This window comes from Molothrus ater, chromosome 15 (assembly GCF_012460135.2).
Source record: "Molothrus ater isolate BHLD 08-10-18 breed brown headed cowbird chromosome 15, BPBGC_Mater_1.1, whole genome shotgun sequence".
Taxonomy (NCBI): Eukaryota; Metazoa; Chordata; class Aves; order Passeriformes; family Icteridae; genus Molothrus; species Molothrus ater.
Genome location: NC_050492.2, coordinates 6,384,417 through 6,455,531, shown reverse-complemented (window position 1 = coordinate 6,455,531; position 71,115 = coordinate 6,384,417). Strand labels below are relative to the sequence as shown.

At 41.5% G+C, this 71,115-nt stretch overlaps 4 protein-coding genes across 4 annotated transcripts in view; 3 read left to right on the top strand and 1 right to left on the bottom strand.

The window, feature by feature from the left end:
• Window positions 1-35,753: 35,753 nt before the first annotated feature.
• CCNG1 (cyclin G1) lies at window positions 35,754-41,274 on the top strand. The gene is made up of 7 exons (XM_036391577.2): window positions 35,754-35,904; window positions 36,294-36,557; window positions 37,572-37,825; window positions 38,421-38,499; window positions 38,582-38,680; window positions 38,926-39,120; window positions 39,734-41,274. The coding sequence occupies exons 2-6, from the start codon at window positions 36,294-36,296 to the stop codon at window positions 39,115-39,117; spliced, it is 888 nt and encodes a 295-aa protein (XP_036247470.1). The 5' UTR covers window positions 35,754-35,904; the 3' UTR covers window positions 39,118-39,120; window positions 39,734-41,274.
• Window positions 41,275-44,003: 2,729 nt separating this feature from the next.
• NUDCD2 (NudC domain containing 2) lies at window positions 44,004-48,295 on the bottom strand. The gene is made up of 4 exons (XM_036391576.2): window positions 48,011-48,295; window positions 46,633-46,681; window positions 45,267-45,418; window positions 44,004-44,341 (listed from the first exon to the last, which is right to left on the bottom strand). Exons 1-4 carry the CDS (start codon window positions 48,197-48,199, stop codon window positions 44,258-44,260), a joined length of 474 nt encoding a protein of 157 aa, XP_036247469.1. The 5' UTR covers window positions 48,200-48,295; the 3' UTR covers window positions 44,004-44,257.
• A 194-nt stretch (window positions 48,296-48,489) lies between these two features.
• On the top strand, window positions 48,490-60,690 carry HMMR (hyaluronan mediated motility receptor). The gene is given in 19 exon segments (XM_036391713.2): window positions 48,490-48,544; window positions 49,007-49,105; window positions 49,683-49,759; window positions 50,297-50,377; window positions 51,074-51,262; window positions 51,499-51,585; window positions 51,863-51,963; window positions 53,015-53,089; window positions 53,223-53,401; window positions 54,169-54,317; window positions 54,611-54,825; window positions 55,436-55,552; window positions 56,351-56,439; window positions 56,442-56,508; window positions 57,691-57,843; window positions 57,953-58,052; window positions 58,301-58,477; window positions 58,978-59,140; window positions 59,765-60,690. Coding segments are annotated over 19 exon segments (2,193 nt in total). The 3' UTR covers window positions 59,785-60,690.
• Window positions 60,691-64,321: 3,631 nt separating this feature from the next.
• The window catches only part of MAT2B (methionine adenosyltransferase 2 non-catalytic beta subunit), an 11,124-nt gene continuing 4,330 nt past the window's right edge, over window positions 64,322-71,115 (top strand). Inside the window, exons 1-4 of the mRNA XM_036391703.2 lie at window positions 64,322-64,466; window positions 67,436-67,630; window positions 68,493-68,607; window positions 68,896-69,048. Coding sequence (XP_036247596.1) covers window positions 64,404-64,466; window positions 67,436-67,630; window positions 68,493-68,607; window positions 68,896-69,048 — 526 coding nt within the window. The 5' untranslated portion in view covers window positions 64,322-64,403. The remainder of the gene's footprint in view (window positions 64,467-67,435; window positions 67,631-68,492; window positions 68,608-68,895; window positions 69,049-71,115) is intronic.

Here is a 71,115-nt window from a genome sequence, read left to right as displayed (position 1 = left end):
TCACAGCATTCAAAAGACCTCCAAAGACTATTTTGTTTCCACTTCTTTCCCCACTAACAACTCAATACAGCAGCCACCAGGCTGAATGGACACGTTCCACAAAACCTTCCACAGCAGACAGGCTGCGTTCCTGGGAAAAATCCTTTGTGCATTCTGGGCACACACAGAGAAACAGTAATTTCTTCTTTTCTGAATCAGGAGTTCATGAACCCTGAGCAAAGGAAAGTTTGGCAGGTTCACATAGTCTGAGTAATAACAGAACGTTCTGATAAGAAGAGCTCCGATATTCAGAGCTCAAAAGTTAGAAGAACAAATAAGTTTGCTTAAAGTTTCCCAGATAAAGTGAAAATGCTGGGAAAAATATCCAGGATGACAACCAAGTTTATACCTACAAAGAAGTATTAGAATGACTCAGAAAGTAACACTAGAAATACTTCCATTGGTTGTTTTAATATCCCCCATTACTGTAGAAGTGAAGATTGTTTCAATGGCTAAGCCTCAGCTATTTAAAACCCATGCTGAGCCCTGCCCATTTCTTGCCTTGTGGGGTTGTATGACAGGACACAGCTCGAGGTGCTGACCCAGCAGCAGCAAATGATTCTGCATCTGTGCTACACCAGTTGTGCCATGACAGCGCCCCCAGATGAGATGAGCTGCTGAGGAGCTGCTTTCCCCCTGTGCAGCCCTGCTCTGTGTGACAGAGCCCCAAACACAGGTTTGTGATCAGCCTTGTGCTGCAGACACTGAGCCAGCTTTGGGTACCAGCTGAGAGCTAAGAACCAGCACAACAGCTGCTCCTAGTACATATCAAAGTGAGTCATCCTTTTAAAAAACTCTTCAGGAACTTCCCACTAAGAAAAAGAAGGCTTGTGTGCTCAGACAAGATGAAGAGCATTCACACAATCCAGTCTGCCAGCTCCAGTTTGTGAGCAAGCTTTCAACAGGCAACAGCTCTGAAAACCCACGTCTGTTTCTGTAAGGACAACCTGATTTTAATATTACACACCAATACCACAGCTCAGCAACCACCTGTCATTGTCTGTATCTCCATGGGAGCATGGAGAGAGCTGATCCCAGCTCTGCACACACAGTCCTGAGTCCCACAGGACCCAGCCCAGGCGCTCAGGGAGCAGTGAAAGCTCAGTGCTGAGCCAAGGTAAAGCCACTGCTCTGCCCAACCCAGCAGCCTCCTCCCAACAACCAATTCAGAGGCCCAGATTCCCAGCACTGCCTCTGTTACCCTGGATCTAGAGTAGGACTGCCAATTCAGTACCAAAGACACATTTCTTTTGCTTTCTCCCACATTAATCTTTATTAACTGGACACCAAACCCTAATCCACATCAAGAAATTTGGATGTGGTTCTACCCCAATCCATAAAGACACCATGCTGCAGTCTTCTACTGCTGCCATGAAGAAAGCTCAACATTTCAGCCAGATCAGAAACAAGCTATTCAGCTTTTACTTATTCTTGTTGATCATCCCTAACTATTCAAAACAACAGGTTTATGGGCAATAAAGTTTAAGACATAACTTCTACTCAGAATTCACACTTTGTGTCCCATGAGGCAATACTTCAATAGTTTTAAAGCTGATTCACCTTGCTTCTGAGGCATTTGTCTTCATTTGCTCTAACAGGATGGAGAAGCTCTTCATCTGATGCATCTTATTTTTACAGATAAATTTCAAGTGTAAACACAATTTATAATCTGAAAAACGTTTGGAGCTTTCATATTTGTAACACAAGCACAAAACCCCATCTGAGCTTTGTCTTAGTATGCACACATGAAATTGGTTGGTTTGTGGTTTTTTTAATTTATTTTACAACTTCAAAAAAACCCAACTGAAAATAATAATTTAAAAATAATTAATTTTGTATTTTGCTTACTTGTAATATGATTGCCCATTTAGGCACAGAAAAATATGTTATTAAAACTATTGAGAGCTATCTTGGGTGAAATAACTCATCTATTAGCCTGGGATCAAGGCAAGTTAATCCACTCAGCACCATGAAAAAGGCTGCTTCTGCTCCTTATGCTGCATCAGAGTAGGAAAAAGTCTGATAAAGAATGGATGAATAGGCAGAACAAACAATTTTTCATACAGCTTGCTTTTGGCAGCAGAGAGTAATTAATTTAGATAAATTATATCAAGTGTCCTGCATTTTATATGAGAACTGCATTACAGTAATGATGCTTTGATTAAGGCCCCCTCCAACATGGCTTATCTGCAGGAGGAAATTAGCACTTGAGTTCCCCTTTTCTCTTCAGCACCATAACAATCCCTGCTGTCACCAGCTCAGAGGCATTGGCCAAAGCCATCTCTGCTCTGACTCTGAGCCTGTGGAGGATGATCTGTGACATTACTCCTGATGTGCTTCCACAGAGGAGGACACTCCCACTGTCTCTGCAAAGATTCCTACCCAAAGAAATTAGAAATTAAGACCTTTAGTGAGGCCCAGTCACACAAGCATCACAGTCATAAAGAGTTGGTTTGAATGTCACAGAATTCCTAATTTGAACACCTATAAAAAAATGAAAATCTTGCTGAATCAAGACCTGAACTCCATTTCTGGAACAACACCTGTAGAGGAGATGGAGGTATGGTTACAAGAGCCCATTTGTTTTCTGCTTATTTCTCCATATGGTTTCTGAGAACAGTGACAGATCCTAGGTATGCTAATGAAAACACAGAGCAACCAACCTGTCTGTGCTCACTATGGAGGGATTTCCACAGCCAGGTTACAAATGTACAAAGCTTTATGGAACCAGAGTCAATTAATTCAATCATTTACTGCAAACCCAGTCAGACCAAAGCCACTCTGAACATGCCACCCAAAACCATCAAGTGAGGCCATCAGATTAATGGCCAAAATCCCAGAATGACACAGTAGCCAGCACTCTGTCCTTCTCTGAAAGCTGATTTGAAAGCTGAAATCATTAAGTTTTCATGTATGCCACCCAAATGAGAGAGTTCCTAGAATCCCAGATTACCTGTATGTCTGAGGAATAGGGAAAGCAGGTTTGGAATAATATTTTAAAGTGTGATATTTAGTAAATAGCTCAAGCTAGTTTTCCAGAGGCCTGAGTTTGGTTTTGCCAGAGTATCACAACCTATAAACCCTGATCATTTGCAGTGGCATTTTTTATCATGATTCATGGCACAAGGAAAGAGGTGTCTTTCACTTGTGGTTTCCTTGCCTCCTGAAAGCAGAATTTACCTCCATTTATAATGTTTGAAAATTACTTTCTTCATAATTCATTTCATTTTCTTACCTTTTTAGTAGACCCTCTTCTGACAAGAAAAGGAAAGTTTGTTCCAGCAACAGTCAATCAATGAGCAGCTAAATTGCAAATGTCATTTCCATATCATTGAAATTACCACCTTTCAAAATGTAAACCACCAGCTAATCTAAAATAATTTAATAGAGGGGGGTCAAAAGCAATGTTTTTGAATTGATTGCATCTGGAATTCTGGGGTTTTTCCTCCCCAGTCAAGTGAGAAAAGCCACATTTATAAATAAATAAAGACTACAATGCCATTAAGAAAGCTTTTAATCTCTCAGAAAGATAAAGGGCTATTCTTGCTCCCTACATTTTAAAGGAAAAATGAATTTATTTGGCCACAAACAAATCCATCAACCTCAATCACTCCAATTCCAGCTCACATTAGATGAAATAAACCTAACATCCAAAACTGGCTGTTCCATCCAGTTCTGCATCAGCTAAAAGACCTAAAGGGCACTTGGTCTTGAAGAAAATGGTGCCTTCATAAAACAGAAAAGTGAAACAAAACCATCAAACTGAAGAATAAAAAGGTTTTTAAAGAAGCTGGGCACCAGTGTAACTCCATTCAGTCACTCCACACACAACTTCCTCTCTCCGAGCTGCCACAGAAATTAGTACAATCCAACTCAAAGCTAATATTCCCTAAGTTGCTGATTACTGACAAACCTTGCCTGCTTTTAGACAAATGAAAAATCACACATATCCAAATCCTCTATTACTCAGCCCTATACCAGATGCTGCCCTAGTGATTTAAAACAGATTCTCCCTTCTGCAAGCACAGAACCAAGCATAGGCTTGGGTTTGGGACTGCTTTATAATAAATTCCCTGAGTTGCTGTGCCTGCACATGTCTGCCAGAACCTTCAACCAGAACCTGCAGCATCTCTGCTTTCTTCTACCAAGGACCTCTAGGGAAGAATCCAGCTCTTTGCTCAATCATGTCAAATCATTTGGACATTTATGAAGACCTGACATCTTTTAAAGAAACACTACTAAGTGTTTAACTATTAAAACCAAACAATATTTCCTAATTTTTAACAAGAGCCTTCATTAGGAAGGAAAAAAAAATGAAAGAAGAAAAATCTTGAGCTTTCATCAAATTTATTAGAAAATTAATAGACCTAAAGTTAAGTCTAATCATCTTCACCTGCATTGTTTTGGACATGAAAAAGGTGTTAATAATTTTCAGCAATTGGCAATGCTTTCCACTCTCCTTATCTTTTGCCAGTGGTTCCCAATAGCCACCAGATTTCACATCTTATTTCCTCTGTACCACTCCACTTCAGGTGAGATGTTCCATGACTTCTTTTTGTTGGCTATCTGCAGTAAGACACACCAACAAGAGAGACAATCCTCCAGGCCTTTGTAAGTAAGAAAGGTACATGGTTTTTCTCTCACCTGAAAAACACCCACAAAATAAACCTTCTACCAATCTTCTAATGAAGTTATTTTTGACAAATTATAAACTAAAAAAGGAGTAAGATTTAATCCACAAGGAGTCTGTATATCAGAGAATCATCCTAAGTTGAAAATACCTCCAAGATCAAGCCAAACCTTTGTCCAAAACTATGAAAAAGCATCAGCCTGCCTTCAGCACCTCACAATAAACACAAACACTGACCAAAGGTGGGACTGTAACACCCCACAGCAGAGCACCAGAGGGAGGGCACTGCCAGGGTCGAGGAACTTCAGATGGCCAAACTTCTTTAAGCAAGTTCTCCAAACGGCCCCAATGGGCCTCTAAATGCCACAGAGAAAGTAAAAATATCATCCCCAATTACATAAAAAAGAAAAAGAAATGCATTTTGTTAACCTCAGCATGTACTTTTAAGTGAACTAAGAGCTTGAGTCCAGGAAGTTGCCCAGAGTCACGCAGAGCACACGAGGTAAAAGTTCTTCAAGTCCTAAAAAAAGCTTTGCCGCAAGCCTAACCTCCTTTCCTTCAGTCTCCTTTTTTCCCCTTCCTTTAGTCACTGAGACATGAGCTGAACTTCAATTCAAACTTAAAAATACTTCAGGCAAGAAAATTATAGAGCTTGCAAGTTAAGGCAGCATTCAGATGGTTATACTGGATTTAAAGTCTTATTTGTCCAACTGGCCAAAACTTAGGGGCAGGAAGCAGAAGAAGGGACAATTCAGCATATACAGTGTCCTAGAGCCATCTAAAAAAAAGTGACAACATAGGAGCTAAACAGAATGAAAAATATCACCCTGAGGCTTTCTTTGCTGTGCAAAGTTGCAATCAACATCTGCAACAAAGACTCCCACAAAGTTTCTGAGTTGCTTTTAACATGTGAACAGCTGTGCAACCTGAACCCACAGTAATAGAACTGCAACAGGGTATCATCATTCACAGAACTCTGCAGGAGCTGCCTGTAAAGAACAATTCAGAAGAATTTTGCGTTGCAAAGGCTGTTGGAAAGCCGGTAAATGGGTATTAACTGCCAGAAAGCAATCAGCAATTCCACAAGACAGAAATGATAACACAATGAAGATTAAGTCAAGGGGTTCACAAGACAAAATCAAGTAATCCCACAAGATGTTTGTTAGCGTGTGTTAATCACTTCCATCAAACAGACCAAGTCCAACAGCAACCACACATCCCAGAAAATGCAGACTGCTAGAATTCAGGGAAAATAGAAGGTACAACTTGATAGTCTAAGTAGGAATAGGTGAAGCATTTAGAAACTATGAAAAAAGAAAAAGCAAATTCTTCCAAAAGTTGAGCTGTAGGAATATTATCTGTATAGATAAACCATGACGTAAATCACCTTAGTAAATTGTTTATTTCCTACCAGCTGCAGCTAGAACAATTTTCTACATAAAAGACAGAGCAATCTGTGAAGATGAAAATCAGAATAGGTCAAAGAAAGTTAAACATATCTACTTAAAAAGACCCATTACACATCCTTTTCTTTTCAGCATCACTGAAAAATCAGACAGAAGTTTTTTATTAAAATCACCATTTACCCTATAATTATTAAAAATAACCCTGTACTCTCATTTTATATTTGTGACCTAAAGTGCTCAGACCCTTAGGAAGTATTTTATAAGAACTAATAGATTGCATAAACGAGCCATAATGGTTCTCATTAACTGGTCATTACAGCCACATTCCATCACTTAGCAGATTACATGGCTTTTTTTTTCTCCCTGCTAAAAGACAGATGCACCTTCCTGAGAACTGCCATGCTCCAGCGTTATCACAATGAACCAGAAAACAGTTTTTAAAACCTACACATACATTTACAAAGAAAACGCTGATATATAATTGCATTAAGTTATGATTTAAGCACACAAATTTACCAAACAGCATTAAGTGGAAAAAAATGAAAAAAAATGCCTCCATCATATTTTTCCATAGCAGCTTAAATTTTAAAGGTGCTTCAAGCAGAAGCAAGGTGAGTTTTGGGGACACTCTCTTCCAGCTCCCTCAGCAGGCACTCTGACCACCCCAGCAGCTGCCAGCTCTGCTCTGGCCTCTCACAGACCAGCCCAAAGCCCAGCTGCCCTTTTCATCCTGAGCCACTTTTGTGGCCACAAAAAACTCATGTTTCCAGTGGTGAGAGGAGTTATCATCACCTCTATGAGAGGATGAGTAGAGCAAAAAGGGCACTGGCTTCTGTCATAGATCTGGATTTATCTAAAAGCAGAAGGGCTGAGTGCAGACCCTGCTCTGCCCAGGCCAGTAAGGTTTGCATTGTTTCTGTCTGGACCTTGGCTCCCTCCTTTCCTGCAGGGTTGGCAGCTCCATTTACAGGTGACTGGCAATGAGCAAAAATCAAAGCCTGCAGCTGAAAGCAGCACCTGCACTGGAGCCATGCCAGCTCTGCCTGCAGCTGGCCATTCACACACAGGACAGCACCCTTCAGTCCACAGGCACAGAAACCTCTCTTTGGTCAGAAAATCAACTGCCATAGCATCTCTCCAACAAGGCAAAGGCACCATGAATTACAGGGCTTAACTACTTTCATGCAGGTCTCAGACCTGAAATTTTCCTTTCCAGTTCACAGACAATTTGCTTAGTTCATTGCCCTTTGTTAGATCCAGACTATAATTTTGCTCTAGCTCAGATTTAGTGTAATTCTTTGCATGACTGTGGGAGAAATTTAAAATTCCATTTCAATGCTGGGCATGGATGCACTTGGACTACAAACACAGAGGGGCCATGTAGTTTCCCAGTCTAAAAGACTATTTCCTTTTCAGAGATCTGTGTGAAGGCTGTTCCATTTGTGTTTTGCAAGACATTCCAGCCCCAGAATGACAGAGGTAGCACTAATCCACACACTAAAAAGTACATTTTTCTCTGTGTTTATTCAGAAACAAGGCAGAATTCTGTTTTCTTCTTTCAAAGATATGAATTGACAGAATCAGGTAAAGAAGTCATCAATTTTTTCTTGTGGAAACATTCCTATAGGGAGTATCTTTTAAAAAGAGAGAAACATTTCATAAGAAAGAAAAATAAAAAAAAAAAAACATTTAGTAAAGAACAGCCATTAAGAGGAACTCAGTTAAGAACTGTTTCAGCTTTAAGTTGCTCAGCATAGAACAAACTGCCTGCTATAGAGCTCAAAGTAAAGCCTGACCATTTCTTTTGCTCATTTCCTATGAAGTGAAAACCAAATGCATACAGAGTGATCAAAGAGGTCTTCTAGAAAAACAAGTTTCTTTAACAGGTTTATTTGGACCTGCCTGTTGAGCCCTCCTCTAGAACACAGTTGATGCTGGAAGCAGATTTCTGTTGTGGAAGAAGAACAAGATTAAGAATGTCAAGCTTCACTAACACTTTAATGAAAAATTACCCACTCGGGCTTGCTAGATCTTTTTCCCTTCAATTGAGCTCTGCATTGGGATAATTCCTTGCATAGCTTCCAAAAAAGCTTTTAGTCAGCAGCACTTCTGTCCACCTTAGGGTAAGAAAAGCCTCCTGCCTCCATCTCCCATGGAGCTTTAAAAGCAGGTCTGATTTCTCTTCTTGGGGAGAGCTGCCATTCAGCTTTCACTAAAGGCCAGACTGGGGTTAGGTCTGAATCTGTGGCTAGTCAAGGAAAAAAACAACACAGGAATGAATAATGTCAGCCTGAGGGAAATGCTAAACACTAAAAACACTGCATCATGCAGCTTTCCTTCCTTCTTCCCAGTGCACCAGCCTCTCTGGAGCTCATTACACTGCAGATCTTTGTTACTGCATCACTTCTTTCCATGCTCTCATTCAAGGGGTTATCTGTAGGTTTAGATCAAAGTGACCACAGGTTATCACTTGCGTTGCTGTGATGCACGAGAGCAAAGCCTAAGGTGTGTTGTCTTAACAGCCCATTGCACAAAACCACTCTCCCTTCTCAAGGGAGGTGACATTTGTGTGACTTGGAAACCAACAGCTCCAGGATCCCACTGAACGCTAATCACTAGTGAGAAAAACAAAGGTGGCCTGAAGCAGTCAAGCCAGCTCACCTTAGGGCCAGATGCACAGCAGGGAAAGTGGACCTGAAACCACACAAAAATCCAACTGGCTTAAATCACTGCAGGCTCATCCTATCAGATCCCCTTTGCATGCTTGGACCAACTACACATTAAGGGTGCAAGTGGCCAGATGATTAGATCCTCATTTCATTCCAAAATTGCATCCCCATTTTATCTCAAAATTAAGTTCAGGCCCATGCTTACACCCTCCAGGTTTTGAAATTCTTTGAGTGATATACTGATATGAGAGCAAGGGTGATGATCTTTTGCTGCATGATTTACATCCAGACAGGACTGCTATCCCTTATTCTGAGCTCTGAATTCACTCACTTTCCTGCAGCCACATAAATTGATTCCCTCTACTGAACTGAACAGTTACTGCTCTGCAGTTCCCAGTCACAGGTTTCCTCTCCCCAATTCCCCTGATGTATTGAGTGTTCTGCTGAAATATGCAACACCAACGAAATATTTATTTTGCAGAGCTGAGTCTAAGAGATTTTGGGGGTCTGTCCAGCCTCCTAATCCCCCAAAAGAGATTGGGGGGAAAAAAAGAGTATCTATGGATATGAAGTTTTAGAGTCAGGGAAGTCTTAGATTCAATCATAGCTGCTAAGATTTTAATCCTAGTGTAACCCTAAGATAGATGTATAGATAGATATATATATATATATATAGAGATAATCACTTATATAATTTCAGTAGTACATAAAACCCAGCAAAGTCATGTTTACTGTAAAAGAACATAGGCAGGAAACTACTTGCAAATACAGTGTTAAAATGTCAGGTTAGCCCTGTTTCTCTTAAAACTGGTCACTGAAAGTTTTTTTTCCTTTTCTCATCTTCATCCAGAAAATTATTACATTTTCCAAAGCATATTCTAAATTTCAGACCTTTACTCTTCTAGGTCCTACTGATAAAGGTTAAAGATGAATATCCCCAAACGCTAGAACTGGAATGGACCACATCCTCCTCAGACATCCTTCCATGGAACAATTTCCATTGGACAGAAGTTAAAGGAAGTTTTGAACTTAGTGAACATCAGGGTCACGCTGCAGAAGGAAAAACAAAGCTAAGACTCCTTTAGTGATCCCACTGGAGCCCTGAAAAGCTGCAGGAGGGAGGCTTTGGGTGCTGAGGCAGGGAGAGCATCCCTGCTGCAGCTTTGCCTCCCCAGCCCAGCCAGCAGCCCCTCCTCGCCAGCTAATTGCTGCACTGAGTCCTGGGGATTAACGAGTGCTGAGGAAATATTGAGGGATGCAAGACTTAAAAGCTGAAGAAAAGAAGTGAAAAAAAAATAAAAAAACCTCTCTTTTTCTCTGCTGCCATCCTCTCTGTCTCGCCCTTAACCCACAGGCTCCCAGCCTGATGGGAGCGGCTGGAATCGCTCCCGCAGACAGAGCAAGATTGCCACCTGCAGGGCTCGGGGCCAGGACGATGGCAAAGAGCAGCTCGGATCTCAAGAAAAATAACTCCAAAACAGGGTATATTTTCCATGAAAATTCACTCCATTTTCTCCCTCTTTTCCTTCTCAATACTCCCCTCAGAACATTAATTTACTGTTCTCAAGTGGAGGAAAAGTTAAGGGCTCTGTGCTGTGGCACAGAGAGATAAAATGGACATGATATAATTCTTCTACATATTCATGCCCCAGTTCTTATCATTTTCTTATAGCTCCTGGAGATCGCGATATGCTGTTACCTTTTATTTTTTTATATATAATTCTACTTTCCCTGTTCACATTTTGGTAATAAAGCAGAAGCTGAGAAGATATCCACCAGGACTCACACACAGCAGACAAGATAATAATAAAATTGACTTGGTCCACACTGACTTTCAGAAGGAAAGAGGTTTTTATTACTAGTTTTATCTTGGACTAACACTGAAATGATTTTACAAAACCCATCAGCATGCCTGCTTTTGCAGACAAAAGCCTATATATCAGTGCACACACAGGGAATACCAATTCCACCTAAGTAGGAAGGGGGAAAACACACTAGAGATTTGCTTCATATACGCTCTGGTTACTTTGAATGGACACAGGTTTGGAAAAATCCTTTCATCATTACATTTGTCTCTGTAAGACACGGTAGAAAAAAATTGGGAAAGTGATGACCAATATGTGGCTTGGTAGGAGGCATGTAGGAGTCAAAATGGTCAATAGTGCACACCTCAAACACAAGGAATAGTTAAATGCTGAACACTTTTCTGCTTCAGGGACCAAGCAAGCTGGAGGAAAAGCCCTTCACAGCAGCAAATCTAATCCTTAAGACAAGAGCTACATTAAGTCATGGCTCGGAGCATATACTGAAGCTCAAGAAAAACAAATGCTACAGGGATACCAATACCCTCTACAAACCAAGCACCACAAATATAAGATTTTCAAAACTAAACCAACTACATTTAACATGATCAAAAACCCTGTAAGGGTAAGCAAGTACACTGCTACTGCATCAAGCAATTTCTAACTCAGCCTGAAGCAAAACCATACCAACAGCTGGTGCTTCTGGATTTAAAACAGTACTGTGACTTTCTGGAGAACTGTATTTTCTTTATTTCTGTGCTTTACGAAGAAAAGTCAATCAAGCCACAGAACCTACTCCTGGCTATCTCATTAAAATTCCAGAAGCTTGGCAAATAGATGAAAGCATCTTCATAAGGAACTCTTCACTAGCCATAGAAGGCAAATCTTCTGAAATCAAGAAATATGGTACATAGACATGTAATTGAGTATATTTTCTATTTCCTTTTTCAACTTCTAACCAGCCATTAGGGATTTCATTTAGTTTACCTGGAATACTGAAATCATCCTGCTGGTTTGGTCAATAACAAATCAAGTACCAGAAATCTGTGATACATGAGTAACATGGCCAATAGGATAACATGATTTTAAGAAAACAAAGCAAATCAAGTGTACTTCAGTGTAACACTTAAACTAGTTTAGATTAGGCCACTTCAAGGATGGATAGAGAGATGCAATTCTAGATTTGGAGAGGGAGCAAAATGGCCCTGGTTTCATTTAGTAACCTTAGAACTGGGGCATTTTTTCTGGATATGCTGGCCTGCCTGTAAGTGGCTTGTTAGAAAGTGGTGAAAAGCTTAGTGAAGACTCTGTGACTCCCACTCTACATTCACTTATTCTATAGCTTGCTCATTTTCAAATAGATAAACACTACCATGGACCTTGCTGAGCACTCAAAGCTTCAGCTGAAATAAGTGGTGACTCTAAGCCCTTTTCAGTCTTTACAGTTTTATCTAGAAATAAAAGCAGGGAAGATTTCTTTTAAAAAACAGGGGTGAAAAGATTCTCACCAGCAAAGTAGGAGCCTTTCTAAAAGAAAAAAAAAAAAACATGAACTGAGCAGTGTCAGTGTCAAGAGTGAAACCAGATTGGCAAGAAGTCACCTGAAGTGGGCTCTGTGTCAGCATATAAACCATTGTTGTTTATTCTGGATGAGTGAAGATTTATTCATGTTCTTTTCCAGCCACCATCCACAGTCTGAAGCAGAAAGGACAAACACTAATCAAAGGCACAAGCAGAAATAAGGTGAAAAGAGAAACATGGAGTGATTGCTACTAGGGATAGCAATCATATTCACAACACATTAATAGGAGACAAGCCTGATCAGAGCCAGGCACACAGATAATGGAATGAAGTCACAGATGGGCAGAAAACCCATTCCACAGCCACAGCAGCAGATGGACAAAACAAGTGACAGCGCAGAGGCCTGAAACCAGAAAAGTCATGATACTTTGTTTGAGCTCTCAAAATAAAAAAATACTTTTTTTTTCTTAAAAGCAAGATAATATTATGCTCAGAGAAAATTATAAGAGGGAAGAAATGTGGGGTTTTTTCCACTGAAAAGGAGAAAAAATGGGAGACATGAACCACAACCCCTGTGCCTTTAACAACTTCCTCCAGCTTCTAAATGCTGGGAGTTGTCAATAGCAAGCAACATCTTATGAGAGGAGAAACAAACATTAGTACTTGGTTCTCCAGTAAAGAGGGCAAAGTAGGCCAGAGTTCCTAAACAGATTGCATTGAAATACCTTTGCTTATTCTCAAGTATTACCTGGGACCAGGTTTCCCTGCAGTCATCATGAAGAAGCTCAAATGGAGCTCGTGGCCCAGATTGCTTGTGAATATCTAAAGACAAGCCCAGAACCTGGGGTGTGCCCCAGCTGTGGGCTCCCAGCAGAGCCTTCCCTAGCAGCTATCCTGCAGCCCCCCTTCACCCATAAAGGAGAGCTAACAGCTCCAGTCAACCAGCATTCTATGTGATTCATGTTTAACCACTACAGCAGCTTCAACAGCTCTTGAATTTCCCAGTGTTTATCAGAAAAACACATCAAAATACCCAGGAATAATAGGAGCACAGGCTGAGACACAGACTGAGTAATAGTTAACACTTGGACAAAAGCATGACCCTCCTTTCACCCTAGATAGTTCCCAAGTATTTTTGTTAAAACTGTCTTGCATAATAACACATAAGGAATAAATTTGTTTCATCTACTTTTCTCCTTTTACCAGGAAGGAAGTAAAAAATTACACACAGAGCTCTACTTCTAGTTTTCTTTCAGAATATCAGGGACCTTTGCTCTTTTCTCAAGAGCCATAGCTGGAAATAATGAGGAGGGATCAAGGGCCACAGCAGTTAGTTACAGCTGGTAAAGCAGCCCCATGAATGTCAAATCTGTGCAAGGCCTGTGTTCCTTACTCACAAAGGGTGCATAACAGATTTATGAACTTTGCAGTCCCAAGAGAGGATCTCACCTGCCTCCGCTTGACAATTGCTTTCATTTCCTCAGCACTGGCTTGCTTGGCCTCTCAGTTCCTATTACCAATTGCTCCCTACATCTCACACTGCAGAACACAGGGTGGGGAAAACAAACAAAGCAAGAAATGAAATGTCCCTTGCTTACAGGTAGCCAGCTGCCTTTTCTTCTCCACATGCAAGGCTTCTGAACACCACCATTTTTCATTCCATGTATTGACATTCCTGCTCAGCTGAGGTTAATAGCATTTCCATCAAAGAACTTCACACACCTGCCTCCTAATAAATCCCAGAAGAGAGACTAAGTAAACACTATATCCCATCATAAAACCATCTCTGGACACATGGTGAGAGTCTGATGTTCTTTTTGTACCAAGGCACCCAACACTGCACAGAGTACTCAGGGTGGGGTCACACCAGTGCAGAGTGGGACAAGCTACATGTTAGAACTTCACATCATGTCTGCTTCCAGAATAACATACTGTCTTCAAGACACATCAATTTTCTGTGTATAAAAGAAAATTGTAATATGCAAAACTCAGATGAAAAACTGTATTATTAGGATGCTTAAAGCAACATCTTCTAGACAACCTGCATAATTGGGAACAAGGCCCAAAAGGCACAGATGCCTTCCTAAAATTATATTCAACCAAAACTTTTGCTCATAATGTCAAGTTTGATCATAATTAATACTTGCTGGCACTGCAGGCTGAGAAATCCAAATTACATTAACCAGCTATGAGTCAAACTGACCTCAGCTACATGGCTAGAGCTGCCAAGTGACCCTGACCACACATGCAAATAATTCCCACACTCAGACATCAAAGCCTACACCTTCCAAGGAAGGGGAGGTGGTCAGCAACAAACCATTCATCCTACACCTGAGCACAGGTGATACACAGGATGACATCAGCTGCCTTGCTGCAGTATATTTTCCTGCAACCATTCTACTTGTTGTCCTAGATTTTATTAGTCTACATACCATGACAACCTTGTAGCCTTGTACTGACAGAAATCCTTTCTACCACATCAGCATTTTACATAATGTATTTTTAATTCAGAGTATAATATCAAATCATTTGGGGAAACCCTGCTCAGCTTTAATCTTTGCTGTGAATAATTAGCAACTTGACAACAAAGGACCCTCAGCTCTCTCCAGCATCAAGACATCTGCATTTTCACCAAGGGCCTTGGTAATACTCTGTTGACTGAATTTCTGTTTTTTCAAGCTGAAAAGGAAAGTGAAGTTTCAAGGAAGAACCCAGGCCCAGTTTAAACCATAATAATTTCCCACTATTTCAGATTTGTTTGGCTTCCTGACATCCAACTGTAACACTCCTGACACAGAAGCAGAGCTGGAAATAACTACCAGGTGCCAGAGTTCATAGAAAACATTCAGTTAGCTGCTGTTGATTTTAAGACACTGTGCAGACAACTGCACTTGTATGAAAGGCAGCTACTCTTCCCAGACATCACCAGGGCACAGCTTGGGACAGGTTTTAGTGTATGCTGAACTCTTTTGGCATAGCTGAATGGCAACTCTAGAGAATCCACCACTGGTGGGAATTTAAAAGCTCTCACTTGCTGCTCCTTACATGAAGTTTGGATTGAGAAAGATGTCTGTGAATCTGGATGGTGATGCCTTATACCTCTTTTTAACTTATAGAATGTAGATGTCATTTTTCTTGCTTGTTCAGCAAAAAGGGAAATCTCCACCTTCTAGTGTTGTCCAAGAAAATTGCATGAACCCCAGTTACCATATAAACCACATATGACACATAACTCTCATGGTTGGACCCAACAATCCAAACTTCTGCCAAGCGCTTGTGGACTTGTGGACCCAGAAGGACACAAAGTTCAAGGGAAGTCTCTGAAGACTCACCAAACAGTTCCAAGTTTAACACCTCTCACATCTAACATACTTTATCATAGTATGCTTTGAGAAATCCAAATTCCTACTCTGCAGGTAGGTACCATCCTGCAGAAAATATCCTTGGCCTGCCTGAAAAGCATGGATTGTGTCATTAGTCTCCTACAAAGGTCAAGCCTGAAAATACCCATTTTAATATTTTTAGAATTTCCTTTTTGCCTGGAGAAAAAAGACAAAACCAGAATCAGTCCTGGATAAAGAAGAGGTTCAGAATCACTGCCATGCAGGCTCTGGTAACACAGCCATGGCAGGGAAGCAGTGAAAGTATTTTAGTTGACTGGCTTCAGGTGGGGTTTTAAACTGAGAGCCATTCCACAATGTGATAAAAACAAACCCATAGCAGCTCTTAGGACAAGGCTACTGAATGGTATAATTTAAAACAGCTGCCCATACAAAGAAAAAAAAACCAAAATTTCTCTCCAATGTGGCATTAAGATAGGAAAAAGGAGTTTATTTTTTTCCTTCTATACTAGCATGCAGGTGTACTGAAAACACAGCAGTAATAATAAGTTACAATGCAAATTGGTAAGCAAATTTCTGTGCTTAGGATACATCAGTGACATGACTGAATTTCCTCCCCTACCCCCTCTGAAAAAAGGCCAAGATTTGAATAATTTTTTAGGCATTAACCAAACATGGATTCTAAAAATTCCTAGAGGTACTAATAACTTTTCAGATTGTTTGGAGAAACATCAGGAACACTTCATCCCCCCTGTATCCCATTCTTCAGCTGGCATGCCATACAGTCACTGCTCAACAGGCAATAAGGGGAGACATGAAAAATATAATTCCAGGCAATTATACAGATACCTGAGACAAGGGAAATGAAATTACCAGAGCTACACTTTGATCAAGTTACAAAGATGCCACCATTGGTAAATGCTTTGTGATAAATAACAAACAGTCTGAGGGTCATTCTCTTCAGCACCAGCTCCTTGAAAATGTAGGGCAAGATGCAAAAAGAGAATTACAATTGCAAATAGCAGCAGTTGCTTGAAAAATGACAAGAGGCAACATGCCATGGATCACTGCAATGATTCACATTTATTGTGTAATTCAGAAGTTTGAAGATGAAAAATTATAGAAAGGCATCTTTTTTAATACCCTTTAGTATTCAGTATGTTTTCCAAAAGTACAAATAAACAAAATCAAGCTCCCCATTCTTGACTATCTCCTTTAGCCTATGATAGTATAAAATGATTCAAAAGTATTTAAAAAAAGAAAGATCTAGTAAAGAGGGCAATGATTTAATATTGGTGCTTCAAATCTAGATTTGAAACACCAATATTAAATAATTTCACACACCACACTGTCTTTCTGTAGAGGTCTTGCACTGGTTGGTAGATGACACATGAAATTAATTTTCAGACAAATAAGGGTACAGCGCAAGCCAGTGAGAGAGAAGGAAAAGGGAACTACCAGTGTGGTAGCCTGACTTGGTTCTTGCCTTGGCCATGTGTCAGACAACCTTTGTAAGGTGCCTGAACTGTTCATGTTACACCTCCAGCCTCAATCTTCTTTTCCAATGGTGCATCAGTCAGTATTCAACCTGTAAAAAGGCACTGGTGTGTTTCTTTTGATTCTCAAAAAAAAACCCAATCCTCTGAGAGTGAACTTGCCAAGGCTTTTGTGTCATAAACTGCATCTCCCTTAACACTAGCTACTCCAAATTCTTCCACTTTTCTCTCCACACATCTAATGCTGTCTTCCTACTTCCTCATTTACAGATTCAGAAAAGGAAATCCTTTGTCAGCCTCTACTCTGTGCAGGCACTTCTAAATCTTCAATAATTAATTAACTGACATAATTAACATAAAATACTGAGAATTCAGGACAAAATCCATGAGAAACTTGAAAACTTGCACCAAAAAAAAAAAAAAAAATCACTTAGAGAGCTTCCTCCCCTTCTCCTGTCCATAATTTGATGTGTGGTTGGTTTGTGTCTTTAACACACTTAAGATAAATGCTTGCTAAACATAATTACTGAGTGTTTTCAAACCTTTTACCCACACAATAAGCTGAAATTTATGAAATTTAAACTGAAATCCTTTGCTGTTCAAGAATTGCAATCCAAACTTTGCATAAAATAAGCACTCAAAACTGTTCACCACTGCAATTTCTCTTTGGACTACCTAAAATTACCAATATTCCAATGTCCATGTGAAAGAGCTTAACTGAACACAGTACCTCCTTTGAGAGCAAGGGGCTTCACCTGAACTACAGGCTAAAAGAATATGGACTAACTAAATGTAAGGTAATTTTTGGTGGTGGTTTAGTGTAGGTTTAAGTTAAGCCTTCAGTGAAATTACAGCAAATTTGCACTTAAGTATCAAATCAGAAATTCATCCACTATCTTCTACTGAATTCAAATGAAAGTTTTTGTTTCCAAAGACAAGCAACCATACTTCCATACCACAGATTAAGTCAGCACCTCCCCTACTCCTTCTGATACCATTTTCATTACCAAGATATTTTCACTAAATAGAAAACACGTGGACACACAAATCACGTATTCATTCCCAAATCCCTTTAACATTTTAAGTTCTTTAGTTCTGTAGTTATTAATCATTGATTTGTACTTGCATTATCCCTAGCCTTTGGAGCTCTGGAAACCAAATACAGAATTTCTACTACCTATCCTACTACTTTTACTGCTGAAATCATGAAACCTTATATAAGTTAATAATTTCATTATACAAGTTTATTTCACTATATCTTCCAGAAAAGCCATTCAAGAAAGAAATATGCAGTCAATTATCCAATAGAATGAAATGGTAATGCTAATTATCAAGTTAATGTTCAATTAGATTTAACAAAAATACTGCTGGGAACCTGAGAAGAGCCATAATACTGATGGCTCCTTATTAATAGAATGCTAACATACAACAAAGCAAAACCTGCCAGCAATGAGATGTCAGACTATAAAGGAGTCCCAAGAACAGATGACTTTTCCTGAGATTTAAGCTTCCTACAATCCTCACAGCTCCTTAGGGAGCCATGTCAATTATACCATCATCAATGCAAATGGCATTTTAAAGAGTGTCTGCAATGAACAGGGAACGCAAACGCTGATCAGAGGTGCTGGTGTTCAGCACATTTCTCCCAAAAGCTCTGGCACCTCTTGTGTGTCTGCTCACTCGGTTCTGATTGTGTCATTTTCTGATGAGCCACTGGTGCCCCCTCTGCTTTTGTCAGTCAAACATCACCATTAAGAAAGGCTCATTTTCCACCATCAGCAGTGGATGCAGCAGTGGCTGCAGCAAGATGAACCCCTGTACACAGAGTGTGATACCGTGAAGTCTGCTGGCTTTTGTGCTTGATAGGCTGTTCCTATTCAGATGAAATGTTTTCTAAGTTACTATCATAAATAGAAAAGTAATAAAGAACAAAACAAGTGGCAGAGCATGAAAACACTTAATACTGCTACCTGGTACAGGCAAGAAATCAAACTCTGCCTGAAATTTAATTACCACTAGTCAAAAAAAAAAAAAAGAGAAGAAACCCCAAATGCTCATTTTCAAAGGGCATTTGATCTGCATCCTCTTGACGCTCTACTCAGCATATAACAGGGCTCTTCTGGGAATAGATGCAAACAAGTAAAAAAGTAGCCTTGGAAGTCAAAAGGAAAACCCAGCATTAATGAAAGAAACTAGCATATAAATCTGAAAATAAATTAGAACCTAGCCAGTCACCACACTGCAAAAACATTCACATGTGATATATCCACTTCACATTTACATATCAAGCAAAAACCAAAGAAACTCCACATTTCCTCTGTTAAGAAATTATAATATTTACCCCAAATTCTGCAGCAATTCCTTCTGCCTTCATCAAAATTTTGTATTTGTTTTTGAATAACGTAGTTTAGTTAACTAGGATTAGAAGCTATTATCTAAATTACTTGTATGTAATAGCTAATTTTTCTTTTTCCTAAAGGTTATTTCTAATACTGGTTCATCAATGGACAAAGTTGAAGGCATTTTGATAAAACACAGATTTGCACAAGAGAATCAAGAGCAAAAATAGAAAGAACTGAAAGAAAAAATATGGGAGACAGGTGGACTAAGCATTTAATCAATTTTACATAATGTAGAAAGAGGCTTTTGAACTGTGCAGAGTTAGGAGATATACAGATACACCCAATTTTAACTGGCTTTTTATTTAATGGCTATTCCCTTCTGATCTGAGCTTCAGTCACACTTGGGTGTATTTCAAGACTGCTTAGGCTTGAAAGCCATGGTGGGGAGAGAGGGCAGACAAAAGGGAGTGACTGACATCCAAAGACACTCTTAGAACAAGTGTCATGTGCAGGATGAGGTGTGAGGTCCCTGCAATGCCCCACCTCCCTTGGGGTTATCTGGCTCTTGATTAGCAAAGACATTCAGGCAGTGTAGTTCAAGGACTATTGAACAAAAATAGAATAGGGCACAAGAAGGTCAACTTCCAGGGCATGTTTCACCTTGCAGAAAGCCATCCCATGCACACCTTTTCACAACACAGAATAAGACATGTGCTTATGCTTTACCCACAGAACACATATTAAGGTCATGTAACTAGCTAGGAACAAATTGCAAGCTCTTAAATTTTCCTTTTTTTTTTCCTAGCATGCACAGCTAGTCAATGAAGTGGCATAGTTTAAAAATGCTCATGCCTTCTAAAAACTCTGCCTCTTGAAAAAACTATGAAACTAATATAGTGGTAATCTCTGTTCTGTAAGGAATTCTGCCCTGGGAAGCACAACATTTTCCTAGCATGAACTGAACACCATTTTTGTTTTTCTTAAGAGTTGCTCTGTTTTCAGCACTGAGGTCTGATACCTCCATCCACCAGCAGCACTGATCAAACAGAACAAGCACCAAGGGCTGCACTCCCCATGCAGCAGACAAAACCTCATTTCACAGGAAATGAGTTCACTCACTGGCATTTTCCCCCTGCTGGCCCAGCCCCAAAGGCAAACTCTCCCATCCCTCTGGCACACACTTGACGTTAAACTCACCAATTCCTACATGAAGCTAAGACATTGTTCTTTTCTGCACAATGTGACAGCAATGGTCACTGCTCACAAACTTACACACCAGTGTCTCACTTGGATGTCCAGGTGGAGATGTTCCAGGGCAGCCTCAGATTCACCAGTTCATAGGTATCTGTACCTTACAGAAATATTTTAGCTCCCACACAAAGGATTTGATTGGACTGTGATACCATTCGGTATAGAATCATTTTTATGTATATACACCAATATTTGTCATTACCAAATGCAAGTTAATTTGGGGAGGTTTTAGAGTATCTACCTAATATTTCTAAGGGCATTTAATCCTTTCATCTGGACTTGTAAAGGAAGAAAACAAGTTGAAATTGTACCCAGCTCTCCAATTTGTATTACTGTATTTATAAACATGGAAGACTATTCTACAACCACTCCCATTTTTCAGAATCCCAAGTGCAAAAACTTCACCAGAAGCCATATGAAGTGAACTTTGAAAGTCCTCGATGGAACAGGAATCCCTGCTGCAGATCACTGATTTTAAATTAGTTTTTAAATCAGTGAGATAATCCCTATTTTTAATTTGGTATTTCAGTAAAGGTTTCCATCGATCTCAGTTTTCCAAGTGCACTTGAAAACCTCTAAGTAACAGCAGTAGGCCGATTTTTAATTTTGCTTTCACACCACTTGATTGGATTCAAATTCTGTGAGGCAAAATGATATTTGGCAGCAAATGACACAAGATGCCACTTGGCATCATATTCTGATTTTTAAGCAGAAACTGTTGGAACGCTTAAAATCATTTCCTTATCTTACTATAGAGTATCTGAAATACAGGTCTAATTTATTAATGACTCCAATGTCAAACAGAGGAAGCCAGCACACTAAAACCTCCTTTTCCTGTAGATTGGAAGGATATTGATTGGATTAACTGGGGGAAAGCTCAAAATAGTGCATAAAATGTATGAAAAATAAGACCTACTACATAATCAAGAAATGCTACAGACAAATACAGACTTGACAATCCAAGGACTCATGATGTCAGTTCAGGAGTTACATGCATATTTTACAGACCACCACAACTTCAAAACAGAATTTGATCAACCTATGGTTACATCATGAACACCATTTCAATCAGAATATTTGACTTCATTACATTCAGCCCACAAACACTTATTGTATCTCAGTTGAGCTGCAGTACCACTGAGTACTACAAATATTATTTTCATGCTTCCCCCATGCACATCCCACTACTCTTTGTTACCCTCTCTCATCTCAGTGACTTGGCCATTTGTATGGCAATTTCCTCTAATAGCTTTACTCAGATTCCACACTGTGCAAAATGCTGAACAAAGCAGAACAAGTAATTCAAGCACCTTTAAGAGGCCTACAGAGCCCTTTAGCAAGCATTAGATAAGCTTCTGAACAAACAGTATTTATTTTGCAAATTATCCCTAAGGTCATTGAATTCCACAACACCCAGAAGCAAACCCAACAAAGAGGAATGCACAAGGAACACTTTTACTGTTGGGGAAAACCTCATCTAGTTGGGATACACAACCAGACTCATATTCATGGGTTTTAATGTTTTAAAGCAGCACTAATTCTTACTAAGGCTTGCTTCCGGTAATCAAGAAGCTTATCAGAAAGAGAGAAAAAAGAACAGAGCAGTGAAAATACATCTCTGGTATTGTCTCTAGGTACCAGTTCCTCTGGTACCCCAGGGAAGGATCCATCACTAGAAACTCACATTACACAAGGTAGGACTGTTTAACATCTCTTGATATTCACACAACACAGTGGTCAAGGGGTACAGGCTTTTGCATTTGTTTTTAGCCAGCACAGATTAGCTAAATAGATATTATTGAAGATGCGACCTTTCAAAAGTAGTAATGGAATTTGGTTCTGAAGCTGAGGAAGGACACAATATTAGTGCATTCCTCTGGTTCATCAGGGATTTAAACAAGGGATTCATCAGAGCTTTCAATCTCTACTGCAGAAATGCCTAAATTGCCAAGGCTTCAAGCCAAATTCCTCATAACTGGAAGTACAAGAGTAGGGAATAAGTGCTGATGATGGTTGGGGCCCAACCTCCAAGTTCTGACCAGAAGCAACATCTCAACCTTTTCCAAACAAACTGTCTGTTGAAATTGGCCTATCATAAGAAAAGCATTTTGTCAAAAACATCTTAACCAGCTCTCATTCACCAGTTAAGCATTTAGTCCCACAGAGGCAGATTATTTTGTTCTACTTCTCTTCCATACAGCTTCAGGAAGAACACCCCTGGTTCACTCAGGCAGTTCAACACACCTTCCACTCAGCTGCCTCAATTCAGCCACACATTTCAGCATTAGGCACATTCACATGAAAGAGTGAGAAACAAGAGCCTGGCACTTGTTGGGTTTATAGACAAAAAGCAAGATTTCTTTTTCATAGCTGACAAAACTGTCAAGAAACATAGACTTAGGAGCTTGAACATCACTAAATAAGCAGCAGGAAAGGAAATACACCATCCGTTCAGACTTGCCAAACATCAGCTTCATTTGTGATTCCAAGTTATAAATCTTTGATAGTTGGGGGCTGTGGAAGTGTCCAGACTGTAGTGAAACACTGACTCTTGCAAACAAAGTATAAAAGAAACAAATTTAAAAAAAACCCCAAACAATAAACCCTTGTGCCTACAAGTGACTGGGATCCCATTACAATTCAGCTTATGAGGTGTGGAACAGGAGCTGTTTTCCATATGAGAGGCTCTCAAAGTTACACTGCAACATTTGTTGCTGCATCAAAACCCCCTTGCATTCGCAAGAGATGGAACAATTTTATTCATCCACTCCATGGTTTGGCCAAGAGTATTGAGAGGTCCCTTAGGTTCATCTCCTGTAATTACCCTTTTGAACCCTGAGCAGAAGTCCTGGCTCATACACACTGGGTTGAGCAGCACATTAAAGAGAAACTTGGAATAACTGTGGAGGGAACAAGTGCAAAACACTCCCTATGTGATTTTATGTTCACTTACTCTAGAGCAAGGGCCTGCCTGCTTCTGTGTCTCACAAAAAAATCCTAGAGTGTCCAAAATATTCAAACCAAGAAACAGCACACTTGAGTTTTATCATTTTCCCCAGAATACCATCAAAAAGACACAAACAAAACCTGGCCACTCACACACTTAGAGAGCTTGTGCCAGAAGGAGCTTTCAAAATGTTACATTTCAGAGTGCTAAAATGATTGTTCACAGAAACAAAGCCAAGCAACAGAGGCACAGAGCACAGATGAGCCAGCACTGGAGCTGGGCAGGAACCCAATATTTCATTACATTCCCACTCTGACTTTAGCCTCAAAAGACTTTTCGTCCTCAGCCCAGCTTGCACTGCTGCCAGCCTCTCCACTGGTTTCAGCAAAAGGTTGATTGGGCCTCGGGGCTTAAGTTTCAGACATGCTGGATGTGTGTTGACTTCAGCTGTCGTGGTGAATGCTCAGCAACACATCCAGGAGAGCAAGTCCCCTGCATGCAAAACAATTCTGGTCACATCATCACCTCACAGGACTCACAACAGCATAGAACTACTTTAACAAGAACGACAGCCCAGAGAAGGATGGTGACAGAGAACTCCAACAAATCAGTCAAGAAGACTAGGCACAGGCTGCAGAATTGCAGAAAGTTTCAAAAATAAATACACATCCAGTAAAGTTCTTCTCTATAAAATGCAGCATTCAGTAAACTTCCAACTATAAACCAAAGCATTCTATAAACTGAAACATCATGAATGAAGATATGGGAATTTCAACATACCTTAAAAGCCAATGCAGTTCTGCATGACTTGCAGTAAAACTTCTTCTTTCTTCCCATGGTTTATAGGTCTAATAAGCCAGAACTTACATTTTCTTCTCCAGCCAAAGATAACTGCCTTCCATTTAAATTCTTGTTTCCATTAAAGCACAAAGCACTTAGGTACTTAATATTACTTCTGCAACATTTTGTTTGCATCTACCCACAAGGTGTTGAACAGCATGTCAGTTTTATCCTTAAAATACTATTTCTAATACCTGAGAAGTTACACAAAAGCATGCAGGAGACCATCTAGAAAAAAGCAGGCACTATAAAAACATTTCTTTTATGTTTCTTAAGTGTAAAACTTGACATGGCCAGAACACACAGAGCACACCACAACAGAAGACTGCAAGCAACAGCCCTTTAGTGCTCTTCAGCCCAGCCTTTTATCCCCTCCCGTTGATGCCCTGCACCTGTGTGCCCCCTGCTCCCTGTGGGATTGGTCAGTGCCCCTGGGCACTCCCTGCCTCCTTATCTCCAATATTATTCACCTGAGCACACAGCTGCAGCCAGTCAGGGATCAGGCTGGGCCCCAGCCCCACTCCAAATCACCACACACTCTGTGCCTACATTTAAGTACCTCACAGACTCAAACCACCATTTTTAAGGGCTGGGAAGACATAGAGGGAGTTTAGTTCTCCGAACCTACTGGGGGAAAAGTAGCTTCCTATAACTACTAGTGGTAAATAAGCAATTTCTCACATGGAGAAAATACTTGAGGTTTTCTCAAGAGATCAGTAGTTCTCTATTCAAAGACTTTTATTTTTAAATATAATAAAGAAAATCTCTATCTTCCTTTCCAGATCCTTTTTGCCTGCCCATCAGGAATAGCCTTTACAATTACAAAGTAAATCCTGTGATGAGTTGGAGCTTAGAACCTCCCTGGAGTACTTTATGAAACCTACTGGCTTTCACTGCTGCCTCAGAGATCTTCCACGTAAGAGTGATTTTTAAAAAAAGAAAGAGAAGGAAAGCATGATTCTGATGTAATATATTGAATGAGGATTTAGGGATTCACCAAAAAAGCTGCCATTTCTCCTTCACTCATAGACAAGCTTTGAGTAGCGACCAACTATTAAAGCTTGGAGTTCTTGCATTATGTCTAGTCAATGCCTGGTGCAGTGATGATGAGTACAGGTACTACTAGAAGGGTGGGAGTGCAGACATCAGTATCATAGTTCCTGGCTGGATCCTACAGTGTTCATAACTTTCTATGCCCAGGGAAGAACTGAATATAAGTGTCCAAAATTGTTTCCTTCAGTAAATTCTTCATCATCTATGGTTTGGTTAGCAATTGTGCTGTTAGCATTTGGACGTGCTGCTGCTTAGCAGAGAATCAGCAATGCAGATTTTGGGTAAAGCTTAGGGTGAAAGGAAATAAAAAGAGCTGAAAATCTTTGGCAGGGCAGAAATTCCTTCCACATTCCCAGCAGCAGGATGGGCCTTCCCTACAATGCACAGCAGCTCTTGACTGAGGCAAACAGGCCCAAGAAGATTTATCAGCACAGCAAGCACTGGAAATCAAAAATGTAGGCAAGAGATTGAAAAGAAATCTTGGACCACGAGAGACAAAAGCAATTGACACGACACCATCCTGACTATCTAGTTCTGCCAGAGGACAGAGAAGTTTAGCACTGCAGGACCTTGGAAATTACAGGTTATATTGTTTGTAGCTCACATTAAAAACACTCAGATTATTTCTATTAGCCAGTTTTTCAACTTATTCTTTTCTTAAGTAAATCAAGGCATTAGTTGCTAATGCCAAGTTTATGGAGGTAGCTGTTAACAGTCCCTTGATTTCTGCTTCAAGTTCTAAAATACTTTCTAACAAAACCATACTTTTTTACAAGACAAGCAAGAAACACATTTTCTGTTTATCTACTGGGATAAACAAAGCAGTAATTGGTAATTCATATCTTCCTTAAATTATTTTCCTCAGTAGGAACTGAGACACACAATAAGTGAGCATTGAAAGGAAGAAAAACAAACATCTGAAATGCTGCAGGTCCTTATCTCACAGCAATGATTATGAAGACAGCCTTTATAGGTCTTCCTCTGTCAGTCTGAAAAAAGTTCCATGTTACAATTAAAGCAGATGTAAGAAAAAGAAAGGTATGAAACACTGAAGTGTAAAGATGCTCATTACCCTGAAAGAAAAATGAAACTGCATACAGAGTAACTGCATGAACCACACATTCTTGTGTCACCAGCCAAAACAATCTCATTGATATATATTTTTAAATCTTACATTAGCTTGTAATAACATTTTCAAACTATAGTTCTTTCCTATTGATTTTCTGTGCAATCCATTAGAGAGAATGCTATCACCTTTGAGTCAGCTACAGGGTTTTAACCTTCCAAGAAGTCTGGGAACACAAATATGACAGTTTTTCTGAGCAGCATTGATTGCTGCATATTTTAAGTTATTCTGTAGAGGAATACCAGAAAAATAGCTTCTAGATGCATAATGTATAAGCTCATTTACAGGAAGCAGGGAACAAATCAAAAAGGGAGAAGTGACACCTAAGAAACTGATAGAAGCAACAGCAATTTTGTCAAGATAGATAATAACATGGAAATTCACCCTTATGGAAAAACTCTCTTTATTTAAAGCAGGCATTTTGACAAACAGCCTTTTAATTTGCAAACTGTGCTTCCCAAAGGTAATGAAGAGTACCCAAAATGAAAAGGAAGAGCATTGCCCCTTGTCTCTGAGACCTCAGCACACAACCTGCCAAAGCTCCAAAATGTAGACTTTCCTCCCAAAAACATTCAGTGCACATGGAGCACAGCACTAGGCTTCCTGGCCAATACACACATCCACAAACCTTGTGATAAATGTGAAAGAGAAGGTTTGCAAGCAGAATGCTGCCATAACTCTCCATGCTTCTGCAGTTCCTCGGACCTAGACTGGTGCTGGATTCAGACCAGCAGCCAGCAGATCTGTAAATGCCTCCTAGGGAAGGGTTTCCCAAGCCAAGATCAGAATTAATTTTATTTCACAGCTTTAACCTGAAAACCATACTATGTTACAACATAATAAACATCCAGCCAGGAGTCCATAAATATTTAACTAATCAGTATTGGTTTTGTTTCAGGCAGCTTGACAATTTACAGCTGTGTGCTTAATGAAGCACAGGTTCTCCAGGCAGCCACCAAGCTCAGCAGAACACAAGAGGGGTGTTTTCCCTGTGCACTTTCTAAGAAGAGATTCTCAAACTCCTGTCACTGACCACTCTGTTCTAACCCTGCATTTACCAGTGACCTCAAAGGAAGGAGCCAGTCCCTGTTGGGCCCCACCACTTGAGGCACAGAAAGTGACCAGCAAGGATGCTTTAACCCACACATTCCTTACAAAGAGAACATCTGCAGAGTGCCTGAAGACATGCAGCCTCCAAAATGGCACCATTCAGCACACAAAGTATATTTGTACTACAAACAATTCCTGCACAAAAGTGCAAGTTCAGTTGGAAAGTGCCACTTGCTCCTTTTGCACATTGAGAAGCAGCAGCCACACAGCACAGCACATTTAGCCTGCAGTCACCCCTTGGACTGCATACAGACCTACTCCAACATCCTCCTCATCTCATCAGAACTTTACTGCCTACATACTTTGAAAACATTATTATGTTTTATACAGGTTAGTTTAGATTCCCACCTCCAAGGCCCATCCATGTCATTGCTTACCAGGCATAGAAAGCAGGGAGCATTATTCTCTGGTACAGACTCTACTGACATACTAGAGGATAAATCCAACAAAGAAAAATTTAGCTGGATAAATTTCTTATAGTTAAAATTATTTGCAAGCAAAGCCAATATACTTGCTCTTCAGCTTAAAATACAGGCTTTGCCTAGCAGTTAACACTCAGAACTGAAGTGTGGATGTGTGTGCTCCCTGTCACCTCAAGGCCAGTGACTCTACCACTTTTCATCAACCAGGATTAGGTATCTATCTTTCACATTGCTCTAGCAAAGCCTTCAGGAAACTCTCATCGTGAGCAGTGGTGTTAGCAGGCACATAACTACAAACATCCCACCCTTCAGCAGCAGTTGTTCTTGCAAGGAATTACTCTTTCACTTCATTTAATAATCTGCCAAGTCTTCTGCAGAGACCTCAGCTCACTGTTCTGCACCATTATTGGCTTGTGACTGCAGAGATTCCAGACTCACTGGAGCACAAGCTTACATAAAGCTGGGCAGACACACAGAACAAACAAAAGCAGACTGGACATAATATCAGCAGATGATCAAAACCATAATACCCAATTACATAATTAATTCTCTCATTCAATCCAGTTCTTCTGCCACCTCAGCAAGCTATCTGTCTAGTTACAATCTCATCTTCATTGCCACATTAACTGCCCCAAAACCTGTGTCACTAGATGCCATGTCAAAAAATCCTCAATTGGTAGAGAAGTCACTCTTCAAAACACAACATCCATCAAAACACCTACAACAACATACACTGTTCTCTTGCAAATCCCTTAATGTTACTCAATACTGAAAGCCAATTAAAAAAAGCATGATGGGTCTTATGTTAAGGCAAAGAGAGGAGAAATTACTCATCTAAAACTTCCGTAACTGCTGCTGCAAAGCAGCCACACGAGGATGTAGCAATTAAAAGTACAAGATTTAAGTGCATGTAAATAGATTTCCTGGGTATTGAGCTAAATGGTAAAATGAAACACTGTGTATGGAAAATAATCCTTCAGAAAAAATTACTCTTCATTATTGTAAACTTGATGATTTGAAAATCTAGAAAACTTCAGATATAGATTTGCATACTCTATTTGTCAAGTGAGTGCATCTTATTCCCTTCAGCAAGTTGTCCTGATTTTCTTCAAAACTCAAAAATCCTTCTAGGGGGAGGTTAAGTTGAAAGTTCTCTATATAAAAATATCTCCCTTCACATTCTTTTCTCGTATTTCTCAGCCCTGAATTTATAAAAGTAATTCCACAACACATTTGCTGAAACTCCTAATATAAATACAGCAAATCTCACAGTCTGTAATGAGTGTTACATGAAACATGAGCAGGGACCGTGCTATCTCTGAGCCACCACTGCCCTCATCTGGGAGAAGGCTGCATCTCCCATTCTGCCAGGAGAGGTTTTAATTTTCCACATGATTGTTTGTGTACTACAGATCTGAGAATTCATACTGTTATTTACATTTTCCTTTAAGTTTAAGTGTCCTCTCTCAACGAAAGGATTCCTTTTAGATCCCCTAGCAAGACAAGGAGAAAAATCTGCTAGTACACCTGGGCAAACAAACAACAAATCACCAAACCAAGAAACCCACAGCATTTGCTTCCACACGAGTGGTAACAAGTGATTTCAGTGCTGAATCCATCTACATACAAATGCAAACACCAAATATGCAGTGCAAACAAATCAAAAACTGAAAACAACTGGGATTCAGATCAAATAGAAAGAGATAACAACAAAAATAGTGACAATGGGAATAGCTTAAACATTCTTCACTGTTATTCAAAAAGGAATAACTACTCAAGTGAGGATGAAAACTCAACCTAAAGGGGGCAGAAGGACAAGAACTACTATTGAACAGGTATGATTTCCAAAAAAATGCAAGAAATGGAGTCATGACAAGAAAAATTTGATTAACCATAATTTAAACGAAATCTATGTGTCACCAACAATAAGGAGCCAGATCAGTTTAAAGGAGCAGAAGGACTCACACAGCCTTGACCCACTATGACACAGAAACAGAAAAAAACCCAACTAACATCATTTGCTCTCCTCTTAAGTAAATCATAGCCCTATTAAAATAATTTAGCATTTTAAACAATAATTTTGGCTGTTAACATTAATAGCAAAAAAACTATTTGAAATGCCTCTATTCCAGGAAACATACATTCATAAAGAGCATTCTGTGCCATTTAAGATGATTTTTAAACACTACCAACAGAAGCTGGGGTCATGATAATATTTCTAAGGAAAATATTTAGTTAGCTGTTTAGTCTAAATCAGTCTCTAGCAGTATCATTAAATATTTGCTTATTTATTCCTTCAGTGCACTACTCATTTGGCCCTTTCCACAAAAAAAAAACCACACCTAAGTCATCCCTTCTCAGACTGGTAGCCCAGTCCCTAAAACTGGCAGCAAATTCTGAGGCTCACAAGCTGAGTTTTAACTGTTCAGTAATCAGTGCTGGTTTCTGCAGAAATTACTTGTCTCAGCTGTTTCAGATCTTGTAGTGGGAGGGTGACACAAGCAGAAGTCAGTGAGGCTGCTCACAAGCATTTCTTTATTCAAGCAAGAAGGAATGTTTTCAGCAAACAGCTTGGGCCAGCTGCGAGCAGGTTGCAGGGCACTTAGTCTCACCACAGGATTACTGAGTACTCCCAGCACTGTTTGAGCCTCCACAAAGTGGTATCAGAGACCACTGAATAAAAAACTTGGAACTCTATATACCATAATTTAAGAAAACTATAAAAATAGTAGGGGCACGTACAGGTCAGAGGCAAGGTGAGAGTGGCACTGAGGGGACTGCGGCATCTCTTTCAATTACCAAATTTCACAGCACCTCTCTCACCCATATATTAAAAACTAAAAAATAGATTTTCTTCTCCCTCCTCTAGGACCTGCTTTTCAAATGTGCAGCACCAGACAAGCAGCACAACAGGGCTCATGTTTCCCTCAGAGACAACACTGTCACTCCAGCTACATTTGTCTGACATTTTACATTCACACATTAGGAGACTATGACTATTTCTGGACTGCAAAATACTATCTGAAGGACAGATAGATTATATACCCTGCATTCTAAAGTGGCAGGTTGCTATGGTTTCCCCCTGCAAGAACAAAATTCACTTCATTAGGTTATCTGAAGATCTCCACTAAAACCAAAAGGGGCCATCAGGGAAGCAGCCTGTCCTTTAATCACAGCTCTGCCTTCCTGAACACCAGTCTCCATTTTTCTTCTGAAACAGCTTTTGAAAAGAAGAATGTAGTTCTGCACATGAACTGAAATATCCTGATACTCCAAATTCTGAGGTGAGCTCTAACCACAGGGTTGGCACAACAATATGGATCCTGACTGAGTGGAGACTGCTGTACTGGAAACCTATGGTTTAGAAAAAGATATTTAACTCTCGGTTGTTTAAATTACTACCTGAACTACTTAACTCATTTGGTAAATCACATTAGGAATTAGCAGAACCTCTTTTCTTGAAAATAAAACACAGATAACAGGACAAAATATGTATTTTTTAAAAAGATACAAACCCAGCCAAGGCAAATTCCCATGACCAGGTGTCACCCTGCGTCTGGAGGGTGGCACCTGGTCATGGAAAAACGTATTCAAGTTACTTTTTTTTCTCCCCAACAATCTTTTCTATGTATTTTTGCTTATCTCCATCTCCTGTGTGATCCATCAAACAAAAATTACTTGCCCATGCCATCTCTTTGGGCTCTTCAGCCAAGCACAGTGCCAAAGACTCACAGTACTGCTTTTAGCAAACTGTTTTCAACCATTCAGAACTTCTAAGCACTCAGTTACTGGTTCAAGTTGCATTCCTTTGGGATTTATCGAAAAGTTGACTTTCTAAAAAAGAAATAAAAGCTTCCAAGTGCAAGTGATTGACTTCCTATTTTTTTTTTCTTAACAGAAAAAGACAAACCGTGTATTTCCATCATGCCAAGTCTCAGCTTAGAGGGCTCACCAACTGTTATTCCAAAGTAGTCAGGAACAATGAGCCCATTATCAGTAAGCCTAAAGCAAATGTGCAGCACCCACACAACCATTGGAAACATTCAGTCCATAAGCAAAAAAAATTAAAATATTAAAACATGAAGCATGACTTTGTACTGTCTTGTAATGACTCAAGTATTTCTAACAGTTCTCTCTGAAGGGAACTGACACTGTCCCCAGGCTGCTCCTCCCTGGGTGATTAACAAAAACACACACACTTTTGTAGGCCTATTAATCATCACAAGTGCCCAGTCTCAGCTTTCCCTGTCTGTTCAACAAATTACCCTTTGTTCCAAATCCAGCTGACATGACTCTTCCTAAAAAAGCACCCCTGAATCTTCTCAAAGTGGGAGGAAATACCTGGCTGAAAATTATAGGTGGAGAAGATGTAACCATGAAGAGTACAGGACTGCTGCTAGATTTTAAGTTTACACTGCAGATCCATGATTCCATACCCCATCCACACCATCTTCTTCTAGGGCAGCTAACTACACACCAGTCATATTCATAATGCTTGCTGATGCTCTTAACAAAGAGGGAAAGGAGCGTGAAACAGCAAAGGATTTTCCTGAATGGTGTCAACCGAAACACCATGTCAACATGGTGGCATGTCTGGCCAAGCAGGAGAGCAGGCCAGCCACGGTCCTTCCTGGACCCTGAACTTACTGAGGCTCCTGGATCCTCGGGGGTATGGCTGCGTGAGAGTATGGCTGTGTGAGAAATGACTGCTCACTTTTAAAAAGGTTTATTAAATCTTAACAAAAAAATTACAACAAAAGGACTAAATACGGAAAAATTATAGCACTGGGAGCCCCTGTGACTCTCAGCCACGCACTTGTCTTCAAAATGGATGCTCTGCCTTTTATACCTCTAGTCCCTCCTAAAGTTTTGTCAGTCGACTTCTTGCTTGCTGTCCAGTGGTGGAGATCACTTTCTCACACCTTGATTTGCGGTCAGGTGTTACTACAGTAAAGAGCCAACCCTCCCCAAATGCCCCAACTACCAAGACCATCCCATGCTAACAATGCAAGGGACAGGACATACCACAGTAACATTACTATACATTTACAAAACTTCTCTTAGCATACTATAATGTTCACCCCTTAATTGTGAGAGCCAACCATCTCATTACTCATCTATAACAGGGGGAAATCTCAACTGAGCCCAGTGCACATACTTACGCCCTGCAGGTGCCGACTGTGGCAGTGAGGATTAAACAGACACAGATTTCTGAAAGACATCTGACACATGTTAAGTAGAAAAGAGGTGAAGATACCACTCCTGCAACTATCCACTCTGCTTCTGTGGCAGGCTCACCACCCAGCCCTGCAGCACTGCCAGCACTCCTCAGCTTGGCACAGGCACTGGGAGCAATGGGTGCCCTCAGCTACCAGACCAACCCACAAGAAATGTGTGTGTCCTTGTCTCAGGCATGACAACCACTGAAGAGGCAGAACAGACATCTAGGAGAGAAGATGTAGCATCTTTGCTATCCAGTCTGAACCTCCATCTCATCTCTGCCCTCTCTTGAAGCACCTTCCATCCACACACAGCAGCCTGCAGAGCAGATGGAGTTTGTGTACTCACTTCAGCCACTGCAGTGTGAAGTCTGGCAATTCAGAGCAAGACACTTCTCAAGCTGCTGCCCAAGTGTTCTGGGCCACAAAGGTGTTTTGGGCTTCTGTTTGCCAAATGCCTAAGCCCAAAGAACATTTGAAAATCATAACTTATATGTTATATTTAATCAACATGAACTCCTTTTCCATGTCATCACCTCAGTCCAGAATCCTTACTGAAAGAACAAAAAACAGGCCAGTGATTTTGCCTGCTGTCAGTGGCTTCAAACCAGATCCATGGCCCACTGCTTTTTACAGCACTCCCTTAGTCTATTTTTAAGAGCAGTTTGAGAAATAAAAGCTATTTAAAACAAGCAGCATGAAAAGAAGTATCATTTGCTTCACATGATTATTATGTGCATAGTAATGACAGGAAGAATACTGCAAATGTTTTCCAACTCTTAAAAAAAAAAAAAGAAGAACACTTCCTTTGCAATATATAATTTTGAATTTTAATTTAGATAACTCAGACTATTTACTGGCAACATAAATATCCATATTCATGACATCTGATTTGCTATAATCTTTATTTCTGATGTGCTGCATCTGTGAATACTTGAAGTACTTGAGTTTGCATTCATGGGCAATTATATGGGAATGTCATCCAATAGCAACAGATTGATTTACAGTTTAGACTTCGTAGCACCAAAAGACAATTTATTTTCTCTCAGATGGGCTGCGGCATGAGACCTGGAATTGATGCTTCCACTTTCATTTTTTTAACGAATTACTTTTTCTTGTCCCATAGACATGCAAATCAAGGACATTATAATGAAAGTCTAACCAGTGCCTTTTAGATGCATTCTCTCAGTGCATCTCAGTGGTTTGCAAAGGTCAGAGGAAGGAAGGGAAATGGACAGCAAGTAGAAACTTAGATTTCTTGTAAGTGTTTTGGAGGGGAAAGAGACACAGGTACGGTATTTGGTCATTTCACCTTCACACCCAAGGACTCCCTCATTCTGACTTCCTCTGAGCCTTCCAGAAATCCAAGCTCTTGCTATGAAAAACACATTTTTCTTAAAAACTTCTGCAAAACTTCTAACTATATTTCCTTCTAGTCCTGCCTGCTGGCAAGGTAGACAGAAAGTAGAAAGGTTTTTCCAATAAAACAAATTTTAATTAATTTCCACAGGTGATAGGAAGAATTAAACAAGCCCACAATAAATCTGCGGTAAGTCCAATAGGAGAAAGTAGTATGAGTATCACTTTTGATGCATGTATGGTCAGAGGGGCTGGAAAGTGTTAAAGACATGAACCCTTTAATGCCTTGTACTGGAGAGGTTTCAGTCATGCTGGAGGTGGGAACAGTAAAGCACTGAACCCCTCCAGCCTTCAGCCCTGTGGGGACAGCATCTGCCCTGGCCTGGAAACCCAGGCAGGAGCCATCCCAGGGCTTAGAAGCCATTTATGCTTTAAGAGCCATGGGTACTGATGCCTTATCAAGGCTGGCCTAGAACAAAGGCTAGACAAACTTAAAGAATGAAGTAGGGATTTATTAGGAGGCCTCAATGGACCCACCTTGGGCAGTGCTAGAGCCCAGGCAGAGCTACACCCAAGATGAACCAAAACGGTCACAAAAAAATGGATGACTGGTCACGAGATCTCTCACTTTTATAAGTTCTGGTCCATTTGCATATTGGAGTTAATTGTCCCATCACAGCTTTAGGTTATGAAGTCTTGTCCTTCTTGTTTTTTTCTCTTCAGTCCACATTGTTTGGCCACGTTGTTATCCATGCTCTTGGGCCTGAAATCTGGGTGGCTGTCCTTAGTCCCAAACTAGAGAAGGAATTGTTTTGTCACCATACTCTGTGAAGAACGCTCACTAACACTTAAAATGAAGCCCAGAACTACCCACTAGAGCAGCACAGAACCTGAAAAATACAAAAGCTAAAACCTAAGAGTTTTAACTCTAAGTTAATACCAGGGCTGGGTGGGTGCTCGAGGAGCTCCAAGCGCCCCAGCGAGCGGGACTATCAGAGCGCCCGGGCCGGACACTCTCTCAGTCCCTCCGGTCTGAGGGGCGATGGAAGGGCGGGGACGCGCCCCCTTCAGGCGCGGAGGGGGCGGGACCGGCTGGCGGGGGCGGGGCCTGGCGCGGCGGGGCCGCCAGAGGGCGCCACTGCGCGGGCGGGGCGGCGGCTCGCGGGCTGGGGGTGTGCGCCGGTGCCGCGGGCCCGGACGGAGCCCGGCCCGACCGCCCGGCCCCACCGCCCGGCCCCACCGCCCGGCCCCAACCGCCCGGACCCGCTCCGGACACTCCAGCCCGTCCGACCCTTGCCCTCCCGGGCAGGGAGCGGGGCCGCACAGACAAGGTAAGGGCGCACGGCCGGCTCCCGTCCCGCCGGCTGCGCGTTTGGCGTCCCCGTGCCATGTCCGTCCCGTCCCCTCCCCTCCCGTCCCTTCCGTCCCTTCCGTGGGGTGGGCGTTGTCCTTCTGTCCCTCCGTCCCTCCATCCCCCGGCGGAGCGCGCAGGTCTCCGTCCGCCGGCAGAGCCCGGCGGCAGCGAGGGGCAGGCCCGGGCATGTCCCGGGAGGCGCGGCCCCGCCGTGCCCCTCGCACCCCTGGGCTGCGGGGCCGCGGGTGCCCCGGGGCGCTCCGAGCGTGTGCCCGGGCTGCCGCATCTGGGCCGCAGAGTTTGTGAGGGTTTGGCGAGTTCGCCGCGTTTCAGCTGTTGGACTGCCGGCGCTGTTTCTCGCGGCAGATGATCGATACCCCGGCGAGCGGCGGCGCTCGGGACCCGGTGCTGGAGCTGCCCGCGATGCTGGAGCAGGAGCTGCGGGCCCAGCCCCGGGCCGCCGGGCTCCGGCTGCTCGAGGCTGCCCACGACAATGGCCTGCGGATGACCGCACGGCTGCGAGACTTCGAGGTGAAGGATCTCCTCAGCTTAACGCAGTTCTTTGGCTTCCACACCGAGACGTTCTCTCTCGCTGTGAATTTCTTAGATAGATTCTTGTCAAAAATGAAGGTAAGGCTTTTTAAAGGATTAGCTCTCAGCCTAGTTCCTATTCGAAACTGGAATGTCTTGGGTTTAGATAAAGGTTAAGCTCCTTCCAAAGATTCATGATTGTGTGGAGGTAAAAAATTCTATTGGCCGGTCAGATTTTGATATTGTTAAGAAACGTTTCCTCTGGAAAAGGAAACAACTCCTCATCCCCCTAAAGGATGTCCATGGATTGGGAAACAGGACGTGTTAATGGCCTAGACCAATTCAGACTGCCTGTTCTGCTGCATAGATACAAAAAAGTTAAATTACTTCTTATTTAACTGCCTTTTCAACCTATTCATTTACCCTGTGTATATCAAGATGCTGTTGAACACTTAAAATCTGGTCAGACATCAGTTAGCATTGCATTCTCCTGTGCAGATGTGACATGCTGATCTGAGTTGTTTTAAATTGTCTAACAAGACAGGATTATCATTGTACAATTTGGACAAGAACAAAAGCTTGTTTTGCTTGTGTGTTCAAACCAAAATGAGAAAGCTAGATGGAATGGATGGGAAAATTATGATTTCAAAGACTTGTGAATCCAGATTAAGCAGTAAAAATTGGGACTGCATTGTCTAGGGAATAAAATAAGACCATTTATACATACATGTACATACTTAAAACAGAGTTAGAAACCCCCAATTTTCTCCTATCATCCCTAATATGTACAACGCTTTAAGTCCTAAAGCTTCTTATTAGGCTATTTTAGAACTTTATTAACAAGTCATTCTACCTCAATCCAAATTGCTCTGCAGTCTTGCTTTTTAGATGAAAGAAATGAAATTTACAGTGCATAACTGTTTTCTTGTTTGGTTAAATGAAGCTAATAATGTACAGTAAAATACTTAGTTTTCAGTCTCAAAAGAACAAAACAACCCCTCATCCCCCATAATTTTTGATGAAATAAATTGGTGCCTACAGTTTGATACTTGCATGTTATAATAGGTGATCAGAGGCCTTCTTCTTTGAAAATAACAATTGACTTTCTTTTAGGTACAGCCTAAACACTTGGGCTGTGTTGGACTCAGCTGCTTCTACTTGGCTGTGAAGGCATCAGAAGAAGAGAGGAATGTGCCCTTGGCCACTGACTTAATCCGAATAAGCCAGTATAGGTTCACTGTTTCTGATATGATGAGAATGGAGAAAATCATACTGGAGAAACTGTGTTGGAAAGTCAAAGCTATAACTGCCTTCCAATTTCTACAGCTCTATCATTCATTCATTCATGAGAATTTAAGCTGTGAAAGGTACAATAACTAATCCTGATTTTGCTATAACTGCCTAAGACCAGAAAATGTAGAATGTAGAAAAACAAGCAGGGAAATTGCTTGAGTAATTGGCCTTTCTATACTTTAAAAATTCCACAAACTTTTCCCCCTACTCGAAATTGTCATAAAGGTGAGCATCTATGGTTTAATATTATTGTAATTTTAAATATTGTTTGCATAAATGGAGTATTGCTCTCTGAGCCGAAAGCCAAACTTGCTCAATAATGATGATATAATAAATCTCTGCTTAGGCTGCAGTGAAGTATTGCCTCATTGTAAAGATTGCAAAAATCTGCTTTTATTTAAAAAAGATTCCTTTTGCTAGTAAGCACTGAAATTCCTTGTTAAGCCTGCTTTGGTAATGCAACTCTTCCCCAGTGTAACACAAAATTTATTTTTGGCATTGAGGCTGCCAAAACTGAACACCTGTTTGAATGTAACCCCAGAAGTTCTGGGACAAATGAGGCCTTTGTTTAGATAATGAACATTCTTGCTGCTTCTCTGAGTTCCCAGAGGGATGCTGCCTTGATCAATCTTGCATTTGTCTAGATTCACTCATCTGTTCTTATTTCAGGAGAAAATACCTTAATTTTGAGAGACTTGAGACCCAGCTTAAGGCCTGTCACTGCAGAATCATGTTTTCTAAAGCCAAGGTAAACATCTTGAAAGTTGAGAGAAAATTAAACTGCTGAAACTTAGCAAAGCAGTGTCTAAAAACATCTTCTCTCTCTCCAGCCTTCTGTCTTGGCACTGTCTGTTTTGGCACTAGAGATAGAGGAACAAAAACTGCTGGAGTTGACAGAGCCATTGGAATTTCTACAGTTACATTCCAAGGTATGTGCAGATAAAATTTCAGGGGAGGGTGGAAGGAAAATGCATGGAAAGGTCTACACAGTGGGGAAGGAACAGGTGTGTTGGCATATTGGTTTCTTTTGTGGCTTTCTTATGATGTTTTGTTGGGTTTTTTTCATTTGGCCTGGGATATTTGGCTGCCTATCATGTTGAAGAAGCTGAAAGTTCATGTACAAAGTAAAGATTTAGCTAGTTGTTAACATAGGACATTCTGTCTTGTTATGTAGATAAGCAACAGAGAATTGACCTTCTGGAAGGAACTAGTATTGAAGTGCCTTACAGAATATTCCTCAAGCAAGTGTTCCAAACCAAATGTGCAGAAATTAAAGTGGATTGTGTCTGGACGTACAGCTCGGCAGCTTAAACACAGCTACTACAGAATAACACACCTTCCTACCATTCCAGAGAGCACCTCATAATAGGTAAGGCCTTGTGAAATCAACTTCTGATAATGTGGAAGTAAAATCAGCTGTTAACCACCTCCAGGGCCCTTACAGGTTACCTCCTGGAATCATGGAACAGAAGTGTAGTTGCCTGTTCTCATGTTCATGCTTAAACCAGTGCTGTACCTAAAGAAGGGGCTACCTAATTAATGTATGAACACTGGAGAAAGAACTGATGTGTGTTGTGGTAACAGAAATGTTCTACAGACATTGGGACCACATTCACACTAAAATGTGAAGTAAAGCTTGGAAAAGGGGAAAAAAACCCTTTGTCTTGCTCCAATCCCAAAAAGAAAACCAGTCTGGTAGAATGAATTTCTTGTAATTGTTCACTTAAGCCACTTATAACAGACAGTTTTATACAGTTCTATGGTATAACTGCTTAGTGAAGGCTAAAATCTGTAATTCATTATTCCTGTTACTGTTGTTTTACTCTGTAAAATGGTAAACTTCTTACCTAGACTTTACTTCAGAGGCTACACCTTCTTCTATAACAGCCATCTTGCTGTTTTGCTGTATTAAGATCTCATGCTTTGTTTGGCTCTTGTAGAAAGCACTTCTGTTGACTGGTTTGTTTGGGGTTTTTTTACAGGAGTACAATGAAATGGGAAGACCATCCTGTGACCTTGTCAACAGGCACACAGATATCTGAGAAACAGTCTGAACCCTGATCTTAATAATGAAGAGCTCAATTCATGGAAAGAACATGTAACATTTCAGACTAAAGATCCTTCCAGCAAATACCAGTTCTTTTCATGATGAATCCAGTACGTGGTGTCAGTTTTCATTCTTACTTGGTAGACTGTTCACTAGTCAGTGGAATAACACAATCCCAATTCAAGGAATTTTAACACCTTAGAGTTTGTAGAGCGGTTTGTGTAATCTAACCTCAGTTTACAGTAACTGCAGGTGCTGAATTAGGTATTAATTTTTAAAACCTGGTTCACTTTCTGAGGATTATGCAGTACTAGGAAATCTGATGTGCAGTAGTGCAGTGCTGCAGTGTGTTAAGAAAAGAAAAACTAATCCAACTCCATCTTGATGACAACAGCAAATGGCTGCCAGCTCACCTGGTGTGCTGTTTGGGCAGTACCTTGTGTTCACGTGTTCCTGCCAGGATGGGCACTGGCCTCCTACCACAGACACATTAAACAGCATCCTGTGATACCCACTGAATGTGTCAAGTAGGTAGAGCAGGAGAACAGAGGAACTTTACTGTGTTCCTTTAGCAAAGACAGTCACTAGCACAGCATCAGTAACTGCAGTATTTTGTAAGAGCTGTAGTTTGCTGATGCCACACTCATTGAGTGTAAAAACTTGGTGATGCCTAATGAAGGACTAAGGCAAAGAACTGGGTCACATGTAACCCTTTCATGCCCTAAATCTGACCTTAGTTTTCCAGAGTTTTGCATTAGTTTTCCTGAGGTAAATGCTGATACTGAACAGGCACATTGTTACAGGTACAGTAGGAGCAGGGCTAGTTCCCCCCGTGGCCTCTGTGTAGGAGTAATCCAGATGAGAATCACTGAAGATTGCTTCAACTCTGATCTCTTTATTGGTAAGCTTTGTAAAACACAACTGTTTGTTCAGAAGACCAGGTCAATATTGATGCTTCTAGTGCTACCAAGGAAGTGGATAATAAGAGTGTATTATTGTATGTTAGATGAAAAGAGGTTCTGGGAGAGTTGCTAATGTCCTCTTGAATTCTGCATCACTGTGGGACAGAGGCTGTTGGCAACAGGCTGTTAAACCTGATTGTTATATGGACTGCTGGAGTGGAGAAGGAGAGATCAGAGTGTGGGATGAGGTGTTGGCCAGCCAACCCTTCCCTGTGATGGTACCAGCTGAGGTGGAAACCATTCTTTGCATATCTCAAACTAGTTAAAGCTTTCACAGAAGACTCCATACCAAAGCTCTCTACTGGACAAATCCAATCTGCTCATGGGAGTGATTGCACTGCAAAACATGTAACTGGCTGTCACACCTCTCAGTGCTGCCTGGGCATTGTGCTGACCTGTGCAAAGTGATTCAAAGGTGTGGTCAGCCCACTGGGAGAGGATGCAGTGTGCAATTCTAATTGTCCTGTCTCAAGATATGTACCTTTAAATTAAACATTGAAATGTGCTTAACTAAGTAGCTTTTTTCCTGTATTGTATGTTATGAAACATATTAGTAGGAAGCCTATAAATGTGACTTACACCTGAACAGTACCTGGAGAAAACTTTTCAGGCAGGAGGTAAGACATAATGCAGTTTTTTTTTTTTTTTCACAAATTTATTTTTATAAGAGGTTGAGGCTGTGTGGGACAAACTACATGAGAAAATGCTAAATATCTTACAATATCTGTCCTGCAGCAGTGAATCACAGAGTGGGTCAGGTTGGAAGGGACCATGGGTGGGATCAGCTGCTCCCCTCTCCTTGATCAGGCAGGGTCATCCCAGAGCCCATGACACTGGATTTCATCCAGACATTTATTACCTCCAGGCAGACCCCATACCATCTCAGGGAAACCTGTTCCTGTGCACAGTTGCTGCACAGGAAAGAATTTGTTCCTCATGTCCAGGTGGAACACAGGCATCACAGAATCATAGAATGACTAGGTTGGAAGAGACCTTCAAGATAACATGGAGTCCAACCCATGCCCTGACACCTCAATTAAGCCATGGCACTGAGTGCCACATCCAGTCCTTTTTTAAACACATTTGGGGATGGTGACTCCACCACCGCCCCAGGCAGGCCATCTCTAGTACTTCATCACTCTTTCCATAAATAACTTTTTCCTAATATCCAAACTATTATTTCCCTTGACACAGCTTAAGACTCTGTCCTCTCACTCTGTCAGTTGCTTCCTGCAGAAAGAGACTAACTCCCACCTGACTACAGCCACCTTTCAGAAAGTTGTAGGGAGTGATGAGGTCACCTCTGAGTCTCCTTTTCTCCAGGCCGAACAGCCCCAGCTCCCTCAGTGGTTCCTCACAGGGTTTGTGTTCCCAGCCCCTCTCCAGCCTCGTTGCCTCCTCTGGATGCACTCAAGCGTCTCCATGTCCCCTTCAATGTCCTTCTGAGGGCCCAGAGCTGGACACAGCACTCGAGGTGTGCCCTCAGCAGTACTGAGTACAGAATGATCTCCCTGCTCCTGCTGGCCACAGCATTCCTGATCCATGCCAGGAGCCATCGGCCTTCTTGGCTACCAGGACACACTGCTGGCTCATGTTCAGTGGGCTGGCACCAGCACCCCCAGGTCCCTTTGTGCCTGGGCACTATCCAGCCACACTGTCCCCAGCCCAGAGTATTGCAGGGGGTTATTGTGGCCAAAATGCAGGACTTGGCACTTGGACTTGCTAAACTTCATCCTATTGGACTCTGCCTGACCATCCAACCGTTCCAGGTCTCTCTGCAGAGCCCTCTGACCTTCCAACAGATGGACACAGCTCCCAGCTTAGTGTTGTCTGCAGATTTACTAAGAAAGACTCAATCCCCTCATCCATGCCATCAGTAGAGCCCTGAGAACACCACTGGTGCCTGGCTGCCAGCTGGATGCAGCACTGCTCACCATCACTCTCTGGGCCAGCCATCCAGCCAGCTCTGAGCCCAGCGCAGAGTGCTCCTGTCCCAGCCCTGGGCTGCAGCTTTTCCAGGAGTGTTTTGTGGGAGACAGTGTCAAAGGCCTTGCTGGAGTCCAAACAGACACATCCACAACCTTTCCTGCAACCACCAAAGGGTCACCTGGTCACGAAAAGAGACCAGGCTGGTCAAACATGACCTACCCCTCCTAGACCCCTGCTGGCTGGGTATGATAGCCCTGGCCATCCTATAAGTGCTGTGTGATGGCACTCAATACGAAGTGTTCCAGGTCAGGCTAACTGCTCTATAATTACCAGGATCCTCCTTCCACCCTTGTTGTGAATGGGTGTCACAGTGGGCAGCTTCCAGTCATCTGGAACCTCACCAGTGAGCCAGGACTGTTGGTAAATGATGGAGACTGGCTTGGCAAGCTCATCTGCCAGGTCCCTCATCACCCTGGGGTGGATCCCATCTGGCCCTAGGAATTTATGAACATCCAAGCAGCTCAGCAGTTCTCTGACTGCCTCCTCCTGGATAATGGGGGAACCATTCTGCTCTGCTCCCTGACACCATCTACCAACCCAGGAGGACAGTTGTCCTGAGGACAAGGCATCTTCCCACTAAAGACTGAGGCAAAGAGGGTGTTAAGCACTTCCTCCTTCTCATCTGTGGGTACTGAGTTCTCTCCCACATGCAATAGGTTGGTTGGTTTGTGCCCCTGGTCTCTTGTCCTGTTGCGGGGCACCATGGAGCAGTCTGGTCCCTGCTCTGAGCCCTCCCTGCAGACAGGGACAGACAGGGATGAGGTCCCCTCTCAGCTGATCTCCTCTGGAGGCTGAACAGCCCCAGCTCCTAAAGCCGTTCCTTGTAGGGATATCCTTCGATCCCTTCCACAGCCTTTGCTGGACCCCCTCCAGGAGATCCATGTCCCTCTAGTCTTGAGCAGCCCAGCTGGACACAGCACTCCAGATCTGGCCTCACAATGGCTGAGCAGAGGAGCAGGATCACCCCCCTGACCTTCTGGCAATGTGTCCTGATTCACCCCAGGATATAATTGGTCTTGTCCCCCAGGGCACTGCTGGCTCAGGGACAGCTCGTTGTCCACCAGGACCCCAAGGTCCTTCTCCACAGAGCTGCTCTCCAGCAGATCAGCCCCAGCCTGGTGCATGGTGAGATTCCTTCCCAAGTGCACATCAGCAAGAATAAGAAGATATCCTTGCATTAAGACAAGTGGTAGATTTCTAACTGCTTTGTTTAGTATAGTGTTTCTAAAAATAAAAAACCACCCACACCAAACATTCTGCTTAAAGACATTACTTTTTTATGTACATCTTTCTCAATAGGTTGTGCCTTAGTATCATAAAGTTATCACAGCTTATAAATCAGCTGGTAACATTTTGTCTTCAGTCTGCTGGAAAAGGTCTTTCTCTTCACTGAAGTAATTACTTTTGACAACAATCCATTGAAGAGATCACTGAAGTCTTCAACAGTTACATGATTCCAGTCCTTAACTGTAACATGTAATTTGTCTAAAGGGTCACATATAAAAAGTTCACTTTTCAAGACTAGAAAAGTCTGGTCCTCCTTTGCTGTAGTTTCCAGAAATTTCTGCCCCACTGAAGTCAAACCCAGGGTTCTGATGGAAGTAAAATTAAAAATTGGTTAGTAAGTAAATTACTTAAAATAAACGTGCTTTAAAAAAATCCCAGACAACCCACAAAGAAAAAAAAAAAAACAACTAAATTGCTTTTTGTTAATATTCTGCCATTGTAATAAGAACATGTAACAATCAACTTGTCATACATTTATCACAGCACTGAAATTCTTGGAACATGCATCAACAAGCTCTGAATTGTCATAGTTTGGATGCCTACTGCTGAAGTTACTTTGTAATGCTGTTCTTGACTTACCAAGTAGTGAGATCTGCCAGAAAAAAAATTTAAAGGAAAGTTTAAGAAAGAGATCTGGCTTTTGGTATCCTTTGAAATTGCCTTTTGAAAATCTAAGTATGTGCCCTGATGGATAACTAGGTTCTGCTTGTTCTCTGCTGCAGTAGTTAGCCTGATGATTCAGCTGGTACATAAAATGTTGTCATTCTACACCTCTGCAGACATGTACAGGAATAGTTGTGTCCCAAAGGTATAGCAAAACAATTTAGGCAATTTTAGTAAAAGTGCAAGGAATGTCTTTTCTAGTGAACTATTGCACTCCATCTTACATTATAAACAAGCATATCCAGTAGAGTTGATGTTCAGATTTTATTGTAAATATGGCTTTGTCATAATTCTAGATAATAACAGAAGTTGTTTGTAGCCTAACAAGTGAAAAGTTGTTAGGAAGATGCAATTACTAAAACAGCAACAGCACCTCCAAACTCACCTGAACTTAGCAGAAACCCTGCAGACAGAATAACCTCTTCAAACCACAGTGATAAAACCTTGTAAACATTTTAGAGATATTGAACTAAAGCATTATTTCCATGGCATTTGCTCAGCTTTCCTGGCCATAACCTCTGTGTGCTAACAAAACATATAAGGAGTAATTATGGTGCTTTAACTTACTTCTCTTTGGAATCTCTCCAGTGTAAGTTTCCTTTGCATCTGGTCCTGTACCCAAGGATCAGCAGCATATTCATTTTCTAACAGAGAGGTCCAACAATTTCCAGCATCTCTATTTGTCTTCATTAGAACAATTCGTATCAGCTGCCTGTCTTCTGTTGAATGAAAACACAGAGAGTAACCTTTAAACTCAGTCCTATGTGCTGCTGCTTTTCTTGGTTTGGTGAATTCACTACTAACAAGCACAAGAAGTGAAGTCATTTAAATTCTTAATGCCAATGCCAACCTAGTTCTTGATAAATAAATAAACATTAACAAGAAAAAAAAAGGCTGAGGCAAAGACAGCCTGTACTGTCAGCTCTCCCTTTCTGACCTGTAGGATGCTGAAGCTGTTTTAAGGGATTAAACCCAGTTCATAAGTACTTCTATTGCAAACATAAAGTAACCTCTTGGAGATGTTGACAACAAAGATTTAATCTACTAATATAGACAAATCTGCTAATGCAATAATGAAAAATTGAAGGTCAGGCTGTACAGAGAGTTATTACCAACAAAAAGCCAGAATAAAGTTCTAGCAACATATGAACAGATGGTGTGTATGACCACAGAGAATATATATTGAAAGTATGTTTCAAAATAAATGTGCAGTGCAGGGTGTTCAGTTCTACTGAAGTGAATAAATACAGCATTAGAAGTGTATTTTGAAGATTATTTGTGTACTGATAATGACTGGACTTCACTTCACAATGTGTATTAACACTGTAAATTTTAATGGCTTAAATTACTAAATTATCAATAAATATTTAATATAAATATTGAATGGAAAAGAAAACCCTTCATAGGAAAACACTGAGAGGCACAGTCCACAAATATGATTGCCAAACCCCAAAATATTCAGAATACTTCACAGTATTTATGATATAATGGCCCAATATGCTTTTCTTCCTCATTATATGTAGGAACCTCAGTGTGTTTTTAAAATTTCTTTCTGATTCTCTTGGACTGTAGATTTTGTAATTCATTCAAAAAATGTAATGCATGAAAAGTACTAATTATGGAGAGTCATGCAGCTGTACCATAACTGCTTACCTTTAAATGAAGGTTTTTGCAAAAACCTTCTCACTATATGGAAATGTTTGCAACCCATTGATTAGGACCTTCCAGGATGTGGCATCTTCTCGTTAACCTTAACCTCAAGTGCTTTTGTAATACCTCAGTTCCTTAATCCAGCAATAATGACTTTGCCTTTTTACAAAGCTAAGGGACGAAAGTAATCTTTCCCATTAATAAAGAGAGGGTAAATTATTCTGTAGTGTCTACTGGAAAGTTTTACTGTCTCTATATCATCACTTCAGATGTACATTATTACCTAAGGTCCACGTTCCTTCATCAGTTACTGTAGAGTCAAAAAGTTTACCCTGCAAAAGACAGGTACAATATTACAAATCAGTAAAACCTTTTCAGCATCCAGTTCACATTGAGTTATGAAGTTTTACTCACAATTTAACCACCTTGTATTCTGCTGAAAATAAATAGGGTGATCTGGCCCTACAAGTACACACTTGCATGTAGCCTGTCAAAGAATTATTGCTTATTACACAGTTATTTTTTAATTGAAGCATTAAATACCTTGTTTTAGTATCTGGAGTCATTGAAAAGGCTTGTGTTTCTCAGCAGGAAATGCCATTTTTAATAATCTTGTCATGAAAATTCAAGGGTTTTTGTCAGGAGTAACTAGCTCTGGTGCAAGATACAGGTAGCATAAGCAGTTCATTATAAATGTGAAAGTAAATCTGTCTTTAGGCTGGTTTTTTGTTTTTGTGGGGTTTTTTTCTTTTTTTTTGGTTGGTTTGGGGGTTTTTTTTGGGTTTTGTTTTTGCTTTCTGGAGCACTTGAAGCCGTGCACTAAAGTGCTGTCCACATTCATATTAAAATCCATATGAATTTGAATTGTTATTTTTCATAGAATCACAGAATGGACTGGATTGAAAGGGATCCTAAAGTTCATCTAATTCCAGCTCCCTGCCACGGGCAGGGACACCTTCCAGTATCCCAGGCTGCTCCAAGCCCTGGCCAACCTGGCCTTGAACACTTCCAGGGATGGGGCATCCACAGCTCCTCTGGGTACCCTGTGCCAGGGCCTCCCCACCCTCACAGGAAACAAATTCTTCCTAATATCCAATATAAGCCTGTATTCTGACAGTTTAAAGCTTTTCCCCCTTGTCCCATCACTACATGGCCTCGTAAGAAGCCCCTCTCCAGCTCTCTTTCCATGTACTGGAGGACAGGCACCATCTGTAAAACCCTGTCCAGGTGAACAAAACTGTTTCCAATGAATGCCGTTTTTAATGTATCAAACCTGGGATAAAGAACAGAGAGGCGGCACAGGTGTGCCAACCTTCTCCCAGGCGACTAATGACAGCACACGAGGACACAGCCTAGGCTGTGCCAGGGCAGGTCTGGGTTGGACATCAGGAAGACACTTCACAGAGAGTGTGACTAGACCTCGGATATGAGGAAGAAATTTCACAGAGTGTGACTAAACCTCGAATCGGGCTCCCTGGGAGGTGGCGCGGTCACAGTCCCGGGAGGTGTTTAAGGAAAGCCCGGCTGACACAACGCTGCGTCTCAGGCTGTACTCGGTGATCTCAGGTATTTTATAACCCAGCTGAGCCCGTGCCCCCCCGGGGCCCCGCGGCCTACGCGTCGGACGGGCCGGTGCCCGCTGCCCGGGCTGCCCGCGGTACCTGCAGCAGCTCCTGTCCGCCCACGGCCAAGGCGATGTGCCGGCTCCGCAGGCTGCAGCGCACGTCCTTGGCGCGGGTGCCCGGCGGGACGCGCACCTCGATGAACACCTCCTCCAGCGTCTGGTACCAGCGGCCCCAGGGTGTCGCGCAGGGCACCACCCCGCTGCGCTCCTCGAACGGAGCCGACATGGGACACGGCGGCAGCGCTCGGCTCCACGATCCGCACGGAGCCCCGCACACACTAAGTCCCACAGTGACTGAGCCCCACACCACTCCGCGCTCCCGGCCCCGCTCCCCGCGCCCGCTCCGCGCACGCGCACCGCCAGCCACGCCCCCCGGCAGGCCCGCAGCGCGCGTGCCCGGCGCCGGGCGCCCCGATTGGCCGAGGCGGGCGGGGCGGCGGCAGCTGATTGGCTGCTCGGCGCGCGCCACGGCCGTTGGCCCCTTTGAATGCCGGGCCGCGGGGTCCCAGCGCCGTCATGGCCTCCGCGCGCGTGCCGCTCAGCCGCCCCCTGCACCGCGATGGCAGCGCTGGTACGTGAGGGGAGGGCACGGCGGGAGCGGGGAGCCCTTCGGCGGGGACAGAGGGCCGGGACCGGCCTCAGGGCGTCCTTTCCTGCGTGCAGCAGCCCAGAGCGCGGTGCCTCAGAGCTGTCTGAGTTCTCACAGGGGTCCCCTTCTAAGGCAGAAGGTGCCGACTTCGTGCCTAGCCCCGGCATGCCGAATACAGCCGTGAACGGGTATAATGTCCGTAGTAACTAAAGCGGTGCCAAGCCTTGCTGGCCTCTGGCTCTGTAGTACAGCGCTGTAAGAGGAGCATGCAGAGCTTGTCACGGCTGAGGCACTGCTAGCCAGAGCGTTTGCTGATGTACGAGTCTCTCACAGTGAGATTTGGGCTGTTGATTAACCCTAGATATGTTATCAGTCTCATCGAAGCTAAAAAACCCTGTCGTTTGCCTTCATTGTTCTCTGCTGTTCTGAAAATCTCGTTTTTAGCGCGTACTCCCCTGCAAGGATCCCGTAACACTAAGCCATCAGGTGGAGTGGGAAGTTTGCTGTCCTCTGAAGCATGCCAAGGGGTTAGGAAACAGAGGAGTAAGTAAAAATTGCACAGAACACAACGATAAGATACCTTGAGATGCTGCAATTGTTAGTGCTGTTATTGCTCTGCTGCTCAGAAATTGGTTTCTGTTGCAGAGACTCACTGCCTGCCTTCCAGCTCAAAGGAGCAGCTGTAAAAACATCTATTGAAATCTTCCAAAAAGAGCTTTATATGGGACTTCTGCTAATTAGGGGGGGCCTCTGGAGGTCTAATAAACTACTTATTAACCTAGGGTTGAGATATTTTCATGCCTATTTAATATCTAAAGCATTCCTCAGTTCAAAACTGACATTGTGGATCTGGATCGTGGCAGGGAATCTTGGCAGAAGTGGAAATATCAAAGCTATCACCTGGTAGTCTCTTAACTTGGTCAAGTACCCAGATGAGCAATATTGAACTCACTGATTGCAATAAAATAGTAGCTGGTATTGAGTTGGGAAGTTGATAGTCTAACAAACAGGTGGAATGTTGTCTTTTGTACACAATTAACCTCGTGTAGTTTTGTTGCATTTGCCTCACTGTGTATATGCACACCCTTTTCCTTCACCATTCCCTTCTACTCTTCTGCAGGTGAGACCAATCTGAGCAGTGAGAAGAGTGCACCCACCCCAGTAACTGCAAGGAGACTCACATCTCTTGGATCAACAGTAAGACTCTGCTGTGGTGTCTGTAGCTGTTACATCCCAGCTAAATCTCTGAGTGCTTAAACAATGCAGCCTCTTCATAAAACTGTCATTAATCTACCCAAGTGAACTGTGGAACATATTGTTTTATCTGTGCTCCTTAAGACCTAAGCAGGAAAAATGAAATTGCTGCATCCTTGGGACTAGAGAGCAGCTTGTTATTTTTGGTGTACACTCTTGTTCTTTTCCTCTTGCTCACCATGTAAGTATGGTGTCACTCCTTTTTAAGGAGATGGTGTTCCTGCTCTCAGGGGCTGGGCAAGGCAGAGTGTAAACCTGGTGGTGAAAGGAACAGGGTACTGCATGTGCAGATTCTGAATGTCCTATGCAGGCATATGGATTTCAAGATTAATAGCTTAACAGGCTGAGAAATGATAGCCCTGACGTGCTAATTAGGTTCATGACTATTGATGATGTAGGATGAAATTCTGCAAATTCTTGTATTTAATTGTGTTCAGCTACTATGAAGTTAGAGATTTCTAACACATCTCTCTTCCAAAGCCGGCTAATGGGATTGTGAAGACTAAAAAAGATCTTCTCCTTATGAAAGAGAAAAAGAAACAGAAGGCACTGGAGAAGGAGGTATGAATCAATTGTGTGAGTGAAATCCTGTCATGTCTCCTCCCCCTTACAATAATAAAAAATACCAGCTGATAGAATTGGCCTGTTTTGCATCAGACAATGCACAAGTAGTTTACAAAGAGCTCTGTGCAAAATAAAGATTATCAGATATTATGGGTGTACAAAGCTCATGGAATTGCTTTAATTCTGCTGATTGTGAATTACTATTCTGTCAGTCTTCTCAAAAGCAGAACAAGGTCCTCTGTTGGCTACCCCAAAAAAGTTCTGTTTTATTGAGCAATCCCTAGCTGAAATGTTTTGCTCACTAATTGTCATACTTTAATGCTGAAGAGGCACTCTGAACTGTATCAGTAGACTTCAGTGTGGTAATTGGTGCCTTGTGTCTCAAATGTCACATTCTGCCTTTTTGTCTCTCACAGCCAAAAAGGAAAGTTGGCTTCTGTTGCCCATTAAAGCTAAGACAATTCTAATTTTAACATTTTGTACTCGCTTGGAAGCATAAACCAAGATTAAATGTTCCCATTGTATGGTGTGTAATAATGGAGAATTGTGGTAATTGTGTTACTTCCTTCCTGTGAATGAGAGTTGCAGATACATATTCTCAATGAAAGTAAACACAGTTTGGATACCTGTGCCTGTGGTTTACTTGGCTAAACTAATGATAGTAGGAAATAAAGATAATACCTCATGTTTTAGATTCGTGCATTAGTGAGAGAACGTGGAGAGCAGGACAAAAAACTTCGTGCTCTGGATGAAGATCTTGTAAAGATGGAAGCAAAGCTGAGTGCTGCAGTTCAGGAGAAAACCTCTCTTTCAGCAAATGTTGCATGCCTGAAGAAACAGCTGCTGGAGTTAACAAGAAGCAATGAGTTACTTAAGTCAAAGGTATTCAGACAAATAAGTGCATCTTTGCTTTGCCTGTGCTGTTATTGAGCTTCCTGTGCAAGAGGAAGCTTTACTTGGTGATCAGCAGGTGTTTTGATGTAAGCCTGTCTGGTTTGGGATCCTGTGCCCTCCTGTCTAAACACAGAGCGGGAGGGGAACGCTTGCAAAGGGTTATGTGAACAGCAATTCGTACGAAGGCATTACACTGAGTGGTTTTATCTTCTTTTTCTAACAAGCTGTCCGAAGATGGTGTGCAGAAGAAAATGAGCAGCTTGTGCATGGAGTTGATGAAGCTCAGAAACATGAGGGATGCGAAGGAAAAGGTATGACCATTTGTACAGGACTGTAATTCTGAGCTGCTCAGGAATAAAGCCAGTGATCCTCAGCTGAGCTTGAAGCTCTTGGTGGCTCTTGTTGTTTAACAAGTGGCTGATATCTTTACAGAGGGATACTTGGAATCACATTTAGCATAGTAGCTGGTTGCTACCATTAAACAGGAGTGATGATTAAATTTTATTTCACTGCTGTTTCCCACAATATCTTTATTTACTAAATGTCATTTTAATGTTAATATGGTGTATTTTGTTTGGTTTTTTTCAGAGTGCATTGGCAAAGCAGGAAAACATGGAAATGAAGCTGCAGGAAGTGCAAAGGAATCTAGAGCATTCAAAAGGAAAAGTAGCACAGTTACAAGAAAAATTGTAAGTACTACGAGGGTATTAGATGATATGATAGGACTTGGTTGTGTTTCCATGACTATCCTTTGTAGTAACCAAAATTAAGGCTGTCTCCGTACTGAGAAGGAGCAGACATTAGCAGTGTTTGGAATAAATACAGTGGAATGAAATTCGAACAACTGCTGTGGTTTGGTAAATTTACCATTAGAAACATTGTTTCTCTAGTGTATCTAGCCATTTTTCAAAATACCAACTGTATCATGTCAAGCCTTTGTCTTCCAGTGTGATATGGGCGGGGAGGAAAGACACATCATCAGGAAAGAATTGTTGTTCAGGTGTGAGGAGGACATTTGTATGGATGGGCTATTTCTGGCCTTTAGACTACTAAGTCAGCAATAAGCAAGAATAGAAAAGCATTTAGAGCAGGAGCTGAAATCCTAATTCAGCAGGCATTTGGCTTGGATTTGATGAGCACATTCATGTTCTCCAGAGAAGTGCACTGAAGAGCTATTGTGGTGCCTTCAGAGCTGCTTTGGTGCAGACACGTGCTCTGAAGAAAGGCAACTACAGAATCTCTTGGTTTCAGCAGCTCTAGGTAGATAGTGCTGAGATACAACCCACTCTTTCTATTCTGCCCAAAAAATGTTGTGTGCTGCACAGGAACAGTGCACTAACATGCAGCCTTTTGCTGAGGATGGTGACCTGGGATGAACTTCCAAGCCATGTTCAGTGTCAGGTTGGCACAACTGGCACTGCAGCACAAACTTGGCTGTGAAGATACACCAAGGGAATAATGCAGGTAGTGCAGGTCACAAAGGGAAGAGATGCTGATTTGCTAAAGCTGCATTATGTTAATGCATTATTATGTTAGTGGTGTATTGCTTGTGGCAAAATGTGGCTTACCATCTTTACTACAATGAGAAGACTATCTGGAACAGGGATGAAAAAGGGTAGAATCACCTCTTAGAGCCAATATCAGTTTTTCAGCCAAACTGGGAGAGGAAAAGTATGTCTTACTACTTAACTCTGGAGTTTTTTTTTAAATACATCTGTCATAAAAGCTGTCTGGTTTTAGGTCTGCTACTGAGAGAGAGAAAGTTGAAGAAAAGTCTGACATTGAAAAACTCTTGGAATATATTACAGAGCTCAGGTAACAACAAATTGTTTTCAGGAAGGCACTTTTCCTCTTGAAAACAAACAGTCCTAAACATTTTCCTTTGTGTTGATGTGTAAGCTTACAAACAAAATTTAGTGGTAACGAGTGCCTGAATTTTCTTCTACAGTAGTGTTGCAGAAACAGCAGAGAAATACAAACTAGAAGTTGCCCAGATGGAGGAGACACTGAGTAAGAAAGACCAAGATATTGAGATCCTGAGGAATACCCTCAAAGCAAAAGAGGAAGAGTCATGTAAACTGATGAGAGAACTTAATGAGAGGTGTCAATTGCTTCAAAAAGAGAAAGGTGATTGTTAGTTCTTGTACACTGTTCCATATGTGGGATTGCTCACATGTGTTAAAGCACCTTAAATAGGTGTTTTCTGAAATGTCTGTTTAGACTGGTTTGTTCTAAATGAGAAGTCAAGTCTCTGAGCTCCAACTAGAAACACCAAGGCATGTTTTTAACAGCAGGAAAATCACATCTGACATCTTTTAAGTCTGAATTGGTGTGTCCATGGAGGGTGACTTAGGTGCATAATATACAGTGAAAATTGTAGGAGTGGCTTTAATCTGGAAGGTGAACACTAAGAAGATCTTGTTCCTTACTCTTCACTGAGAAGCAGTATAATATTGTGTGAATTCACTGCTAGCAGCTTGTTCACAGATTCACTGAGGTGTTGGGAATGTGGCAAGGATCCTTCTTCACCTCCTTACTCCTTCCCTCCCAACTCTAGCAACTCTGCAATCTGAGACACGTACTCACTTTCTGTACCAGCTGCCTTCTGTGTGCTAGCTTGTGGAAGAAGCTTTGGCGAACTCATGGAGTTGCTTTTCCCTGCTCTTCTGGTGGAGGCTAATTGCTTGGTCCAAACACTCCTGCTGTTAAAATGATTGTTAAGTGGTTACCCTGAGCCAATTTTGAGGAGGTCCCAGATGGGTAATAGGTATGGATTTGTTTCCCTAACTAGGCAAGGGAAAAACAAAGATAGAATGCAAGTATTATGATTAATATGTTGTAGCTATTTGAAGATAGAACAAATTCCCTTTTCTATTGACCATTTTTCTATGCAGAGAAGGAGTCAGCTGAGGCCAAAGGACAGTTCCTGAGTATGAATGCTGAAATAGAAGACCTGAAAAAAAAAATTGATTTGGTGGAACAAGAACACCAGAAACTGCTTCAGAAACATGAGGAGGTCATCTCTCAGCTGCAGCAAGAGAAGGTAAATACAGGCTATTAATTAGTCTAAAAATAGATTGTAATCCCAAGGACTGGCACTAAAAATTGTTGTTTGCACATGAGATGTGCATTCCACAGATTAGGTTATAATTAATATGGCCAAGTGGGTACTGTGGCCTGCAGAAGCTTGTGTGATCTAATAGGTCTAAGAACCATTCCTGGTGGGATGGGGCTTTTGGTTCTTCACATACATTTGCAACTTAAACACTGCAAATTAACCCTGAACTACCCAGGAAGTACTGGTAGTTTTAAAATCTGTGGTATTCTGGCATGCAGGAGTCATCTGCATCAATGCAGCAGAAGTTACTAGAGTTTGAAGATGAAGTAACAAGTGAGAGACATCTGCTGGAACAAGAGCTGAATGGTACCATGAAGGAGCTGAATAAATTGCATGCAAAGGAAAAGAAAGCTGAAAAGTTGGTCAAGCAACTGGAACAAGAAATCAAATCTCAAGGTCTTGAACTGACACAGATGGAAGAAGAGTTGAAAGGGTTTGTGAAAGAAACTTTCTGATTCAAGCTTTGAAAGGAAAAATGTTAAATTAGTAGTGTAAGAAGAGCTTCTGAGCCCAATTCTGGTTTTAGAGACCTGAGCAGATATCAAGTTATTTCTTGCTGATTGTTGATTACCGATACTAATGAGATCTAATCACTAGCACTAGTAACTTGAGTCAGTATCAATAGTAATTTGAGTCAGTTTTACCTTGTTGTAATTTAAAACAAAAAAGCCAGTTGGGATTTGCTTGAAAGGCTGGTATTGTAGTGCTCTGACTTTGCTGTGCTGGATAAGATATGTGCATGTTGTACTGGCTATTTCTGTCCTGGAGAAGGCTATGACAAAAATGTTTTCGAGCCAGTTGTTTCTTGTTTAAGTTTACTATTAGGTCTTCAGTCTATTCTATAGCTCCCTTGGAAAGTAAGGGGAGGGGGAAATCCTTAGCAATACCTGTTATGAAGAATGTGCTTTAGTATGTGAGAAGTTACTGGCTTGTCACAATTAATTTATTGCTGCTGCTTGAAGCTTGCTGTAACTGATAGCAGCATTTGGGGATGTGTTCACACGTGCTTCTCTCCAGAGTGCAATGCTGAATTTTTATTGCAGGAAGAATGCAGAGTTGGAACAAATCAAGGCAATGCATAGCAGTGCGGTATTGAAAATCCAAGAAGAGCACAGCAATACACTGCAGGAACTTGGCAAGATTACTGCTGACTTTGAAAGGTATTTAAGTTTTATTAATGTATAAGACAAGCATTATGTCTAAGATGACAATAAAATGTACTGTTCATTTATGTGCCACATGTAGTGTTGGCATGGCACTTGAGCAGAGGATTTTGTGATGGTGTTTGGTGGCATTAAGAATTTATTTCTTGTACTAGGCTAGTATAGTGACACAGTATTGCTATCTAGTTCAAGAAGTTGGATATTTCTTCTTCCAAATTGTAACCACTTGGAGGAGTTCAGTGGTCTTGAATCACAAAGAGATTTGTAACTAGTGATGGTGTTCTTGGCATTGAAATATCTTGCAAAAAGACATATATAGACTCAAAATTTGCACTGAATTGAAAGTAGTTTCCACAGTTACTGCAATTCTTTTCCCTTAAAATATTCAGGTATAGAAAGTATATAAAAAGTGATACTGTTATTACTAGGTATGTATTACCCATGAGGAATCCTGTGGGATATTTGCCAATGCCAACTACGGACAGTAGGTGCTTTACTGTTTAAAATAAGTTTCAGAGAGATTAGGTCCTTCGTGTTTTAAAAGACCTACAAAATATAGCAATGTCTGTATCACAGAGTTTGTCATAGTGTTACTGCTTATGGCTTTAGGGAGCTGTGTTGTGGTTTCTTTCTTACCTTTGGATTTATCAGTGCCTGTACACTGCCATATCTTCAGGTTATAAAATCTTTGATACATGCTAGCACAAGCTTGTATTGCTCTTGTAAGGTGTGAACATTTCCATCTGTATTTTGCCTGAAGTAACAAGGTCTTCCTCATTTGTACTGTGATACCAGCTACAAGAAAACATCAGCTGAAGAAATTTGCAGTTTAAAACTGGAGAATTCCTCTCTGCGAGAAGAAGTTGCCAGCCTGAAAAAAGCAGGCCAGAGAATCTGCAGTTGCTTCAAGAAGCAGAATACACTAAAAACAAAGCAAATGAAGAGTATGCAAGGTACTACACAGACTTATTCTTAAGCTAAAATGCAAACTGAGGCTTGCCTTTCTAACTAGAACCTCATGTGATGCTCTTAAAGGTCAGATCAGTATTTTGTGTAAACTGAGGTTTCTTGCTTTTCCCAGTGCAGAAGGTTGAAAATACTGATAGACAAAATTCCTTAAGTTTATATGCATTAGGAAACTGGTCTGTCCAATCAGTTATTTGACTCTTGTTTATTCATAGAACATAGAGGAAAAGGAAAATACTTAAATGAAATGTGTAGGAATATTGTCTGTTCCAGAAATATCATTTACAGTGGCTGTTCTGCAAATGAGATCCCCAGGGGTGACAAGCCAATACTTAATGCACAGCTCACTCTCTGCCACTCCAGTCTGAATGATGTCAACTCAAATTCTGCTCACAAGCACATGCCAATTCATCATCCATGAGATGCTGCACTGTGATGATATAAACTGAGGTCCTTTCTCTGCCTAATATGAGGCATCACAGTGCAGCTGATGAGAAACAACACCCAAGTAGTTGTGCTAGGCTGGTAGCTGAGGACATGGTTCTGACTGTCCAACAGCAATTTAATGATCCCTGTTCTCTATGGTTCTGACTGTCCAACAGCAATTTAATGATCCCTGTTCTCTATGGTTCTGTGCTGTTAAGATGCTGCCCTTTATTTTCTCCCACCGGCTTAATGTCTCTAGTTTTCATTAGAGCTGGTGAAAGAAAAACTGAAGAGCTGTTTCCTGGCTGAGGTGGCAGGGAAGGGATGAAGCAAACAGCTGGGGCTGAAGAGGGGTCAGTGCTTTTAGGTGTAGGGTTTTTCAAGTCTTGCATACATCCACACTGAACAGTCTTGATTAGTTCCTGCATGAGGAAATCTCTCCATGAAAAGCTTAACTACTAAACCATCCCTGCTAAAAGCTGTTGGCTTGAACAACCTTAAATGAGCAACATGATCTTTGCTTCAAAAGGACTGCTTGCATCCTTATAGGAAAAGGTAGAAATGTTGTTCATCTCAAACTTAATTGCCTTCTGTACTTCTGTTTTCTTTGTGGCACTTTTTATGCAAACTTTTATTTCAGTTCTACTGACAGCTCTTCAACCATGGTTACTTGTGGGTTTTAGATTTAGTGTAGTGGAAAAAAAGTAAAACAAGTCATTAAGAAATTATGCTATCTTCCTCAGGATGCTTTTAGAAGTCCAGACCAAGCTTGCACTAAAAGAAGCAGAAACAGAGAGAACAAAAGAGTCTTGCCTTGCACAAATGACTAAACTTCAGGAAAAACTTGAGGAGCAAACTCAAGATCTGAAAAGAGAACTTGAAGCAGAAAGATCAAGGTGACTTTCTCAAACTTAAACTGCATGTGATGGCACAGCCAAGTTTTGTTGGGAAGAAGTGCTTAGAGCTAACCAAGAACATAACAAAACTCTGCTTCTTGCATTTTAGGAAAACCGTAAGTGAAGATGTGACCTCTAGCTTAAAGCAAGAGATCCAGACCTGGCGTAAACTGTATGAAGATTTACATAACAAAGTTAAGCCTTTTCAGGTGTGTTGTGAAGTAGCTGTTTGTTAGTATTTGTTGACAGAAGACTTTTAAACTTGGCTCAAGTTCTAGTCTTGGCAAGTCAATATGCTGCTTCCCATTCAAAGGCATTTATTCTTCAGTGGTTTCTGAAGTTCCTATCCAATGAGCCGGCTATTCCCTTTCCCAAACTCATCTTCCTTGGTAGATTTCAGTTCAGTAAAAAGTTATGCTTAGTTGAAAGGTTTTTAAGGTGTTCAAATGTATTTCAGCAACAACTAGATGCTTTTGAAGCAGAGAAGAATGCTCTCCTAGAGGAGCATGGGGCAGCCCAAGAACAACTGAATAAACTGAGTGATGCATATGCTAAACTACTTGGCCACCAGAACATGAAGCAAAAAATCAAGCATGTTATGAAGCTGAAGGAAGACAATGTCCACCTGAAGCAGGTTTGTGGAATGAAAAATTATAAATCTGCATGTTACTCATGTGCTTGATGCCTTTGTTAATTACTCTAAATATTTATAGACTAGTCCTTCAAGCTACTTATTTCTTAGTTTTTAAATTCCCTGCATGAAACAGATTACAATAAACCCCCAGACTCCAGAAATGCCAAGAGTTTTATTTTTGACTGAATTTACAACATACAGAGGGATCAGCTGTACAAATAAGTACCTTTACTCTTAGCTTGGTTGGCTTTTCTTACCTTTTTTTTGGGGTCCTAGACTTAATCAACTATCTGCTGAAAGTTTCAGACTGCCATACTGCTTGTTGGTGTTACACAGTACCTGTACATGCAGGTTTCTCTACACACCTGCATGTTTGGGTTGTGTTTTAATGCCACCAATAATTGTCTATATGTTTAGCATTAGGCAAAATGGCTCCCTCAGTAAATGATGCAGAATCTTCTCCTGTTCTTCATCTAACATGCAAGTCTTGTTTTGCCTAGGATGTGTCCAAGCTGCGTGCATTGCTGGCCAAGGAGAAGCAGACCAACAGGCAGCTTCAGGAGCAGCTGTGTGCAGTACAGGGCATCAAGCGCTTTGATCCTTCCAAAGCTTTCCAGCATGATAGCAAGGAAAATATTCCTCCAAAAACACCTTTAAAAGAAGGTGAGTGTGAGATTGATGTAGCCTTTGTCCCTCTTAAGCTTAACCAAGGAAGGCATGAGTGTCTTGCATAGTCTGCTGCCCCTGAGGGAGGTGAATGGCATCTCTTGTTCACAGCAGATGTTGGAGGCTGCCATCAATGGGGCACTCCCAGGGTGCTTTCCAGCCCAGATCCCTACAGCCTGGCAGGAATAGGTGCTGTGCCCGGTCAGACTGCAGAACCATTTTCCTTCTGCCACCAACTCGCATGTTCTTGCTGGTGAGGTGACAGGAAGTGTCTCCTGCACAGGTGATGGGGTACAAGTGGCTCAGCCAGACCCCTTTGCACCCTGGTTCTTTAGCTGCTACCTGGCAGGACCTTACACCACTGAAGGTGTCAAGGTAAGGTGCAAAAGGTCTGCAGGTAAAGGTGGAGTGGAGGAACAGATGGAGAGAACATGGGAGAACACCAAGGGAAGCAGAGTAGGGGAGAGAGTTTCATTATAGTGTCTGTTCCAGGGTCTGAAATCCTGGCTTGCCTGTGAGGTTCAGAGTGGGGCCTTCTGCCCCCCAGGAGACAAGAAATGACTTCATGTGGTGGGAGCAATAAGTGAAAAACTGAAACTTATTAACACTTTTCCATTGCAGGTAATAAAAACAAAATTTGAAGTCTTCTTGGCACCAAGAAAATAAATCACCCATAAATTTGTGTGCTCCAGGAGACTTCAACAGACTGCTTCTTCAAGGTGAACTTGGAGGCTGTATGTAATGCAAATCAGTAGGAGCTCTAGAGAAATGATCTAAAATTATATATTTTTAGAAAAACTATGTTTTACTGAGAAGGAACAGGTGACAGCATGTTCTTGACTCCTGTTAACATCCTTACAGGCATGAACTCTGGAAAGTGTTCCCTGTTGCACATTTTGGATATGCTGAGGCTGCTTAGTTAGGTTTTGAACAGGGAATTTTAAGCATTGCAGATTAAGATTACAAATGAAATCAAATTTCATGTGAGTTTTTTGATTTTTATGTTTTTAATTTTTTTTTGCATCTATCTAGTGTATACAATTCTATGTTAAATTAATTTTGCTGTTTATAGCTGCTTTGGTACCAATGGCAGCAATTCTGCCAAGGGACCTTTTTACTTCTGTGGCCTACACACTATAGAACTGAGTAGAAATGGCACTATACACTTAATTTTGATATTTTACAGGATCTATTTTCAGGATATGTGAATTTAAATCCTGGGGCTAGGTGTTGCAGCTGTTGATCTTCAGAAGAGCATTTTCAGGTCCAAGTCAAATTGACTCCAGTTATCTAAAAGTTTGTGTACTGTGACTGAGAGTGTTTTAAGAGCAATGCTGTGTCCTCTGGACTCCTCAACTGCCATGAAATCTTTGTAGCCAGCTGCTGTAGTGATCAGTGCCATGGTGACAGGGAATAACAGAACTTCTCTCACTTGGGTGGGAGGACATCACAGAACTCACATGCATTGTACAGACTGGAACTTTGACAATGGGGAAAGAATCTGTTAAACTTCATTTAAAATTAGGAACACTTTGGTGCAATAAAATTTTGAAGTTCAAGAATTTGTCTATTTCCTTTGCAAACCAGGTATAGAACCCAAACTTACATTACAGTGGGATGCATCTAATGTTCTTTTTTTCTAGTCTTGTCTTCAGAACAAAGCCCAATGTCAGTCTTGCCTCAAAAATGACATATTCTCTAGTCTTAGGGAAATTATTTAGCTGAACTGTACTATACATAGAACCTGCAATTCTCTTATTTTCTCTTCATACAAAAGCAAATACTGAATTCAAGTCCAAGGTGGACCTGTGTTTTTGTTATTGAGTGTCTGTGCAGCTCCCTTACACAGAGGTGCAGTACCCAAAGCTTAGCTGGTAGAATTTATTTGCATTTATGCTGACATCATGAGCTTACACAGATGTCATAATTCCTAGGAAATTATATACAAAAAATGCACATTAAGTCCAAGGAAAGAAGTTGCTAGATGTTTTCTCATAATGTCATCTTTGTGTATTTGCTGGATTACTTGATCCTTTGAAGATTGAGGATGAGGATTAGTTTCAGTGATTTAATTAAGAGAGCACTTGGTATTCAGCCTGAAGCGTTGGGAGATTTTGATCAAGTTGCTAGAAGTATTTTATACTGGAGGTCTCTCCTTGTGGAGAAAAAACTAAAGGTTTTCTTGTCTGAAGGGTGTAAATGGAGTAAAAAAATTGTAGAGGAAACAGGCATTTGTCTGAATATTAATGGAAGGTTCCACCAAACTCAAAAACTCAAAACATAAAAAAGGAGACACTGATTTAAGGTACTTTTTTTTGACTGAAGGTACAAATGTGCCAAGGGAAGCCAAGAATGGCAGGTGTCACAGGACTGGGCTTTTAGGGATCGTGCATTCTTGTTTGGTACAGCTGCCATGAACAGGCTTATACTGACAGAAAAAAAGACAAACTCCAGCAAATAATTCTGCTAGCATTACAGCAAGGGTGATCCTTGAGCTTTAAAACATTGATAAATCATAGATAGAGGAGAGTGGGGAGAGAAGCTAAGAGTGGAAGTCAAGGGGAAGTTGAGGGCTTTTAGTCACCTTCAGCCTAGGAGGCTTTTTTGCTTTCCTGCACTGTTAAATGAAGTATTAAAAACTGAAACCTTGACATTGGTAGCTCAACTGACATTAGCATTCACTTCAGGAACCCATTACTTTCATGTTGTGGAAGATTTTTTTTTTTAATTGAAAAATCCATGACTTAATGTAAATCTCTGATCATTTGTCTTGCTGTATTGTAGCAAGGCTGGGCTGTGCTCAGTTGAAATGTAACATGAAGAGCTCCTGGAATTGTCAACCTGCCTGACCTAATTAGAGCCCTCCTCCTGTTTGCCATAAAACACGAACTGTATAACACTCAGTGCCATGCTTTGAGTGCATCTCGTGCACACAATGGCTGTGCTTGCTCATGCTGCCTGTTATGAGGTAAAAATTTAAGCTCATACTGAGCTGCTTAAATGGTACCTCTGGGACCAGACCAAAAGCTTAACAGGAATCAGAGCCACACGTGATGCAGGGCTTGGATGTGTGTTTTGGTTCCAAAGGTCAGCAGAGCCAGTGCTGCTCTCAGTCCATGTGCTCTCTGCAGGCACAGCAGACAAAGGGACAAGTGCACAGTTGAGCTGCAATGGTTTCCCAGGCTGCTAATTCCCTGTGTGCTTTGGCAGTGCCTGCAATGCTGCTGGAAATGGAGCAGGTAAGGCTCTGCAGATTTGCATTAACAGGTTGCTACCACACTTTGGTTACAAAATCAAGGGAAAAACAAATGGGAAGGAGAGAGGGAGACTTAATTATGCTGTAGTCTCTGTGAATTACAGCCTGAAATGTTAATGTAATGAGTGGTCCATTTAATCACCCAGGGATGAATAATGCTTAAGTGACTGTGATCTAGACAACAATACAATTCTTACTGTAAAATCACTGTGTTTCACAAAGTAGATGTAACAATAATAAAGAATTAGAAAGTATAGGCAGAAAACTACAGAACTTGAGGTAAATATTTGAGGAAAAAGTAGATTCTATTATATAATGAAGATACAAAAGCTGCATATAATTTAACTTAATCTAATGACAAAGATGGTAAGATCTTTTAAGGCTGATTGATGATTGTAGCTTGAGATTTCAGTGTTCATGCTTTTGCTATTTTTCTCTTGCTCTGAGCCCAGAAGACAATTGTTATTTCTCTGTCATGGTTTTGGTTAAAATGCACAGGGAGCTCTTCCAAGCTGTGCTGGGGGGAGATGGTGTGATATCAGGTGTAGGGGGAGTTCTTGCCTCCATGCTACTAAACAGTTTGGTATTTCTTTGTAGTTCCTTCTTGATTTCAAGTTATGAGTTACTGATATTCTGATATTTTGAAATAGAATTCTAAGGTTAATGGAAAGGAATTAAATGTCAATAGTTTGTTACAGGGGGAAAGAGGGCATCTGTATTCCATGAAGGCAGAAACTGGCTGAAGTGGTTTAATTTTTTTAGGTATATACAGATTTTTGTCCTTTAAACATTAGTTATTTTTCATAAAGGTAATTTACAATATTCTGTAAGATTCTAGTATGATTCTATTAAATTTTGGTAGACTTTTCTGGTTTTCTTCCTTGAGTACTACCAAACAAAACTGTTTTAATTAAGTCAAGTTGAAATAAATCCATTGGCATAGATACAAGTGTGAAGTAGCTACAGTAAGTTCTGGCCGATAATTTTTATGCATCTACTGATCTTCAGTTCTCTTACTAAAAAAACATCTTGCTACACCCAGTCTTTGCCTGTGTGGGTCAGAAATGGTACAGTAACACTTTGTATACAGTATCCTGTTACTTTCCAAACTTTGTATTGAAAAAGAAATCAAATCTGTCACCTTGGAAGCATGTAATGATACATTCAGGATCAGTACTGTAAGCTGGGATTGCTCTCTCAAAAACAACCCCCCCTTCTCTGTGGGACTTACCAGTTGCTTTTATATCAAACTTTGAATAAAGGCAATTGAAAATGCTCCTTTTTCTCCACTCTAAAACGAGGAATTTAGTAATTTATAGTGAATATGTAAATTCACTATAAATGACTGAGGTATATCTAGGATCATATGGTATTTGGTTTAATTCTGATGTTTGTTTTTTACAAATGAGGACTTCCAATAGAAGGTTCACAGTTTCAATAGGGGAAGTGTGGTGAGATGTTCAAACGCAGCACCAGACGTGCTCGGTGCAGTGACTTTTGGCACTGTTTAGAGCACCATGAACACGAGAAGAGGAGCGGCCCTGCAGGTAAGGCGGCCACCGGGCACATGGACCCCCCTGCCGCTCTTCTGCCCCGAGGCCAGCAGCGTTCGGTGCCCGTGGCGTGTTGCCGTGGCTGTACTGTGGGGCGGTGCGGGGCTGGCTGCGGCCACTGACGGCCCCACGGTCCCTGGCAGCCCCATTATCGCTGGCAGCTCCCCTTGTCCCTCACAGTCCCTGCGGCCCCGCCGCTGCCCCGCCCGCCCCGTGCGGGCCCTCCCTGGCCCGCGGGGCCGCTCCTGCCCCTTTAAATACCCGGGCTGGCCCCGCCCCCTCCGGCGCGCCCTGGCCAATCAGCGCGCGGCGGCGGGAGGCGCGTGCGTGGGGCGCGCGGCGCGGGGAGGGCGCCCCCCTGTGGCTCAGCCCGGGCGCGGAGCCTCAGTCGCGCAGCGCCGGGAGCCGCGGGCGCGGAGCGGCCCCAGTCCCGGCCCGGCCCGGCCCCGCCATGGTGGGCCGGGAGAAGGAGCTCCGGATCCGCTTCGCGCCGGGACGCTGCGAGCTCGTGGAGGTGAGGGCGGAGGGGCCGGCAGCCCGCCCGGTGCGGCTGTGCCACTGTGCAGCGCGGGGCCGGGCGGGCAGGCCCGGAGCGCTGACGCGTTCGCGGCGGGGCTGGGCCCGGGGTCCGGGGCTGCGGCCGGAGGGACCGCGGGTACCTGAGAACCCCGGCTGGGAGCGGCCGCGGGCTCCGGGGCTTGGGTCGGTTTGTATCCGCACGGCCCCGCGGAATGGCCAGCGGGACGCTGCTCTCGGCAGCCCGCGGCGCTCGGGGGTCGCGGCGCCGCTCTCGGCGGGCCCGAGGCGCGGGGAAGGGCTCGGAGATAGAGACCGACCGAGTGCGGTGGTTCCGCAGAGGATTCATTCCTCGGGGAGGCGCGTCCGTGCCCGCTGTCCCGGGCGGGGCCGGTGGTGAGCCACAGGTGAACGTGAGCTGCCGCAGCAATGAGGGTTGGGCGTGGAGGGAGCGGCACAACAACTTCTGGCAGCGCCAGTGCAGGTTCACCTGTCAGTGCGAGCCTTCGGAAAGCCCCCAGGCTTTGTCTTTTGCTTTCTGCGGCTGCAGGGCATGTCAGAGCTGAGAGCTCAGTCTCACGTTCCCTTCCCTGTACTGACTTGGATCTGGATCTCATCGGATTGTGTTGTGAATCTTTTACACCAGTGGCTTCCGGGTTTTGGTGGCCATTCCTTAAAATTGGTGTTTTCAGTTCATCATGACTTTCTAAATAAAAATACAAAGCTTACAAAGCTTTATAATAAACTTCAAAAGTACTTGTTTCTGGTTTTCGACTTTGAAATGCATCATGTTTTGTTCTTTTTATAAAATATACCGTTATTTTATATTTTGGTAGTGTCTGTTTATTTTGGGAATGATCTGATGTCTCATAAATGCTGTTTTTAAGTCTGATAATGCTGTGACTTGTTTATGTGAATTGAGACTTGTAAACACAATACTTTTTTGTTCTTGGTTAATATCAGATTACAGTAAATGGGATGGTTCATTATAAACCTCAGAATTGCTGTTTTGGTAGTGTTAGAGGACCATAGGAAGGCTGCTGCAGCTAGGTCATGTCCTGTGAAGGAGCAAGGCAGCATACAGGGAAAGAGTTCATCTGTTTAGGTTCTGTATCACCAGAATGTTAAAACTTCTGGCAAGAAGAGGTTCAAACTGGTAATTATTTTGTGTTGGATAGATAAGAACCATCTATCATTTGTTTTGCTCTTTCAGAAACAAGTGATAGGAATAAATTAGTCTTGCAGACAACAGCAGTAGCGTGCAAGCTGTGCTTGGTGAAAGCTGTGTTTGTGTCCAGTTCAAGCTGTGCTGCTGATGTAACATCCTCTTCACAATATCTAAAATAAACAAACTTAGATGAATGAGGTTCTAAAACATCAGGTTTTGCAAATAACACTTGGTTTTGGGTTGGTCACTTCCTACTTACTGAAGATACTCCGTGATCTTTTGATGTTTTTAGAGAACCTTTTGACTTTGTTCTGCAGCAAGTGTTGGATGCTTATTAGTGAGCACCTCTGGCTGTGGACCTCTGATCACAGATCCTGTGACACTTTATGCAGACTTTGCTAAGAGAAGTGGTACAGAAGAAAATAGTAGTTGCATGTTCTCGCTCATGCTGTTCAGAGAAGCCTGGGTAGCCTTAGAAATGGTAAACCACCTGTGTTCTCAGGTAACATTTAAGGATAAAAGTAACTTTTTGAAATGTCACTTGCTGTAGTCTGTCCTTTTCAGGCAACTATCCAGATGTCAATTATTAATTTTCATCTAGTACTAATGGGAATAAATCAGCCTTCATCTGGAGATTTAGAGTTGAGAAAAATTCCTGCCCTGTGCTGGGAACTTGGAACAATTGTTTTGGGTAGGCTGTTTCCATCGTGCCCTCTACCCTTATGGAACAAAAGCTTTGTAACTTCACGGGTGAAAGACAGTGAGTGGGAGTGATTGCTGTGGCTTCCTGTGCTGCAGTCAGAAAGTACCAGTCTGGTACAATGCTTAGAAATTACAGGGCTGTTGAGATTGCATAGCAGAAAGCATTCTATCATGTACAGAATTATAGTCATTTGTCACAAATTGTCCTTTGGTCAGGAAATCCGAGATCTGTGCGTTCTGCACGCAAAGTTTTTTTCTGCACAGGCATGGTAAAGATATGCTTTTATTTTTGTTTTTAGCAGGTGGTTTTTGGTTTATTCATGGCAGATACCGAAGGAAAGCATTAAAGGAAAATAAAGATTGCAGAAACAGACATGGATCTTGTGTTTGCTGTCTTGAAAAGCTGATGTTCTAGTGAGAGGTGGGATGAAGTTCATGTGTGCTGATGTTCACAGCTGTCCCAAGTACCAAAGTGTGCAGAAGCTGAAGTACAGCTTTAGTCTGTTGTATAGATTGAGAGCTGAAATTGTCAAATTGCTTCCAGGTGCATTTTGTAAAATTGACAAGAGATCCTTATCTTGGTTTTACTTACTATTAGACTATTGTGTTGAATAACGGTGAATTACTCTTCTATTTGATAATAAAATTCAAAATTTTAATTACTGCAGTAAGTTACATTGTATTGCTGCAGCTTTTAACAGGCACAGCCTATCCAGAGTTATTTGCTGTAGGCTTTGGACCCTATGTGTTACATCTTTTGGGTCTGTTTTCTAAAGAAGTTAGTTCTCTCCTTTCAGATGGCATAAAGTTATCAGCTTTTGAATGAACTTAAACTTCTATCTTCACTAGTGGTTTGGATTGTTTTAGAAGTAAATGAGTTTCTCACTGAAGTTTGTTTTCATTACCTATGAGTATGTGGTTCAATAGTGCAGTGGCTGCAGTCCTCCCAGATGTTGGTGTTGAATGAGGCACTCCAAAAGACTCAGGAGAATGTTTTTAATACGGTAGCCTTTGACTGTAGTTTTGCATACTTTTAAAGAAAAAAACAGTACAAAATTACAGTAGAAACAAAACTTTTCCTGTTGTCATTTCCCTAGGAAGATGTTGACATTCCCAGTAGGCGAGTTTTGATCACTGGTGCTACGGGACTTCTTGGCAGGGCTGTGTTTAAAGAATTCAATGAAAACAATTGGAATGCAGTTGGCTGTGGATACAGGAGAGCTCAGCCCAGATTTGAACATGTTAATCTTCTGGACTCTATTGCAGTTCATGACATTATCCACGATTTTCAGGTGAGTTTCTGGAGTGTAAAGTGGATGGGAGGGGTACCTTATGTGTGCAGTGGTCAGCTGATAGTGCTGCTGAGTTCTGGGCTGTGAGTGGGGCTGGTGCTTTGGCAGAGCTCTGACAAAGGTGTGTGTTCTGCCCCGCCCAGAGCTGAGGTTTGCTCTGTGGGTACAGACAGTTCTGGCCTTTGCTGTGCTCACCACAGGCAGGCTGCAGGCACAGCTGTACCTGCAGCACACTGCACAGGAAAAGATACTTTTGAGTTATTGACACAGTCATGTGTCAATATGCAGTTCTGGAGAAGTGGAGGAGTATTTAAATACAACAGCAGTAACTCTGTGTAGTGTGCAGTGTTCACTGTTTTTTCAGTCTAAGTGCCAAGAGGAATATATAAAACCTGAAATACATGATCCAGGGTGTCATTCTATAAAATAGTAATTATCATCTTAATAATCTGCAAAAATCAAGAAGCCGTGTGTAAATAGCTTACCTAAAAATTTTTAGTACCTTTGTGTGTATGAGAATATATATTATAAAATAATAATATATATTCTCATACACACAAGGGTATATAAATATTTAATATAATAATAATATATATTTTACTATACAGAGTTAGAAAAGAAAAAAATCCCCACAACTTCCAAACTGCTGCAAGATTGAAGCTACTGAAGACCATAATTTCACAATTAATGTCAAATGTTATTCTTATCTTGAAGTACCATGGTTTTATTGTGAAAAGATACAAAGGAAAAGGTGCTCCTCGGAATGCCAGAATTAAAAATAACAATTTTTATTACTTAGAGTTAGGGTGCAACTGCCATCTTTTGACATGTTGGTTATTTAAAATTAGTCTTTAATTTCCAGCCTCATGTTATAGTGCACTGTGCTGCTGAGAGAAGGCCAGATGTTGTAGAAGGTCAACCAGATGCTGCTTCTCAGCTCAATGTGGCTGCTTCAGCAAACTTAGCAAAGGAGGCAGGTAAGGAGATCATCTCATGGATTTGGTGTCTGGTTCAAATCCTGCATCTATCTATACAGGGACATCAGTACCAACAGTGCAAGTGTTAATGTCACTTCTGCCATCAGTGTGCTCTTGATCTGTTTTCCATAAGAGTAGTGTGCACAGCTCTGGGAAGGATCAGGGAACAGACAAAGCAGCAGGAATGAATGTGCATGGAGGATGAGATCCTTGGGAGATTTAAGTGGCTATTGGGATTTCAAAGAAGGCATGAATTAATATAAATTATCTATGAACATTTCTTCCTAGCTGGAGTGAGAGCATTTCTGATCTACATTAGCACAGACTATGTATTTGATGGAACAAGCCCTCCATATAAAGAGACTGATGTGCCAAATCCCCTGAATTTCTATGGTAAAACCAAACTGGAGGGTGAAAAGGCAGTTCTGGAAAACAATGAAGGTAAGACACTCAATGCAGGCTTTCTATTTTTGCTCACTTCTGTATTAGCTTAGTAGGCTCTTAAATCAATGATGAAGTTGCAAAACCATGGAAACGAGTATCAGAGAAGAATGTGATTAGGGGTTGGTCTCCTTGCTCATGAGCAATTCCTCTTGCTTATACCCTGACTAAAGCTTTTATTTCTTACCTGTTCCAATCTTCATTCATGTTATTTATCTCTTCCTGAAGGACATTCATAAGCCTTTGTCTACTGTGAATCTGCTGTTCCTAAGGAAAGATGAAATACTTTACTCAATATATAGCTGCAGTAATTATGAGGATGCATTACAAATGTTATTAATGTATGTTTACTTAAAGGGAAAACCAGACTTGGGATTCAGTAATAATACAGCTCAAATCAACACAGAGCCTTATTATTCTTTGGGTTTTGCTCTATTATGCATACCAACAGGCCTCCCATTTTGGTTTACATACATCATATTCCTGCTTGTAACAAAAGGTTTAACAACATATTTATGGTTTTAAGCAACCAGATTTTTAAAATTTGTTTACGTCTTCCTTAATGAAAATTTGGCACATGAAATACACAGAAATAATTTTTAAAGTTCTACTTAAGTGAAAAGAGCATGTTCTCTTTAATTTAAAATTTAATTTTTGTATAAAAGAGAGATTTGGCTGTTTCCAGGTAGTGCACTGTCAATGTCCAGTTACAGATTATAAGGAAAGAAGCACTTGTATTTTATCAAAAAATCTGAAGAAAGTAATCTCAGTACACATGCAGAACAGGCTTCTGATAATCACACTGTGGTTCTGTGCTTCCCAACCAGAGAACCAAGCTATTGATAAATTAGTGTGATGGTCTTCCAGTAAGTAAACATATGCTGTGTGTGATGGATTTGGCATTACTAGTAATAAAGAAACTTTGCTAAAAATAATACTTTTGATAGGAAAAGTCTAATTGAAGTAAAAATAAATTTAAATGACAAGCTATTCACTCCACCTCTAGATTAAATACCATGTCTGAATTTGACTGTGATGCTGTTTGCTCCCTGTTCTACATTGGCAGTGAAGATAAGACTTCACCAAATCCAGGGAAGTGTGGGTATCCTGCTGGAGCCTTCCCCCAGCCCAGCACTGCAGTTTGGTTTTGTAACCTTTTGGAGCAGGATCTGTCAGGCAGCAGTGGAGTGTGGAGTGGTGATGAGTAAAGGGTTTGAAAAGATGAGTTCTCTTGCTTCCTACAAATACAAGTATTTTCCATGTTCTGGTGTTTCAACCACTAATTTACTGATACAGAGTAGGTGGAATTCCATTGGTCAAATCTGTAGCTGTGTGAAGAACTGCCCTGTCCATTTCTGTTGTAAAATGCAAAAATCTCCAGTAAATGGTTTTAACATTTTTTTAAAAGATACTTTACTTTGGTTAGAAGGGGATACATACTTATAAATATATATGTATATGTATAAAGTCATGCTTCTAGAACTACAAATTGTCAGGAGGTCCTCAGAGCTGTTAGTCATGAGGCTGATCCTCTCCACATCCTAGAGAACTGAGAACAACAGCAAGGCAGTTGTCTTCTCAAGAAATGAATGTTTTTAAAGCAATTTAAAAATAGATGTTTCAACCAGTATTTAAAGAGAAGAGCATATCTGCTGAGTGACCGAGAAACTGCATCTAGAGCAGCAGGAAATCAGTGTCCTGTTGAGTTTTCTATTTGTTTTTTTTTGTCTAAGTACTTATTCTGGTTTACTTCTCTGTGAGAATAATTTCTGTGTTAGCTTTTTTTGTTTGTCTCTCCAATAGCTTTTTACTTCTCTGTGAGAATAATTTCTGTGTTAGCTTTTTTTGTTTGTCTCTCCAATAGCTATAGCATTTTCCTCCAAGTGTATTAAGAATGGCAATGTGTTGATGACTTCAGCTTCTAATTTCAGGTCAAATGTTTTTGTTTTCTCTTTCAGCAAAACTATTTTTAAGTAATTTGTCATAGCCTTGGATTTCTCCTCAGAGGCTTTTTGAATCTTCATGACAGAGATAGACTAGTATGATGTATTCCATCATAAAATATGC

Bases quoted from the DNA above. Each gene is read 5' to 3' on its own strand.
- NUDCD2 (XM_036391576.2), bottom strand. From the start codon at position 48,199: ATGTCGGCTCCGTTCGAGGAGCGCAGCGGGGTGGTGCCCTGCGCGACA. The intron at 46,682-48,010 runs GTACCGCGGGCA...TGTCTTTTGCAG, and splicing joins GCGGACAGGAGCTGCTGCAG to GGTAAACTTTTTGACTCTAC. The intron at 44,342-45,266 runs GTAAGTTAAAGC...TACTTCCATCAG, and splicing joins TGGAGAGATTCCAAAGAGAA to AACCCTGGGTTTGACTTCAG.
- CCNG1 (XM_036391577.2), top strand. From the start codon at position 36,294: ATGATCGATACCCCGGCGAGCGGCGGCGCTCGGGACCCGGTGCTGGAG. The intron at 37,826-38,420 runs GTACAATAACTA...TTCTTATTTCAG, and splicing joins GAGAATTTAAGCTGTGAAAG to GAGAAAATACCTTAATTTTG. The intron at 38,500-38,581 runs GTAAACATCTTG...CTCTCTCTCCAG, and splicing joins TCATGTTTTCTAAAGCCAAG to CCTTCTGTCTTGGCACTGTC.